Source organism: Diadema antillarum, unplaced genomic scaffold (assembly GCF_040938485.1).
Source record: "Diadema antillarum isolate AM-2024a unplaced genomic scaffold, OU_Dant_1.0 seq00000094_RagTag, whole genome shotgun sequence".
NCBI lineage: Eukaryota > Metazoa > Echinodermata > Echinoidea > Diadematoida > Diadematidae > Diadema > Diadema antillarum.
This window is the reverse complement of record NW_027271183.1, coordinates 1,596,688-1,668,776: the sequence shown is the minus strand read 5'-3', so window position 1 is coordinate 1,668,776 and position 72,089 is coordinate 1,596,688. Positions and strand designations below refer to the sequence as shown.

General features: G+C 36.9%; 2 protein-coding genes across 2 annotated transcripts; one reads left to right on the top strand and one right to left on the bottom strand.

Annotated features, from left to right (window-relative positions):
* Positions 1 to 25,112: 25,112 nt before the first annotated feature.
* LOC139726625 (sulfotransferase 1C4-like) lies at positions 25,113 to 48,248 on the bottom strand. The gene is made up of 6 exons (XM_071637615.1): positions 48,092 to 48,248; positions 33,337 to 33,596; positions 32,371 to 32,488; positions 27,192 to 27,289; positions 25,792 to 25,975; positions 25,113 to 25,222 (listed from the first exon to the last, which is right to left on the bottom strand). The coding sequence occupies exons 1-6, from the start codon at positions 48,246 to 48,248 to the stop codon at positions 25,113 to 25,115; spliced, it is 927 nt and encodes a 308-aa protein (XP_071493716.1).
* On the top strand, positions 38,761 to 40,198 carry LOC139726632 (zinc finger MYM-type protein 2-like). Its single transcript, XM_071637621.1, has 3 exons — positions 38,761 to 39,838; positions 39,901 to 39,917; positions 39,968 to 40,198. Exons 1-3 carry the CDS (start codon positions 38,761 to 38,763, stop codon positions 40,196 to 40,198), a joined length of 1,326 nt encoding a protein of 441 aa, XP_071493722.1.
* Positions 48,249 to 72,089: the final 23,841 nt, after the last annotated feature.

The window sequence follows — 72,089 nt, the reverse complement described above, 5'->3', positions numbered from 1 at the left end:
TGGCAGATAACAATGGCCTTCATGCTTCAATGAATTTACACAAACATGAAAGGAGGTGGGAAGGGAATGTTACGGATGATTCGTAATAGGGTCTTAAAGTAGCACATGATCGTGAGCTTGCCTGACCATGCAGCAAACCACAGAGCAAAGGGTGTTCATCAGCGGAATGTTGAAAGGGGGGGGGGGGGAGTTAACCGACCGAAAAAGCCTCCCGAGCCCCCCCCCCCCCCACACACACACACACACACACAAAAGGAAAGAAGACGACTTTCAGCCCTGCATTTCTACCTTAGAAATGTTAGAAGCGCAAGTTCAGTGATTAAAAAGTGATGTGCCCCCTCTTTCTGCTTCGCCTTCCCCTTCAAAAACTTCGAAACCCTGTCAGTAAAAGGATGACCCACTCGTGAGGGAAATGTAGAGAGGAATGAAAACAGTGAGATAAGTTTTAGGTATACAAAATTTCCCATAGCCATTGGACTGCATGCAACCTGAGAATACACACGATATGAGTCTTCAATTATTGGTTAAGTTTCACAGCTTATTCTAAATAAATGACAACAAAGGGCTTTCCGTCTCATTCAGCATACTCTGTAAATAACCCCCCCCCCCCCCCCCGAACAACATTCACTGTAGCACTGCCATTGTTTTGTGTGAATTGAATGGCGCAGGTGAGCCCATTGTCTAATGCTAAGTCGTGACAGCTGAATGCTTGTTTTTCGACTATCGGTAGAATCGGTAGAAATGAAGCATGTTTTCATGCATATTTTTCTCAAGCATGCGTTATTCATATTTGATGCATAAAGTATCATACGAAAGAAGGAAATATGGATGTTTAGGTTATGAACTTTGTTTTTCTAAAACGTATTGTTAAAAGTCTGAAAAATTCACTTAAAGTCACTATTTGCGCGTGCAAATGAAAATTTGATAGCACCACTGTTTGTTGTTCTAACTCAGTCATGCATGAACAATGAACATTAAGATGTACATCAAATGAAAGAAGAAAAGTTTATCTTTAAATTGATGTATATCTCAAAAAGAAAATTTATGATTTTGTTAGTAAAAAGTTGCAAGGAAACTCGGTTTCGTTTTTTCTGGGACACGCTGTATATTCAAACATGACAACAGAAAGAAAATGGCGAACAACAAGCAAAGAAACACATCCCAGATAAAGAATGCAAACATTATAGACTGCAGTTTTAGAATCCTAATTGTGAGAGGAACACGTTACACTCTGCTATACGATTCGTGTATTTATTTTCATGTTCATGAGCATACATGACACAGTTCATACAGTTATTCACAGTTTATAGTCGCCCGGCATAAAACGCCCGAGATAGACTGCCTAGAGGCTATCCTTAATTTTGCTCCTACAGTTGATCCTACTTGTGCTTACAGAATACCACTTATCTTAAAGGTGCATGGTCCCGGTGTTTCAGTCAAATGCGTACGCGGGCGCACGGCGCAAGTTTCCTATAGAGACCTATGCTATCGACTTCTCTTGGGCGCTTACGCTTTGGCCCACTTTCCCGAGTCCGAAGAAGTCCGATCCACTGTGTCAGTGGTCCGATCACAGTTCGGCTCATGATTCGGCTCAGGGGGATGACGGCTTTGGTAAATTTCTTTTGTGATGTCATAATAAAAAGTACATATGCACGCACCCTGGCATTACTACAGACTGCGTGATGCGCAGAGAAGACAACGAAGGCAACGTTACTTAGCAACACCTACGCGCTTTACTCTTGATGACAGCTCAATTTCGGCAATCTTCGTATCAATGCTAACGGTGATCGGCAGTAGCATCAACAGCGCCATCTACACTACCGGGACGCGTGTTTTTTTTTAGACGGCACAGATTGGGGAAACTAAAAATCTATCGGGGACCCTATCCCTAAACCTGACCCTAATCCTAATCCTAACCCTAACCATCAAACCCTAACCCTAACCCTAACCCTAACCCTAACCCTAACCCTAACCCTAACCCTAACCCTGACCCTAACCATAACCATAACCAAAAACCCTAACCCAACGTTTTTCCCATAGGTTTAACACGCACCATGCCCCAATCTGTGCCGTCTTAAAAAAAAACGCTACCGGGACTATGCCCCTTTAAGATCTCATTAACATCTAATTACATCTAATTAACATATCAAGTTACGCCCCTATCCTAAGCTGGGAGAGAAATAAGGATCCCTGACGTCATTATCCTATTATCTCCTCCTACGCGCGGTGTTACAGAATACCAATCGCGTATTTAGGAGCGAGAGCTGTCCTAGGATCCTTGCTTTCCCAAACATATGATTGACTTGTCAATCTTCTTGAAAAGAGTAAGCAAAATGCCCTAAAGTGGGGTAAATTACAGAATGCCAGCAGACAAATACTCTTACATTCATTGGAATATAAAACAAATATACCAGGCCATTGTTCGAGGCACCGGTTGAAACTATGTGCCTTCCGTGACTTCTGAGGGGCGCAGCCCCTCAGAAAATGGTGCTACTGAAGTCACCTCATGCACATAGTTTCAACCAGAGCCCTTCAGGCCTGGTATATTTGTATATTATTAACCTTGACCACAATATATGCGCACTATCAACTTTTTGATGGTGAGTATCAGATATAAAAATGTTGCACGAATACGATTGACAGATATACCCTATGAATACAATATTTAGTATTTTCTTTTCCTAAGGACTTTTTATCGACCTTTCGCGTGCCAAGCTTATACACAGAAAATGTGTGGTCATGTATGTGTGTGTGACGATTTTAATCATTTGTAGTGAACTGACAAAGTAGCATATGTTGTGTGTATTTTTCTCAAATCATTTAGGTTGAACTTAATCAACACCAGAAGACGATTAAGGTAATAATCACAGAATGTAATGTGACAGATGAAGAACTTCTTACTAACTTCTGCTTGTATGACGTGAACATGATTGTTGATGGCAGATGGTATTTTTGCTGGCGCAAGAAATACCAACCTCGAAAATTATGTATTCATTCATGTTTGCAATATTAATGTTTTGATGTTGTTGATTATTTCCCATCTGCTTTTGCGGTCGGTAATGACTGTAAAAATAAACGTATGGCAATATTTGCCCTTTTTGCAACCAAGTTTAAACATGTCATTACAGGAATCTCAGACTACAAATTTCACGTATTTTGCTGAGTCTTCAAAGCTTTGGTTCACAAAATGATGCATCTTAACAGCTGCAGAAAATAATCGGACGGAGAATACTTTTCTACAGGTCCACCCTCATATACATAAGGATTGAGAGAATGCAGCAATATCAATAGAACATGTCAGTGAACGTTTGAGGAAAATAAGACAATCCGTTCAAAAGTTATGTGTTTTTGAAGTCTCAGTTCCGCCATTGCTGGATGAGAAGACTACTTCAGCTTTTGCTGTCGCGTGCGTAGAACGATGAATATTAAAAAAAAATACAAAGAAAATTCAACATATTTTTGCTTTTCTCACATACTAAAAGAGCCCTTGACATACCTCTTTCAGAAGGTAGGTAATTAATATTAACTTTGACATACATCAGTAACGAATTGAGGGAACGTGTACTTTTTTTCAAAATTTGAAATTTTCTGAAATTCTTAAATATTTTCTTATATCGTTCTTCTGCATGAGACATCACAAACTGTAGTACATTTTTATAAAGCCGTGATTGAACAAAAACTTAAAGGATTCATAATTTTTGAACGGATTATCTGATTTTCCTCAAACACCCGTTGATATATTCTACTTATATTGCTGCATTCACTCAGTGTACATGCATTTGAAACTTGTCCTTCAATTACACATTTTTTCCCGGAAATGTTTATCAACAGATGTGACAACTAAGAAATGTTAATGTCGTTATGAATTTAATTGTATTGATAGAAAAAGGGATTTTTCTCATACAGCAAAGAAAGAGTGAAAGAAACTCCACTTAAAATTTGTGAGGTTTTTTTTTTTCATTTTGCTTGATTGAGAAGTTTGCAATAACTACGCTTGTATGTATATTCTTCGAAAGGACTTTTGTTTGGCGAAAGATAAACCTATAAGACGGAGAATGGAAAAGGGAAGCGGCATACGAGAGTGTGAGGAAGGCACATAATGTCAGTCGATGGGCAGTGGTGAGATGGACTTTGAAGTTGCACAACTGAAGTACACTAATGATGTATAAAATGACAATAAACGAATTGGAAGTCGGTTGGAGGAGAAAAATAAACCTCAAAGGAGAGGATGAAGAAATCTTGGTACAAAAAGTCAGATTTTTGGGTTCACCATGTCTTACCCTCTGTCCAATAGGTTTTGATGACATTACTCTATTTCGGCGGTGTTGGATCAAAATCTGGATGACGCGACTTTTTTATCTTTGAAGGTGGATATATTATGTAAACATGGTGTGTATATATATATATATATATATATATATATACAGTTTGCCCATGCATTTCTTTACCTAATAGTGTGTTTGTGTCATTGTAAAAATGGCGTGTATTTACATGTCATTTGATAATGCAAAAGTCGCATTGCACTATACTTTGTTTATATGCAACTGTCATATTGTATGTTTTCTACGGAAATGAAATAAAATGAAATAAAGTGAAATTAAAGGATATAGTGCACAATCTAGTTAGTGGTGAATTGAATATGAAAGCACGAACTAGTTTCATTAAATCCATTATTAATTATAGATTTTTTCCAGATTTTGGTCAAATTTTAACCCTCACTACAAAACTGCAACTTTACGCAGGAACCAATGATGTGTGTGTGAGTGTATGCTTACAATGACAAAGAACAATACACATGAATGCCACAAATACCACCTTTTCAGAGTTCTGCTGACTAAGTTTCTGGACTCTTGCACCAAAGCACATGAATGCTTTATAAATAGTTCATGATTGATTGACTGCTAGTCTAAATTCGTGATAAAGAGTAAAATGCATGCACATGAAAAAAATAAGCACACGTTTCCATCTCTTTCTTTGATGCGGCGACTCCTCCACAGGGAGGCAAAGCCGGCGAAATACAATAAAGGTAATACAGACAAAATAGACATAAACATGCATCAAATTTTAACACCTTCTTTAAATGATGGATCCAAACTTTCTGTATGCAGGTATATGTGATGGCTTATTCCGTGCTCTAATAATGAAATACATAAAACAGAAAACATTACAAGTCTTTTTCCCTTTTCTCAATGAGTATGTCTTGTCTGTTCATGTTATTTCTATTCTATCATACCAAGCCGCAGTATTACACCCTGTATATTTTACACTTTCAAAACGAGTAACAACAAAATTTGTACTCCTGTTACAAAGGTTGAATGAGTGTGAATGAGTCTGTGTGTGTGTGTGTGTGTGTGTCTGTGCGATTAATTCTTTCGTCGTGAAAAATTGCCGTCATTATCTTTTGATTCCCGCAAAAGAATTCACAGCACATGATATTCAAATGGAAGTGCAATTCTGATGTCATGTTGCTTTTTTTATGGTAAAGGAAAAATCAGAAAATTTAATAAAGGGATATTCGGAAAGAATCGAGCATACCAACACACTAACAAATTGTAAAAGATTGGAGAGGTCTTCTGGAAGACAAATTGGTTATTCTGTGAGATCTAGGATTGATAAGCTCTCAATTTGCTTTGTAAATAACATTTCACAAATGTTCATGTATCTCAAATATTTGAGCACAAACAAAGCTTTTCTGTTGAGGAGGAATCGCAGAAACGTATTACACACCTTGAACATTTGTATATTTTATTTAGAAACCGAATAAGGAGATGATCAAGGCCTAATAATTGAAATAAAATGCCATGAAATGACAACAACCACACACACTTGCCAATTTGGGCCATCATTTTCCTTAAGTCTCAGCTTTAAGTTGATAACAGATTTGACTGCGACCTTTTGCCACTTTTTAGGTCAGTGCCAATTTTCCTTGACACATGGTGCGGAAAATAATGTTGTGGACCGCGCAGCCACTGAAGGATTTTCTATCTTCATATCGACAGCCACGCATGGGGGCACGCATGACTTTTCTTATTCTTTTCATGACTTTTTTTCATTTCCATTAGATAAACAGGGAAAATTATATACAATGGATGTACAGATCATATTTGTGATAATTTCAAAAACGTAAATCAACAAAAATACATTTGATCATGGATAACAACATTACTGCATTTTTTAAGACATATACATATGCATAGTACAAGGATGGGAATGGAAATGGAAGGTCTCACTATTACGAGAAAGAGCAAAACTTGTACGGTATGGGCCTCTCAGAACATACATAAGAGGTCGAAAAATGAAACTACAAAGATATATATAAAACACTGTCGTAGAAAGCAATGTCAACTTACATGAAATCAAATTAGGAAGTAAACTAGAAATGTCGCTAAGGCGACTGGCATGCCTCCGCCATAATGCATGATTCTCCTAATAGGTCTATAGTACATGTTGTGGACAATGTGTGATTACATTTTCACAAAATTGGCAAAATATTAAAATGACAAGTTTGTCACGAATGTGTTGAATGTTCACCTTCTTTGGCCTAGGTTTGATTGGATGAATAGGAGAGCATGTATTCGGGGACTTTAACTTGACTCTGACCCATTCATAAATTTATGTATTGAGTAATTTTCAAGGTATGGAGAAAAAGTGAAATTTCTGTAATGAAAAGTACATTGTTACCATTTTCATCTGTCCTTTGACCCTAAAATTCATAGGATAATCACTGACAGGAAGAACATGCATAAACATGTAGTAAGTTTCAAGATTAACTTGAGCCTTTTCCGAGATATGGAGGAAAAAGTTAGTTCAGCACTTTCCCTTGATCTTTGACCTTTTGACCTTTGAGGCAAAAAAAGAAAAAAACAAAAAGAAGAAAGATTCCAGAGAATCTCCATTAGGTTACACATGCATACACCAAGTGTAAAAAAAAAAAATAATAATCCTCCTGGCATTGCATGAATATGAGGGAAATAGTAAAATTTTGAAGTGTTGCCCTTGACCTTTGACCCCATGAACCCTAAATTCTATAGATAAACACTGCCTGCCAGTACATGTATTATATACTATGTTCCATGAAGATACCTTGAACAATTTCCAAGGTACGGAGAAAAAAGTGATGTTTTAGTATTTACACTTTACCTTTTGACCTTTGACCTTCGACCTCATGACCCCAAACTTTCACCAAAGATTCTTATTTGGGTAATACATGTATACACTATGTTTCAAGAAAATATCTTCAGGCATTGCGTAGATATGGTGGGTGGAAATAGTGAAATTTTACGTATTTGACCTTGACCTTTTGATCTTTGACCTTGAGCATGTGCACCCAAAAGAAGTACAACTTCACCCCCAAATACACATACATGTCAAGTTTCATTTCGATACTTCAAAAGGTTTTTTAGTTACGCGGTCCACAAAATTCATTACGGACTGACGGACGGACGGACGGAAGGACGGACGGACAACCCGAAAACATAATGCCTCCGGCACCACTTCGTAGCGGAGGCACAAAAATAAAATGAAACTACAACAAGCGCCATCTTGGACACATGTTAACTGCGTGATAAGAAGTAAACAATACACAGTGGGACTAGCACGGACCAGAGTTTCAAGATAGGTCATCCCTTTTGCTTGCAAATTTTTGAAAATTTGGTGAGAGTACTGAAGAAGAAACTATTTGCAAATCTCCTTTAAATTTTGAACTCAAGAGGATCTTTATTTGTTGAGTTAGATAGACCGTTAAAATTTGAATTATTTTTTTTTCATACTACGAAAAAAATACAAATCTAAACTACTAGTCTAGTTTTACACACCTGTGTGATGCACTTGTGTAGATAATGTAAGTGGTGTGTTGTTTTTTTGCATAGATATCAAAGTAAAAGAACCTAGTGAATTCTTCATTTCTGATAGCTTTAACATGCATATCTCTTGTTCAAAGTATAAGTATCATATCACAACCACAGGAGAAGTAACCATCCTGCTGTGGTTGACATGATATGCAACTTTGCCTCGTACACAGGTTACGGTGAGCATTTGGTGCATTATTTGAATTTTTACGTCTAACAACCTTCAAATATCACAGAAATGCTATAGCTTTACAACAGTGTTGTCATTCTGGTGGAATATATCAAGTTCTTTGCTATTTGGGAAGGAATGCAAAAGGGATGACGTATCTTTAAAGAGATCGTATAGTTTTGGTTGAGACCTAATTTCAGGTTTCTAACATTTTTAGGTGAGATAATGAGAAACCTCTTATGAAATATGAAAGAGCATGTAATTCTTTGAGAAATTAAATGTTTATTGGATAAAGATTAGTATTTTAAGGGACTGTACAGTACTGCTTGAGGTAGGGATTCAGGTTTTGAACATTCCTAAGTGAGATAATGAAAAGCCTCTTATGAAATATGAAAAAGCATGTAATTTTAAGAAGGATTCAATGTTTATTTGATGAAAATTGTTTTTCAAATGGCTGAGATATCCAAAAAAAAGTGCTAATAATAAAAGGATCTCTTTGTTTCACCTTGTTTTTGGATATCGCAGCCATTTCAAAACCGATTTTCATCGAACAAACTTTTGATACCCCTTAGAACTGCATGCTCTTTAACTTCACATAGAGTGGTTTCTGAATATCTCGCAAAATGTTAAAAGCTAAATCTACACCTCGACCAGAACTTTACACACCCTTTAAATGGCTGGGATATCAAAAAAAAAAGAGCGATTGTAATAAAGTGTGACTCATACTTTATAACGATCGCTTTATTTTACTTTGTTTTTGGATGTTTCAGTCATTCTTAACCTGATTTTCATCAAATAAAATTTGAATTGCTCTTAAATTGGTATGTTCTGTATTTTACATACATAAATGACAACAGACAAAATGTCGTCTGTTAGATAGACAGGTTAGGTAACTCCCCAGCCACTCCTACGCCCTCCAACGGATAAAGCTGTCACTAATTATGGAGCAATTTACAAGACTTCCTGGTTCAATTTACAAGACTTTTAACAAGACTTTTAACAAGACTTCTCGGCCTAATGGAGAATGCAAGAAATATACCAGTCATAGTTACATAAAAATCTGGTGTTGTAGAATTTTTCTTTTCTATTAATGTATTGACAGTATTCATAAGCACGAGTGGTATAATGTTTCCGTCAAAAATCTAAACTGAAATTTGACCAAGAAATCACTACGATTTATTCAAAACGAAGTGTTGTTCCGAAAAAAAAATAGTATGTTGTTGTTTTTTAAATTCTTTTGACAAATCAGCTAGGCAATGAAATTGGTCTATAAATCATACACACATCATAAACAATGTATGTCTCCCTTTTTGTGTATTGAAACAGCGTCCGAAATCTCCATGACAAGATGCAACATACAAGCCTTATGATTTATATGATCTATATATACAAGACTGTCGATAATACAGTCAGTTGTACTTATGATAAGATAAATGCGTCTGAATTAAATCTGTTCGACTGGACTTACTTGTGAAGATATTGAAGAGAACAGTTTCATGAGTCGTCTGAATCAAAAGTACAGTCGAACATATTTGAATTAACCCTTTTAGCATACTACCTTGATGAATCAAACTCTCCATCGATTCATTATAAGATAGTTCCAACTGCTATATCATTTCTTTTGCTTTTATTGCATGTTTAGCATGAAACGCTATTTATACTCTTCATTTAATACTTAGCAGTATACAAATGTCAGTTCCATTTGGTATATTCATAGCATTGCTAATCACAAAGTTTTATACATTCAAAGCGAGATTGGTGTCTAGAGCATAGAGATAATCATGAAACATTTCATAAGCGGTATTTGGATTCTCACTATCAAAGGCATTTCATTCATGGAATATTGCATTTATTGCTGGAAGTATGAAGAATCACCTATTGTTTGGGCAGTGGTCATGATCTAAAAATAACAACAATAATTAGAATGATGATGAGCATATATACTCGGATGTGATTCGAACCCATGACCTCCTGATAGCTTCCACCTGATAGCCGGTGAAGAGCAGGGTTTGAATCCGAACCGAGTTTTGTATGCCTATGATTTTCTATTTGGTTTTTTTTTACCATGGATACTGCTAAAGCTCTGAACAATATGTGATTACTTATGTTTATCAATAATTGCAGTATTTATTGATTTGCATGTCTAGTATCTATCTTTAAAGAAAGGTTCACTGTTTATTCTATAATATAAACAGTGAGCAAATGAGGAGAGAAGAAGAAATTCTTTGATCCTAACAGGAAAGAAAGTAGATATGCTAATTTTGAAAGACCTTCTGTCAGGTGTACACCGTAGTGGTCTCCTTGATTTTTGATAATTTGCATGTTACAACTTGTCACAATTCATGTCTTAGTTTCAGCAGAAGGTGGTATCTGTTTTCATTCGCGGTGTTTTCGCGTTTCCTGACGTTGTTTTAAACCTTTTTACTGTGGAATATTTGATTGGAAATATCGTAAAATCTATTCCTACCGTATCCTCTGAACAAAGTCAGCAGCAATATATCAAATATTATACCCAATATCGAAATATTATACTGTGGTTTCATCTCATCATGCCATTTAGTATCTCAGATTTGTGACATGGTTTCGAAACCTATGACAGCCTCTCATAATTTTACCGATTTTTTTTCAACCTTCCGTAATTACTCCATGTGCATTATCTAATTTTGTACTAGCATGCTATTTGTACAATTGAAACTGTTAAAGACACGGTGGAATATAAAATATGAAGGAAGGGTGTTCTTAAGATGAAAAATAATTGGAAATTGCAATGGCTTGATATACTAGACGATGAGGTATATGTCGAAAAAAATTTCCACAGAAAATAAGAGAACAATGTTTTGAATACAGCGTTAATGAAACTCCCGAACAAACACTATAAACATCGTTAAAGATCGTTAGCGAAGTTCTGAAGATCTGATGACTTTTTGTATGTGTAAATGATATGGCAGAACATGTATCTTGATTTAAAAAAAAAAGACATTAATAGATCTGTTGAATGATGGCTTCAAAAGTACCAGTGTTTTGTGACAAGGGAACAAATAATTTCCTGTCACTAAACTCCACTTCACGAAACTCATTTATTTCCGTATGTGCCAACGCTGTGTAATTCAAGCACTAGATGAGTTTTGCTATATATATATATATATATATATATATATATATATATATATATGTATATATATATATATATATATATATGTGTGTGTGTGTGTGTGTATGTGTGTGTGTGTAGTCTCTTAAGAGGTTTTACAGAAAATGTAATTTTCTAACCATTAGAGAAATGAGGGATTCTATACTTATTTCTCCACGTCCGGTTGTCGTCAAAGGTATTTTTTTTCAAACAGGCAACACCTACAATTGCGTAGTCATAAGAAATACGTCATGTTTATATATATATATATATATATATATATATATATATATATATATATATATATATATATATATATTGTATATATATATATATATTGTATATATATATATATATATATATATACAATATATACACACATGCATACGCACACACACACACACACACACACACATACATGTATGTGAATGTCTCTGTGTGTATGTGTGTGACGAGCAAGAGGTAAATTGTCAGAGAATTTGTCTAAGGGAAAAAATAACGGGTACTCCCACAACTCCCTACTGCTATTTTTCGTGTGTTTTTCCGGTATTTGTTTGGATAATTGCTTCCTCTCTGTGTCTTTTCTGTCTCTTTCTGTTCAGGTCATTGTCTTTTCCATCTATTTATGTGACTCTCTTAATCAAGGCATGTCTTTTACAGAGTTACATAGCGTTTTCCATAGATTTCCTTCTTCTGTAATGTAGTCATGTAGAACATAAAAATAGCATATCGATTCACTGGACAAAAAAAAAGTATGTATTATTAGCAATTGTTATTAGTGTAAGGTATGACACTTCAAAAAGGAACGCGTTAACGATTACGAAAATAATTCCAGTTCACAAGCACGCTATTGCAATAAAGAAGTAAAAGGAATTCAAATAACAGCATCATAACAACCCACACAAAAAAAAAACACGCAGACACACACACACACACAAAGGTTTCAGCACTCCATAAATTCATGAAAAGTACAAAAAGATATGTATACATCTGCAAATAAAATCAGAGTAACTTTTGCTCGCATGAATAGTGTTGTTGGTGTAGATGTAAATGATACCGAATCAAAATACATCGAATGCACTACAGGAAGTTTGGAAACTAATTATAAAATGAATTGTACGCGCGGGTTGTTCATTTTGTTCTTATAAACTTCCAGAACACAGTTTACGCTTTTCAGGTACACCGTATAAGGAAGTCGATTAGTTATTTATGTTTCGGTGTGTGAGGGCGTAAAAATAGAGTAAGTTTGAAATTCTCTGTTATAAAAGAAATTTCTGATCGCCCTTTTCTTCATACATCGGATCGCCAGAAGCAGGACTTTCATCACCAACAAACCGAACATTTCAACAAGGGGGTTGATTTCAAACCATCGTTTCCAGAAATCTTCTCTGACACTTCGCAATGGCCAGAACGAGATTTGGATTTGGTAATGTACTCGTCTTCTAAATCTTTCCAGAAGAATTGGTGCATATTTTGTTCTACGCTTCACTATTGGTGACGAAGTGTATTATAGCTAAAGTAAAATTTGTATCTTTATCATGATTTGAATTAGAATTATAGCCACTAAGGTAGGACAAAATTTCGTAAGGTTGCATGTCGAGTAATTATGTACCCGAGTACAAGGTGGCAAAGAATCCACAATAGTTATTTTGTTTTCGTAAAACATGAGATTATTCGCCATTAATGCTGCAGAATATTCGATAACAATTATTCGCTTGTAGATGGATGTGAATTTGTAATTGTTGACTATGAAGAAAGCGTGTATATACAGTATATAATAAACATATATATACATATATATATATATATTAGATATATATGATATATATTTTATATATATATCATATATATATATATACATAAATATGTAGGACTTTATGTATCTAATATATATATATATATATATATATATATATGTATATATATATATATATATATATGTATTATAAACATATCTGGATAGCAATGTTTGAGTATGCGACTGCACCTTGAGGAGATGTGAACATTGCAGGAAATGTAATACAATATCGCTTGGCAAATTGTGTTTTCGTTACAGGGCTGACGAGTCTCAGAATACTTACCCTGTGTGTGCTATCAACGTATTTCCTGACCGCAACCATGAGCGCACCAGTTCCATCCTCCGAGAAGAACAGATTACTGAATGCGATTGATATACTAAGGAATATTGCCAGGGTAGGGAATTATTGAATAGCTTCGTGTACAAACGTAATAAAACATTGATCGTACATACTTTTACTTTAATGCTTGCTGTGATCATGTGTTACTTAAATGAAAACTGGCAAGATGTGGATGATGAAAAATATACATGGTCTCCTCATGAGTTGTTGTTTGTATGTACATATATATATATATATATATATATATATATATATATATCGTACAAAAGCGTTCATATAGGCAACATACTTCTAAAATCGCGATATCTTAGGTGGAATTCGTTCCACAGGGGAAACTTTTGATTCCCCTTAATCTGGGGCCTCAGGATTACTCCACAGTATGACAAAAATGGCATAGTGTGTATAGATTGAGGACTGTTCCATCAATACAATTTAGGAAGATTGGCAGGGATGAAAAAAAAAAATCGGTGTATATCTTGAATGTGCATGGAAACCGGGTCATTGGGGGAATATAAGTTTATCTGGTTTATCTAGGGAAGAGTTGCATTTTCTCATTAACATGATAAATTTAGTGCCTATAAGATGCATTTTGTCTTCTTGTCAGTTCAATTCTGTATTGAACCCATTAAGTTACTAATTAAAAAAAAAAATATTTGCATATTTTCTGAATATGTCCATGCTTTTTATCAAATTCCCCCAAATTACTAGTATCATTTATTTTGAATTTCCCTCAATTGCTGGAAAAAGCGTTATATATGTATGTATGTATGTATGTATATATACAAAAAATACATATATATGTACATGTACATATCATGTGTATATTTTGTAAACAGATGCCAAGATGCAACATGCCTATTGGTTAGAGGTGTGTCTTAGTCATTGTCCTTGCTTGTCATGATTTCTTTCACAGAAGGCTCAGAGAAACCTCACCGCAGATGAAGAAAGAAGTGAATGCCCACCTGTAGCGTCCAACGATAACACAGTAAGATCCTATAGGAACAGCAAAATGTATTTCTTAATAATATCTACATCTTTAGTATTTTTTTCTTTTGGAGGGGGGGGGGTTTCACTATACAATTTTTTTCTACTAAATTTTGATGGATATATTATTCCCTACTCTAGATCTACACAATGTTATTCGAATGGTCTTTGATAATTTTCTTTACTCCTACATACTATGAAACTATGACCTCACTAGTTTTTACATCTTAAAACGTGCTACTATCTAAAAGAGGAAATTTCCTCCTTTTCTTCTTTTCTTTAGGGTTTTTCTCTAATTTTCAATAATCTTCCCTAACATTTATATCTAAGAGCTTTCTGCAAGTCTGGTGAGACCCACAATGTGTCTTCCACCACGGGATGGCGTTCAGTCTTCATGTTTTGTAGACCATAATTTCAAAGAAAATGGCAATTTACAAAGGACAGAGGTGCTTTATAGTATGACAATGAGATGCATCAACAGTAACGTCTTATATCTTAGGCACAATAAACAATGCTTTACCTGAATCGTTGCTTGTACTGTAATCAAATTTGCTGACAGACAAACCAATCTTTAACTCCTCTCTCTCTCTCTCTCTCTCTCTCGATGTGCTCCCTTCCAATGGTGGCGTGAAGAATAACCAGCTCAATACTGCAGCATTGATGCAAAAACTTGCCACCCTGAGAAGATACAAGATGATCCTGGAAAATGAACTCATAGAAAGTATTGGCAACATCGCGCTTGCTGTTGAGAGCTTCGAGAATGTAAGTAAAACCAGTCGCAAGAATAAACACACACACACACACACACACACACACACACACATATATATATATATATATATATATATATATATATACATGTATAAGCGTAAAATACTTTCCTAACGTAATATACACACTATATACGGTTATTCTTACGGAGAACTGGACTTTCCCAAATCAACCTTTCCAGTACGGTTTTGTAGTTATTTTCACTGTATACATAAAAAAGTCTGTGGGTTTGTGTGTGTGTGTGTGTGTGTGTGCGTGTGAATATTTAAATCATTCGGGTAAAATAATAATGTACCATGCTTTTTTCTTTATATTTCTGAAATTATCTTAGTGTTACAATCTGACAACAACGACGACAACGACTACGGCAACGACTCCGATGACGCAAGAGTCTTCCACTGTCATCAGGAGATGCACGAAAAGAGATCTTCTCAGGGAGTACAACATATTCCTCGCGGATATGATTGCAATTATAAGAAATAATGATTGTATATAAAGTACCTAAGCTGCCTTTGAAATAATCTTTTGATTAATCAAATAACGTGTTGATCTTATTTGATACTACTTGTCTAAATACCAGGTCGGTAATGACCATAACATATATGTATGGCAATATTTGCCCTTTTTGCACTTCATTTTCCATTCTTGTGAAAAAAAAAATGCATCTTACATCAATTTAAGTAAGCTATTTTATCTTAAGTGCTTGAACAACTTGTTGATTAATCTATTTAAGCGTAGAATTGTGAGGAAGTCAACTATACGCGCATTTTCTTCCGTTTATAATCTCCTGGTTTGTACGTAAATGTAATGACGCATCACACCTGTTATCATTGTCGCATGACCAAATGTATCTTTTGCACCATAGGGCTTTCTTAAAAATGAAAAGAAATATAAGGACGTTTGATGAATTAAGATTGCCATTTTTTCTGAAAGTTCGTCTTTTCGAGGAGAACAGAATGTGCATTCCTAATGTGTCCGTATGCCTTCCATCAAACAAAGAAAGATTATACAAACAATCAAAGGAGACCATAATATCATTACTTTTTTTCAAAACCTTCAAACGTGCCATAGCTAACAATTCTATTCTCCAGTGACTTCGTTTTCTTCGGTGAAGACGGCTGTATTCTTCTAAAGGTGTCTATCTGGTATTCTCGTTGAATTTTCTGCATTCATTTTGTCGGTCGTGTGTCATTTATCAAGACTGCCTAAGACCTACTCGATAAACTATGATTAATGGTGATTGCTTTCTGGAAACTGTTAATGGTTAGATATATAACCTATGTGATTTTCTTGATCATTTACTGTTTTCATCCTATTTTTAAAGAACTTTCGAAAAGAAATAGTGCAATAATTCCGCAGTGTATTCACAGAAATGCTGAATTTCAAACAGACCATCTATTGTGATGGGTTGTATTGTTATAGTGTCATTTGCAACAATCAGTTGTTTGCCAAACTCGTCGAAATTCTGGATTCGTTTTGTAAACACTGCGTCCTTTGCCCGGTTTTTAAGACCTATGCGATTGATAGAAATTCTTAACTGTACCGTCAGATTGGAACTTTCATATATTTTGATTATATTTGATGGACTCCTATGGAAAAAAAAATATTGGCTAACAATAATGATCTTAGCAGCTCAAGAAAACAATTGTACTGAAAGCATTTTGATATAACACAGGGTATGAGGTTTTATTGAAATATCTAATTTATAGTATAATATAGAATTGAAAACTACGTGACTTTCTTTTTCTTTTCATTTTAGAGAATTTAGAGGATGTAATCTTGCCATAAGTGCGCAGTGTTTTATTCCAAGAAATGATTGCATTTTAACCTACTTTCCAGCGAGTGAGAGTGGGCATTGTCCGAAGTGTCATTTGCACAAAAACAAAAAAAAAAAATGGGTTCTTCGTCAACGTCGATGAATTTTCTGCCTTCATTTTGTGGGTCGTTTGTTGCTTTTTTACCAATTGCCTAAGACCTATCCAATAAATATGATTCATATTAGGACTCATTTTACTTGAATTTAAATAAAACAAAAAAATTGTGTGATTGGCTTTCTGTGACTTGATTTTCAGAGCTTTGGTTCACTGGTAACTCACCCCACCTTTTCAAGACAAATGACTGGACCTAATGCACTTTTGTGTCAGTTAATTTTTTTTTTCTGGAAAAGGTTAGTGATTACATATGGAAACTACGTAACTTAATCGTTTTCATTTTTAGTAGTATTTTTGAGGAAGTCATAGAATGCAATCTTTCAATAATTCCTCAGGGTATTCGGGAAAGTGCTGAATTTTAAAAACGACTTTTATTAATGGGAGCATTGTTAGAAATGTCATTTGCAGCAATAATTTGTTTGTCTTCGGCAATTCACTAATGACATTGCAAAAGATTTTATTTATGTGAACCTTAAGTTTTACCAAAGGGAAGTTTAGAGCTGGTTGAATTCGTTTCCTGTCAAAACCACTCAAAGGTTCATTTACCTATGTTGTTGTCAATGTATTCTGATCTACACTTTATCAAACTAGACCGCAATATCACCTTGAGTCATAGTTGAAATGTGTTAATGCTGTACTAAAATCGCGATGCTCATGGTACGTCTACTCACCTCTGCTAAGTACCTTGAAATACTTGCACAACGACACCAAAAGATGGTGCTGCTGACAAAGTAATAGTTAACTATTAAGACACAAACGACTGATATTTGTGGGAGGTATTGTCTTTTAGATACTATAACGTCATTCAGTACATTATTCCGTATATTAGCCAATAGTAATTTGCAACATTCTTGCTACACTACCATTCACTCATGGTGCTATGAACTTGTTATGACTTTCTCTAATACATTTTATCATTAATTATCATCATAATTATGTCACATTGTATGATCCCTGTTGATGAATGTAATGTATTATTGCTCTCATGTATGTCTGCGTCATCACTTAATTCTCTTCGTTATTTATTGTTCACTGAAATAATTTTGAGAGTGGAAATAAAAAGAATTGAAAGCGAAACGTTTTGTATTTTATTCTATTTTTATTCGTACGTACATTAACTCGAAATTAAGACAAAAGGATGCGTCGAACCGAAGGATAGCCTTTCAACACTTGAAATGCAAACCTGCCATACATTATCATGTAAAACCGTCTTTTTATCTAGTCAATATGAGTTTGTAGTCGTCTTAATTCTTAACTCGAAACGTTATCTTATAAGTCATGTCATTAACAGAGTTTCAGTTTTTGCTAGCATTAAAAACAAGTAAATATTCCAGCAGAAATCATCATACTGTCATTAATAAAATGTTACTCTGATTTTTTTAACGCAATCACGAGAAGGAATAGGAAAAGATAGAAGGGTGTATTTGATTACATCTGAGCTTTAGAAATTAAATTAGAGATACTTGCTTCTTTTACTAACGTATGGAAGTGGGACTGTATTACTCCAAGACGTGTTGCCTCTTTTAAACCGGTTTTTGATTAAACACTGAGATATGTTCTATACTTTGTAACCTGAAATAAAACAAAGAAAAATTTAATGTTGTACCTTGTAGAAGAAAAGGGTAATTACAACAAGATGAATACAGCAGTTAAAACACTAAAACACATAACAGGGACGGATCCAGCAATACCTAAAAGAGGGTTGTAACAATATTTCTGGTGCCACTTTAAGAAAAAAAGAACACCGAAAAGGCCACTTCCGGATTTTATCGGCTGACAAGTCAAAAAAAAAAAAAAAGACTGCAGCGCAATTTTCTGGTGAATATTTTTTTTCCTATTTCTTTTACTTGAACAAAAAAAAACAAAGGGGAACCGCGGGCCCGGTACGCCCCACTGGACCCGCGACTGCATAATCAAAGCAATTTGGTTGCTGAGACCTTGTGGTTAGACAGTAGGCCTACTTCATGTCAATATGCAAGTTCCATTCAGGCTTTATCTGTAATAATCATGTTAACCAACAATGTACACTAAAAAAACTAATAAAAACTCTGTGATCGTGTCTCAAGTAATAGTATTTCCAAGTCGTCTGAGTCCGCGCAAGTCGCATAGCAATACACTTATTGATCTTATTCTGAAATTTAATTCGAGTAGCGACCTGCCTTCCGTTAAACAATCAGTGCGACTAAGTATCTATTCCTTGATTTGTCTCGTCCTCAAAGCCATTTCAACAAAATCACGACCGAAAGCATGTAGGCCTACATGATATTGTTATAAACCATTCTCTTCCACGAAGAGAGGCTTTTATGAGAACATACGTGTAAATAGGATAGATTGTAACAGTGTGTAGTACTCAAATGATGTTGACCAAATATGAACAGAATTCAACAACGTATACTTTATAGGGGTTTGCATGTGATAAGCATGCTCCTTTTGGGAAAGTTAGAATAAACTATAAAGGTACACCTTGGATTACTCAGGATTATTAAAATTGGCAAAATAACGTGATTTTCACATCATCAACAGCAACAACAATGACAAAATTAGGCAAGCTGTCAATTGCAACAGAAATATTTGATACAGAAATTAAACTAAATTTGAACAAGATATCTTTAATAATATATATATAATAATATATCATAATTTGTTGTTTATGTATCCAACATGTTATGAGGATCCTTATGGAGAGTGATAAAAGAACTTTTGCCAAACAACAAAAAGAGAAAAGTTTAGAAATTCTACTGATAGTAAATTGCTTGAAAAATAAGAATTGGCAGATACATTTCATGAAACATTTAATGAAGTATGCAAGATGTACAGTTACGCAGTTATTCGTCCTAATCAAATTTCCTGTTTGAAATGTATTTGTGATATGACTCAAGTAGGCCTTCCTTTTTGAAGTTTTTGACATAAAGTTTGAATAAGCGGAAAAGGTACGGAAGAGTATTGATTGTAGAAAGTAAAATTACCCATAAACACAAAAAGAAAATCATTCGTATCCAGGATCAGCACATTGCAGGCAAGTACTACTACACTAGGTCTTGATACTGTGATAGCAGATGACACTTCAACTGAAATACAAACGCAAATAAAGTCACTTTGAAAAGTATGTCTATATTATAATAGTAATTCACAACACTTATATAGTGCATTATCACATGTAATGTCTCTATAGCGCTACGGGGGGGGGGGGGGGAAATAGAAAAGCAAGAAGAAGAAAGACCAAAAGAAAAAGAAGGTACAGCTTCATAGACTGTAAGACATGAGTCATAGTAATAGAACTACTCAATAAACAAATAAATTTTTGATATGGATTTAGATTTGTCTACCGAGTCTGTCTGTTTCAAACATTCAGGTAAGCTGTTTCAGAGTTGAGGCGATGCTGACTGAAATTATCTTAATCCATAAGATTGTGTATTGACAAGAGGAGGTACTAAACAGTGGTAAAAGAGACTTGTTGTTAGACCGCAAGTTTCCGGTGGGGGGGGGGGGGGGGGGGAGGTATTCAGTTATCAATATCAGTTGAAATATTTCGCATACATTTGAAAGTTAACAAGAGAATCTTAAAGTTAATTCGTTCCCGGATTCTTAACATATGCAGTTCTCTCAGAAGTGGGGTAACCGACTCACGTGAACGACGTTTAGCAATAAGCCTGGCAGCTGAATTTTGAACTTTCTGCAGTTTGTTGATTTGCGCATCAGGTAGACCATAAAGAGAATGTTGCAAAAGTCAATGCGAGACATAACCAGTGCCTGAACGAGTCTCTGGGTTGTCTTTTTAGTCAGTGTTCACATGAGTCTTCAAAGACAAATTGTGGTCAAATAAGACACCCAAGTTCCTTATTGCATCTGTGCAGCATTGTATAGGAGTATCAACTAAACAAATCCTACTAATCGGGCTTGAAATCCTGTGCCTGCTTGTGAAATGTAAACATTCTGTTTTCTTTCATTTGGCTTCAAACCATTCAGTATTGACCAACACTTAATATCTGAGACACATACACTGAGTCTTTGTATAGCAGTAGACGAATGCTGCTTCTTGGACACAGGGTAAATTTGAGTATCGTCTGCATAGGTCATGCATCTTATGTCGTGGCGCTTGATGACATCCTCTAATGGAGATGAAAAGAGTGTAAAGGTCAGTGGGCCAATCACAGACCCTTGGGGAACTCCGAAGATAGAGGGGGTGACTTGTGACTGAGAACCACCAACGACAACAGACTAAGTTCTATCAGTAAGATATGAACGGAACCACCATCTAGGGCAGTGTCACTATTAAAGTCCAAATCTATCGTGCAAACGGCTAAGAAGGGCGTCATGACTCACGGTGTCAAAGGTAGCCGAAAAATCCAATAGCAGAAGATCTGCTCCTTCACCTTTGTCTAGAGAGAGAAGAATATCGTTTGTGACTTTTAACAGGGCATTTTCACAACTGTGGTGTGGCCGGTAGCCTGACTCCATCTCAGAGTAAAGCTTGTGCTCTGACAGGTGATCTTGAAATTGTGACAACACAAGTCTCTCAATAATCTTTCCGAGGAACTGAAGATTAGAGACCGGTCCATAGCTTTTAAGTTCATCGGGACTCAGTTTAGTTGACTTCAGGATTATAGTTACATGGGCATGCTTCAGAGAATCAGGGAAATGATCATAGCTGAGGGAAGCGTTGACAAAGGAGGTAATAATCGGAGTTAATTCATTGACACAGTTCTTTAGCAGCAGTATATGGTATACTGAAGAACACACACACACACACACACACATACGCATACATTGACATAGATATGTTACCAACTGTAACATTCAGTCTGGATAATCACCGCCATTATCATTTGAACACCATAATAGGAACAGTCGAATATTGTAACAGAATAAAGTAAAACACACACAAACACACACATACACATTGCACGACAAAAATTTTAGAACTAGAAAATTGGAGCGATTGAGGCGCATAATTGTGACAATGGTTTTAGTCCATTAATGGGCATGTGGTATAAGGCTCAGGAGACCACTCACAGCTTGGGTTATCCTGACGTACGAAATGACACATGGAATACATCGGTGATTCTTCTCTCGATCTTTTACTTTTAGCATCGTCTTAGGTTGTCAAACAGAACATTCGTTAAGTCTTATACAAGTCTACTCATAAAAGACAAACAACAAAATAAACCAGGACAGTTCATGCAGGAAGGAGGAACTTCAATCTCCCTGTTCGATGGTATAAAATGGTATGGATCGGTGACTAACCTTAAGATCATCCTTGTCAATTTTAGCTGTAAGTACTGATCGTGAACCGAGAGTGTTGATGTATGAACGTTTTATATATAATCGTAGAAGATATGTATATTAACACGACGATCGAGTACTGATTGGTGTCACAAATGATGTCACAAATCATTTGGTCTGTGTTATTTCCAACTGTGCATGATACATACACGGGCCGAGGCAACTTATTCTGACGAAGGTTACTTCTTCCGTCTTCAGTCAGACCGCAGCACCCGATAATTCGCTCGTATTTATTCAACTCGTATGCAACCCCTCTCGAGGCTTGCATACATTGTATGTAGTGAGCTGTGAAAGGGGGTTTTGTCCTTGGGCTTTCGGCAACAAAAATGCAACTTACATTTACAAATTTGGTATCAAATTTAAGGAAGATATGTAAGCTATCGTCACATGTTAGTCAAATTATTGTAAATGAAATATATCATAGCCTAATTTGAGCTTGAAAAATGACGAAAAAAGTATTTCGTGTAGTACACGTTCAAGACGTCAAAAGAATACCAAATTTACCTTGCGTCTCAATGAAAATGCATTATTTGGTAGTCTATCTCTTAATCTTTGTAGCTCAATCCGGTCAGGAACCAGTAAGATATACATCGATGTCAGTGCTGGTCAGCTTGAAATCGTGCAATCTCAAGAGTAAGCTCTCTTATTGGACAGCGCTTGCATTCAGCGCTTGCATTACGTCATTACGCTGCTAGATAGTATACAAATATACTTGGCCTTGAGAGTTTCTTGTTAAAACTATGGGCAGAAATGGGCAGAGGCCCCGAAGTGAATAGTTCTTTTGGAGGCGCCGAGGCCTATAGTTTTAACAAGAAACTCGAGATTAGGCAAAGTATATTTGTTTTATATTTTGGATCAAAAATTCAAACAAAAGAAATGAAAATTGGGGAAATGCAAAGCCAGAAGTCGTAAACGTGGATGCGATGTTGTGAAGGGAACCTACATTGACCATTAAGCATGCAGCTAGCTAGCAGCGTACTTAAAGGGATGGTACAGTATTGGTGGAGATGAGAATTGGGCTTTTAACTTTTTGCGAGATACCAAGAAAACACTTATGAAATAGTACAGAGCATACCAGTCTAAGAGGAATTCAAAGTTTATTTGATGAAAATCGGGTTTGGAATGGCTGAAACATCCAAAAACAAAGTAAAACAAAGCGATCGTAATAAAGTGTGGGTCCCACACTTTACTAGAATTGCTCTTTTTTGGATATCTCAGCCATTTCAAAACCAATTTTCATAAGATAAACGTTGAAGTCCTCATAGAATTAGATGTTATTTCATATTTCATAAGAGGTTTCTCATTATCTCACCGAAAAATGTTTGAAACCTGAAATTAGGTCTCTACCAAAACGATACGATCCCTTTAAGTATACGATGTAGGACTGCTTTGTGATGTTGTTAAAAATGTTACATTTTGACAAGCGCGACGCGACGCACGATGCAAAGCAATTTTCGCAATGTCAGAATTGTTTTTATGACGTCACAATCGTTTTGGTAGGAATTGGTACATTTTCGGAGTGACTGTACAAGCAGTGCGCAATGTCAAAATTGCTTTGTGGCGTCAAAATTGTTTTGTTAGAAATTGTTACATTTCACAGACTGATGGTGCAAAGTTGCGCACAATTTCAGAATTGCTTTGTGACCTCATTTTGCAAATATCTGTAGTACTAAGTATACTATTTGCAAAATGTCGTCACAGAAGTGACGTCATTTTGCAAATAGTACTTTATGGAGTGTCAACTTTCTGAAATAGCTGAAAATACCTTTAATCACGTGAAGCTCTTTCAGCCAATCGTCAGAGGATAAATTTTTTGATCCAAAATATAATATATAATAAGATAGGAAGGCGCGCGATAAAAATGGACACAAAATGGCTACCCTACATGACGATACAAAAGAGAGCTAAGTACAAACTCAGTACACCTAGAAACATCATTCATTTCCAAAGGTAGTGGTATTTTCATTATCTTAACAAGATTTAAAAATTATAGTCGTAGCTTTTTTTTTCGATTAAGCGAATTATTTTGAAGAACGAGATTTTAAAGTAATAAGGATTATTTCGTGAAGGTAAAAATTTGGCAATGACAACTATCAACTACACTTGATAAACAGCAACAACAACTTCAAAGACAACGCGCATGAGATGATGTGCGTAATACGTCTGAGGACCGCGCGCTGTCCATTTGTTTTGTACAGGATTAGCGCGCACTTTCCTGTCTTGTCAGTTAATCGTCTTTGGTTTCATGCCACGCGCGTGCATAGCGCACGCTTGCATACAGGTACGCGTGTAGTTCAAGCGCTGAATGCAAGCACTGTCCAATGAGAGAGCTCTTTCGTGCCACTGTACACTTTGTGTGGAGCATGCTTCCGGCTTAAGAGTGAATTTTACAGACATTTCAAAACGGAAAAACTAGTATAAATCATGCTTGCGTCTCCTTGACTCCAATATACGATGAGCATCTAAGTTTCCTCTCTACGAATAAGCCAAAATCAGAAACAACAGTTTCTTAATCCGGTCAGGAACCAAAAACGAACTTTAAACGACAAAATCTTCCGTGAAAAACAGGTAAAATTCAACTGATTATATCGTCATGATAAGAACCGATATTTTACGCAAATTGGGTATCAAAATCAAGATCAACGTCTGCGAAACAATTTACCGTGACTTGTAGCTATGATGAATGTATGTACAAGTCGCTACACTGTGAAAAACATAGCCCTGTCAAACTCTCGCAAAATCTCGCACATACGAGACACCTTTCGAACGCCAAGATCGTCAACGAGGGTGCTGAATAAATCTTGCCAGATCGGCTCATTAGCATACGTGCTGCGCTCTGACTGTCTTTTTCAGCAGTTTTCACTCGAAAGAAATTGGAATATTTGTTCCCGCCATCTCTCTCCTGTACCATTCATCGAAAATCTCATTCTCTGCTACAGTGAAGCGACTCTTCCATTGAGCAACCTGGCCTGTAAGATAAGGTACATAGGAACAAACAAAGAAATAAAATCACCAGAGCAAGACGGAATAATTTCATTACTAAAATAAACATCTCAAAAGTTAAGGGACATTGAAGTTTCACATTTCAATGAGACAGTGATAAGTTTCAAAATGGTTTATATGTCAACGCCTAGTCAGTCCTTTTAAAGTGAATATGTTACTCCTTTTTTTCTTCATGAAATCAAAAGGAATAGCTAGTCTCCATCTCATCTACTGACATTCTTTTAGGTATAACTTTAAATCATTACTTCAGCTTCGACGTTGAATGAAGTTGCAGGATTTGATTGTATTCTGTAAGTAATGAATTATTATAATTAAGTTTTTTGAGAAGATTGTTTACGAGGTTTCTCATTCTTATTAGTTATTTTTGATTTTTCAAATTGTTTTCAAATTGCTTTCTGTGTGACTTTTGTTTGACATTTGAAAGCATAACACACATCTTTTGAAATATGTCATCTATAATCATGGTAATAGAATACTGTTTGTAAGACATAACAGATTTTAGACAGTCTGAAACACAGAATTTTTGAAGAGATACCTTTGTTTAGGAAAGGAAGGAGCCCAAATGCTTTTGTGAGATAAAATGATCCAGATTCCGCCATATTCCGGTAGGTAGCTTTCATCTCAGACATGGTACTGCTTCTAATAACTCGCTGTAACACTTCCTCCGACAGTGGGCGTTCGATGTGTTCTGCAATGGCTGCGATTCCTGACATTGGATCCTTTGGGGCACAATTTTGACACCGTAGTATACAAGTGCATTAATATGGTTTACCAAACTAGGATAACACAAAAACAAATTATAAGCAGTGACAAAAATCGGAGATAACGATTTGATATTACAGACTTCAGACGGTCAAAATCTAGCGTACTGGGTGCCATTGAGTCTGTAAAGACATATGACATTAAACTTTCTAACCTCGATGGTAAAATACCAAGTTCGTTATACTACTGCTTTCCTTTTAAATGCACATGGTCCATGTGGTTTAGTCAAATGCGTACGCGGGCGCACGGCACGAGTTTCCTATAGAGACCTATGCCATCGGCTCCTCTCTGGCGCTTAAAGGGGATGGCTAGTAACTGATCAGTGGGAATCAGTGGGAATGCTGGGGGATGATTTTTCAATTCTTGTGGGATTCATTTAAGAGTACATTATATATTTATTGTTGTGTGAAAATTATTTGCTTCAGAATGGTCTCATAATCAAGTAATGTGCAGTTCAATGTTTCCAGGTTAGCGTGCCTGGTCAGTGACGGGGCATTAATCTGCACATTACTTGAATATGAGAGGGTTCTGAGGCAAATAATTTTCACACAACAGTAGATATATAATGTACTCTTAAATGAATCCCACAAGGATTGGAACTATCATCCCTTAGCATTCCCACTGATTCCCAATGATCGGTTACTAGCCATCCCCTTTAAGCTGTGACCCATTTCCCCCAGTACGAAAAATTCCGATCCGCTGTAGTCGGTGGTCCGATCACAGTTCGGCTCATGATTAGGCTGAGGGGGATGACAGCTTTAGCAAACTTCTTTTGTAAAGTCATAATAAGAAGCACATACACGTGTATGCACGCACCCTGGCATTACTACAGAATGCGTGATGCGCAGAGAAGGCAACGTTACCTAGCAACACCTACGCGCTTCATTCTGCTCTTGACAGCTCAACTTCGGCAATCTTCGTATCAATGCTAACGGTGATCGGCAGTATCATCAACAGCGCCCTCTACACTACCGGGACTATTCGCCTGTAATATGAAAATTGATGTCCAAGATATTGGAAGCTGATGTGTTCCACGTTTTGAAGACTGTAAGGCAGTTGAGCATCTAACCTTTATTCACTTTGATATCACGTGTCATTTACCCATAGCGGCTTATAAAAAAGAGACATTGCAAATGGATCCAAAATAGATCGTGTTCCTATTGTATCGTTTACCTTTAGGAGGTCCTCGTAGTAAACGAAAAGTAAGTTGTTCTCCTCACGAATGTCCCAGAATTCTTTGACGTGCTCTGGCCAAGAACCCCAGGTCATTTCTAAATAGAGAAAATTGTTTATCATTGACACTGACTTTTATAGGCCTAGGATATTAGATTCTGTTCGAGACCTCCCGGGCAAAGCCTATACAGCGAATTAGAGAGTAAAATACAAGAGAATATCAACGTATTTCACGTTATAAATTTAAAAGTATTAACTGACATTCACGTAACACGTCAATATACTACCATATTGTACAAATAACAGTTTCTATTTGAAAGTAATATTTCCAGGCATATTCATTTTTGTCTGCACATTTTATATGTTTGTCTGCACTCATATTTGTAGTTGTTAATTGTTGTTTTTCACAGCCATTTTATCTTCCGTTTTAGCACTCACACGCAGACTCATAATGTCCAGTTTTCGTCGTTCAATGCACAAGTACATTGTAACCTACAATATAAGCCACGTTTTACCAAAAGACAAAATCGATAGTAAATTCCCTAACCACATAGGCTGCCATACACTTGTGATAGAAATCAACTACATGATCAATTATAACCCCAGATAGCAATGGTGCGTTGGCCCTACGTTGGTCCAACGGCATACATGTACGTCGGGCCAACAACAGAAATGTGACGTCACTCCGACGTCATTTTGGCCTTCGGGCCAACGTTGGTCCAGCGGTAAAGCCTTATGGTGGGCCGACGTTGGTATAATGTCAGAACAACTTTATACCAACCATTCTTCTACTTTACATGATGCACTGGCACAACGTTGGTCCAACTACTTGTGTGTATGTTGGCACAACGTCAGAAACATGACGTTGATCCAACGTCATTTTGGCCGTCGGGCGCGGCTGCATCAACCACTATTCCACCTTGTAATGACGTTATCCCATCGTTACACCGACATTGTTCCAACAAAGTTTATACCATACTATAACATATGCCCCCGATATGCCTGCCACTTTACAAGTGTGCCATGGTGTTAGACCAACCTTAGATCAACGTTGTATCAACCACCCCAAAATGACGTTATCTCAATGTTAGACCAACGTTGTACCAACCACTTTTCCAGTGTTATGACATTATCTCAACGTTAAAGCAATATTGTACCAACCACTTACTATGACAGCATCCCAACGTTATACCTACCATTTTTTAAACGTGTTTTGATGTTATCCCACCGATAGACCGACCTTATACCAACCATTTTCACTATATAATAACGCAATCTCAACTTCCAACCAACGTCATAAAGATTCCCCTCCGACCTTATTATGACGTTGTTCCAACGCTGGACCAACAGTTTATAATTCACTTTTCACCGTTGTGCCAACGATGTACCAACGTTGTTTCAAGGTCATCCTTTTACTGTCGAGCCAACGTTGGTGCGAAGACAAAAAAAAAAAAAGGTTTTTTAGGCCAACGTCATGTTTCTGACGTTAGGCCACCGTAGTCTTGTTTCTGGGCAGCAGCCGCCTGAATTAGAGTCTATTCCTATAATTCCTACCCTATTCCTAAACTTCTACATCCTATATCTATTCCTATGCCTATACCTATTTCCTAGCTTAAAGAAAAGTATTTGGTTTTGTTTATGAACCCCTTCAAGACATGGTTACTAACTGGATGACACTTTCATTACATTTTCGTCACAATTCCATCAAAACATCAGAATAATTTTTACAAACGCGAGTGGAAATTGTGCATAAATCAGAAAAAAAAAAATGATGGCAATTTCTAACGCAGTTTACAGTTTAATCCCAGCATCAATACTTTTAAATTCAACGTTTTTTAATATTTTCGCAAGATCTGAATTGCAAATTCTCTCATTAATATTCATGATCTTTTTTCGTCGTTATTCCAACGTTGAGCCAACGTTGTCCCGAAAGCTTTTCACATGATTATGACTTGGCAAAAATCCTAATACAGTGTATTGAAGCAGTAAACACTTAAATAGCATAGCAGTTTTCTCTTTTCCGTTGTTATGATTGATTATCTTTTTGTTGAAATGACAAAGTGTGCATTGATTTTTTTAGAATAATATTGCCTTTTTTATACTCTGTTTGGTGAACCATCATTTAATGGATGAAAGTCATATTGACAACATGTACGGCTTTAAATAGTTTTTTTTTCCTTTTGTGGAAGTAAGAATAAAACTGTTGAATCTTAAAAAAAAATGATAATCTGGCATCAATACATTTCATGTAATGTCTTTGGTCTATCTTCATTAGTTTTCAATTAACAGACTCTCTCTTATGATGGATAATGATGGAAATGATGTTTATTGCAACTTTAGACCGAGCTACAGTGAACTTATATACGGAGCATCATTCCAGGAGTACACCAACCCCAGTACTCCAGTAGACCATTTCCAGCTAATTCAAATGTATGCTGCAATTCATCAACATTTTGGACAAGTTACCGGTTGTGAATTACATTATGCTATAATCTTCCCAACATTGGCCAACACTCACGCAACCCTTTGCCAAAGCGCTGGCCAAACTCATGTTCTGACGTGACAAAATACGCGCATGACGTTGGACTAATATTGGACAAACGCAGCATTCAAAGTGGAAAATTGTTGATACATATAAAGGTCTGACATTTTACCAACGTTGGTCCAACATTATGCTTTCACTGTTTAAATGTTGGCCCGACGGACAAAATGGCGTTGGGCCAACCTCACGTTTCTGAAATTGTGCAAACATACACGCGTGACGTGGGACAAACGTTGGACGAACGTAGCATTCAAACTGGAAAAGTATATAATTGATGTTAATGTTGGTCTGACATTGTCTGACGTAATATTTTGCACGTTATGCCAACATACACACTTTCATACACACTTTTAAGTTGGATTAACATTAGATAAATGCAGTATCATAATAAGTGAAAATGTGGTTGATATGATGTTGCTTTGACATTGTACCAACGTCAATCCAACGTCAGACTTTCACTGTTGGACCAGTGGTGGCCTGACGAGCTAAATGACGTTGAGCCAATGTCATATGATAATGTTGGGTCAACATAAATGCATGACGTTTGACCAACATCGGGCGAACGCAACATTAAAAGTGGTAACATGGTTGGTATGATATCGATCTGACATTCAACCAGCGTCGGTCCATCGTCAGGCTTTCACTGTTGGGCCAATGTTGGCCCGATGGCCAGAATGACGTCGGAGTGACGTCATAATTCTAACGTTGTGCCAAAATACACACATTTAAGTTGAATTAACATTGGATAAACGCAGTATTCAAAGTAAAAAATATGGTTGATACTATGTTGATTTGACATTGTGCCAGCGTCATTCCAACGTCAGACTTTCACTGTTGGACCAGTGATAGTCCGACGACCAAAATAACGTTGAGCCAACGTCATTCTATGATGTTGTGACAACATACACGCATGACGTTTGACCAATATATCGGGCCAATACAGCATTCAAATTGGTTACATGGTTGGTATAATGTCGGTGTGACATTGAACCAACGCGAGTCCAATATCAGACTTTCACTGTTGGGCCAATGTTGGCCCAATGGCCAAAATGACGTCGGAGTGACGTCATAAAAGTTGAGCCAACATACGCACTTTCAAATTGGATTAACGTTGGACAAATGCAGTATTCAAAGTGGAAATATGGTTGATATGATGTTGATTTGACATTGAGCCAACGTCTTTCCAACGTTAGACTTTAATTGTTGGGCCAGTGGTATCCCGACGACCAAAATGACGTTGAGCCAACGTCATGTACATTCCTTCATTGAGAAGTATGAAAATAAATTGAATTGAATTGAATTGAATTGAATATTATGATGTTGTGACAACACACACGCATGACGTATGACCAACATCGGTTGGTATAATGTTGGTCTGACATTGAACCATGCAACGTGAGTCCAAAGTCAGGCTTTCATTGTTGGGCCAATGTTGGCCCGGTGGCAAAAATGACGTCAGCTCGACGTCAGATGTCTTAATGTTGTGCCAACATACACACTTGCAAGTTGGATTAACATTAGAAATGCAGAGCATTCAAAGTGGAAATATAGTTGACATGATGTTAGTTTGACATTGTACCAATGTCATTACTACGTTAGACTTTAACTGTTGGGCCGATATTGGCCCAACAGTTCATTCAAGTTTGAAAAATGGTTGATATAACAATGGTCTGCCATTGTTCCAAAGTTAGTCAACCGTCAGGCTTTGCCTCTTGGGCCAATATTGGTCTAACCCAAGGCTGTGCCTGGCAATTGTTTCTTTCACTGCAGCCGTGCCAATCATTGCTAATATTAGCCCAATGTGGATAGCCGATCAAGATCCACCCTTCATCAGTGATAAAAGTAAGATGGTTACCCAATGTTGTGTCAATGTTCCAAATGTAGCTTACCGATTGTGATCGTGGCGATAATTGCCTACGTTGGCCCAATGTAGGCTGGCAAACCAATATCTGCCTTAGATTAGTTACAAAAGTAAGACGATGGGCCAATGTTGTTCCAGCGTAAGCATACTGACTGCGATCATGCCCACAAATCTCCAACGTTGGCCCACCGTAGGATAGCCAACCAATATCCATTTTGCATCAATGACCAAAGTGAGACGGGTGGTCCAACGTTGTGCCGACGTTATCTTACCGGCTGTGCGAAAACAAAACTTGCCAACGTTGTCCCATGGCAGGTTTGCCAAATAATTTCCACCTTCCCTCGGGAACGAAAGTAAATCAATGGCCCAACCTTGTACCAACGTTAGCTTACCGACTGCGACTCTGCCAACCATTGCCAACGTTGCCCCAACGTAGAATTACCAGCCAATATCCATCTTGCATCACCGACAAGGCGAGACGGTGGCCCAACGTTGCGCCAACGTTAGTTTACAAACTACAACCGTACCGACCATCGCCATCGTAGGATACCCAACTATATCCGTCGACCGCAAGTGGCGACTATAAAGACATTGGCCCAACGTTGAGCCAACGTCATCTCACCGACTGCGACCATGGCGACCATAAAGACAATGGCCCAACGCTGAGCCAACGTCATCTCACCTGCCGCGACCGTGGCGACCATTGTTGACGTTGGCCCAACGGAGAATTGTTATATGGGACTTCATAAAATAGGCCCAAGGTTTCAAATACTCACCGCCTGCAAGAAATTGCCTGAAGTTCTTTTCCCAGTTTATACGTACAAATTCCGAGCTTGAAAAAAAGTTGTACCATGAGGTCGTGACATCCTTTGGATTGCGCACAAGGTATACTACCTATAGCAAAGAAATGTGTATAGGCATTGCCTTATTGTTGAAAAAGAAATATATATATATATATATATATATATATACATTATATATATATATACATTTATATATATATATATTATATGCATGGTGCAGTATATATAAGATTTTGTGTGAGGAATGAAAATACATGAAAAAGGCAAACCTCGAGATTTTCATATTTTCTGAAAGAGGAAGTCTTCTTTTCCACTACTCTAAAGGTTGTGTTCATAAAACGAACAGGAAATGGTGTTTTAGCAGGGTTTTTTTCGAACACTTTTATTTTTGGTGAAATAGTTTGATTAGGCGTGTCTTACAGTGCCCTTTTCTTTTCTTAAACACACTGTACATACTCTTCATTTTCAGTTCTAATAACTGTAGACAGGATGACGCTACTGCTTTTAAAGTTGACATTAATCATGGACAGAATGTGTTAATGAAGCATGTATAATTTTAGCTTAATCTGAAAATACTTTCATTGTTAGTGCTCTGGTGGTTTACATGCTGTTTTTGTCCCATCCATACTTCCCAGGAGTGTGTGGGGTTTTTTTCTAATTCGTTAGGAGAGTTCATTTGAATCGAGATACACACCATTTAAAGCTAAAAGTCTTGCTCTGTCAGAATCTGCTCTTAACTAAAATTTTCTGTCGGTTTTGTGATGCAAGGTCACATAATCATTGTTAATACTCAGAGTCAGAAAAGAAAAATGTCTTTGTAGCAAGGTCTCAGTTTTTTCAAAGAATCTGTTTAAGTTCATAGCCAGCAACGTGACAGAAGCTACTAGACATATACATACAATATACATAGTTTTGAATAGAATTGTCAACCATCATTACCTTGGCTTTCTTAATCAGGTCTTTTGGCAGACGATTGAGCCTAAGATGGGTGAGGATAACCCTCGGTGAGGGCGCTTTTTCGATCGTTTTCAAGAAAGGCGTCATGTCCATTTTCACTGTGTCCATTTCGTCCAGAGTACGCGGGAAAGTCTGATCCATGTTTATCATCTCCGCGCCAGATGAATGTAAAGTTCTGTTGACCATTCCGGGATAACCATCGGTCAAGATAAGGGAGACAATTTCAATCATCCAGTGAGTTCCTTTAAAGAGAGAGGGAGAGAGAAGAAAAGATCCAAGATTTGGATTGAAAAATTGAATTGAAAAGATCATGACTGAATAAAGAGAAAACACATTAAATCAATGTCGAACGCATTTCTAACGTTCTGTCTCTCAGAGACTCCGTTTCAGCAGAGTTAAGATTGACAGAAATCATATGGGGAAAAAAAAATCCAGGTATTTTGCAGAAACATAAAAAACCCCGAACGGAATAAGCTAGTTTATTCTAGGCCATGGGGTGAAGCTGAAAAAGAGGCTTAGAAAATGGGTTTCGTTCCAGCAACACTGGCACTACTTTCTGAACGCGGAAATGTGATGTTTTGTACATCCTAAATATACTGTAAAAAGTTCTCCTCGAAATATCCTGCAGTTTTTGCGAAAATCCATATTTTATAAACTGCGACCAGCAGCCCAATACACATATCGTAATGGGGCTGCGGATTGTAGCATTTAGGATCATGACAGGGAAGTATCGCGGACAAATGTCAACCTTAAATCGAACAAAAATTCTTCAATTTGAAGACTTACAAGTAAGGTTGAAGTATTGACAACAGGGTTCGTGCAAGGTTTGGTTCTACATATAGTCATTTTCTGTTCGATTTGATGACTTAATATGACTAGGTCGAGAGGAATCTGGGAGAGCTACGCTGAATTGACGGTCAGCGCAGGCGCACACATCACTGCGCACAAATTTCGTATCCATTGACTGGATATTAGATGTCTGTGTGTGCATGCGCTGGCCGTCAATGCAGTGTAGCTCTCCCAGTTTCCTCTCGACCGAGTCACATTTAGTCATCAATTTGAACAGAAAGGAACTATTTGCAGAATCAAACCTTGCACGAACTCTGTTATCAATACTTCAAATTTATTAATAAGTCTTCAAATTGAAGATTTTTTCCCGATTTTAAGTTGATATTTGTCCGCGATAAAATATCCGTCATGATCCTGTATGCTACAGTTCACAGCCCCATGACGCTATGCGTATGGGGCTGCTGGCCGCAGTTATGCGTATGGGGCTGCTAGCCGCAGTTATGCGTATGGGGCTGCTAGCCGCAGTATAGTTCCCATAGTGTTTCTAAGCTGAAATGCATATACACATTTGTAAAGCACTGCTTTTAGCCATATACCTAGAAAAAAAAAGTGAAGTTTTGGTTTAATAGTTGCATTATATCTCATGTTTCAGCTTTTCCTGATGCTGGCTATGCAAAGGAGGACAAGAGCAAAGCGGTTCAAGACCATATGAGAGAGAGCACTAACTGACCGTCAGAGGTCAAGGCAAATGCCTTATATTCTGTTCAAAGACATGTTATTAATCAAATGATTAATCATTCAAGGCAAAAAAAAAAAGAACAAAAAATCAGTGTGTTTGTTTGTGTGTGTGTCCGCGTGCATGTGGGAGAATCTTATTGTACACACACACACACACAGACACACACACCCTCACATGCACACACACATACGCACACACATAGTTATGAAGATTCAATATACCCAAGTGTATTAAAATATTATTCTACATGCCTTGGCCATTTATCACATCAGCATCATAAAAAAGATTATCATAAACATGAACACACACAATGATATAATACATGTACTGATCAGTGCATTACACATACACAGGTGCATAAAAACGCTGACATATTATTTACACTCACACGCACACATACAAACTCATTTACACACATGAGACATTACTATTAAACAGATCATATTGTTTATCAGCAAACATGTTTTTCTTTTCTTCTTCTTCTTCTTCTTCTTCTTAAGAAGCTTTAATATACTTAGATCACATAGCAATCACGTTGTTCATGAAATATTATACATTACTTTAGCACTAGAAAATTTAATCTTCATAAAATTTCCTGAAGATTTCATAGCTATCATTAGGTTACAACATGGTGGGACACTACCTCCTTTCATGTATGATAGCTCAAAATGATAATCAGTCAAATTTTCTAGTTTTAATAAATTTCCTGGAACATTCCATGGTCCAAATATCCTTGAAAGGATGTAAAAGTTTTGAAAAATGCCAATATATAAAATAAAGGCAAAATTATAGTTTACCCATTCATGAGTGAAAACTGTTGGATTCTGCATTGGAGGCAATGTGTACCTGAAAATCTTGGAGAGAATAAAACAGGTTTGGCATTAAAAATTATGATAACATTGCAATTAACATCCAATATCAGAGGATCTGTGCAAACCTGACTCAACTTATGCACAATTTTCATTTGGCTGGTGTGTATTAGTTTTAGCAAAGTGATTTTGTACTCACACCTACATTGTACTGACCTTTCTACATGAACATTCTGTTTCAGTATTAATAATAGTTACATATGTTTTTTCCCCAGAGTGGGAGAAACAAATTTTAATCGTAGTCATTCAGTTTTATGAAAAAAAAAAAACACACTTAGGAAAACATCTTTGTTCTTAGAATAATTCAACCCTAATCAAATCATAATAGTGGGCAGAAATGTTTGCTAAAGGGCGAACAATCACATACTGAGGCAAGGAGTCAAAACATGTTGCATAAACATTGGCATTCAAAATACAGGAAGCAATCTGTATTACAAAGACATTTTATCATGCACAACTTTGGTAAGATGTCAATTCTTGAATATCAATCACATTGACCAAAGCATTGGTGCATATACAGTACATTCTGTTGTTTCTGAACTTTGCACTGAAGTTCTTTGTGTATGAGTGTGAATGTTTCAGTGGTGTATAGGCCTATATATTGCTCCATTTTATCAAGGACAACTTATAGTAACATGACAATGTTTTCATGCTTCAATATCAATCATATTAACCTATTTCCCTTGGCAAGTAATGAGCAGGTTGACTCTGTTGCAAATGATGCATTTCACAGGCAACACAGCAGAACCTGAAGAGCTTCCAGAAGAAAATCTTGATCTTGATGTGAGCGTCTTAGGGGAGGAAACAGATGCTCCTGCTGACGGACCAGGCTCCTCCTTCAGCTTTCGTTTCCTAGCGAGATTCAGGCGTTTGCTATCTATAAACCTCTTGTAGCACGTTTCATGGAATCCTATTTAATACAATGGAGAAATGAACAGCAATGATTAGCCGTTGGATTTTGTTAGGGGGAAAAAAAGGCTAAATGCTAGAGGGAGGGGTTGAACATTACACTCAATATATCATTTAATGTACGGTAGACTATTGACTGCCAATATTTGAATCTTGTAATTACCAATACACAGGCCCTAGTACTATGCCAGGTAATCATTAACGCCTCATGATCATTGTCATCATCAACTACTTCAACTTGTACTTGCAGTGCAATTACTGATTTTAAATTACATCTACAGCTTTCAGCACCTGATCACATGCAATATCAATTATCATAATTATGAATACAACTGCCTTATCATCATTAATACTAGTGATCCTTGGCCTTTCACTATCACCACCACCCACTGCTTTATAGTTTGGCACAACATAATGGTAATCATATGTTTTAGGGAGTTTAATTGTTGCAATTATGTTATTGTCATTATTGGTCTTTTAGATCTATTTATATCAAATATTAATAAGTTAATTTAATGAGATGCTAAATGTGTGTTTTGAGGGAGGATTCGCCAATTTCGGGGTGAGAGAAACAGGATGGATTTTTAATATTAATACTCCATGGCCATGATTATGAAAATATAAATTTACATGCAGTTTAGACCTTTTTCAATCCAGTCCTGTGTGTCAAGACTTTTACAAAACAATATCACCGATCAGCTACATCAACCTAACCTGGGCTGCACATAGAACAACATGTAAAATTACATCTAGGCGACATTATAACGGCGCTATGCCATGCCAAGGTGAAATTCGAGATAATTTATCTAAGTAACAGACACGCTAACGGCTAAGCTACTGCATTAGCGCCCATTATAACATACACAAGCAACGTTCATAACATAGCTATTAAACGTTGTACAATTGTACTTGTAGTCATCATGGTCATTAACATTATGAGTGAGACTGCACTGCAGTGTCGACTGCTACGACTCGACTGTACGCACGTAAACTAACCTGTAAATTATCCTACTACGTAGGTTGCAGTCAGTCCCCCTGAGCAGCTGAATCACTTCGTTCTGGTCTGCGATTTCACGGTCTCCCCCACTCAATTTGATCCACTCTTTGGCACACAAAATAGGTTTCGTCTATCTTAGGTTTGTCATAGCCGTGAAATTTTCAAACTTCATCGCTGTTACATGCATAATAACGCATAATAAGTTTCGGCTGAGCAGACGACGTAGACGCGTCGACAGGCTCACAGGGGGCGGCCATTTTGACTCGTAAACAATAATTCTCGATTCGGATTGGATAACATACATCACATGATCGTTCGCGAATGAATATCGTACACGGCAAAGTGTACATATTCAGCTCCTCAGTGACAAAAAAGTTCACTGTTTCCCCCTAAATTACCAAAATACTGCAGGAGGGTTTGTGTCGAACTTTTTCCTGTAGCCTTTTTGGTTATTTGTTTACACGTAGCTGTGGAGAAATTTTAGTGCCGCAGTTGTCGGAACGAAACAAGCGAAAAAACCAGCTCACCCCATGGCCTATTCAATTCAATTCAATTCAATTCAATTCAATTCAATTCATTTATTTTAGATCAGATTTTCCTTGAGTGGTTGACAATCTACAAGCTTGCTTTTTAGTGGACCCCTCAGTTCTTATTTTTTCTTAACTGAAACATTACCTTGTATTATTTTTACAAGTATGCATGCATTATATATATAGTAAATAGGTAGAGTGAAATTGGCGTTGTGATTGGCTGGATAGCATCACGTGATTGTGCAAAAATTCCGGTATAGTGGCACGACCGTGCCACTATAACGCTGATTTTTGCACGGGGAATCCCGTGTTAATAAATAGGGGATGAGTTAATTGTTTACGATTGCTATCGTATGGGGAACGATATCATTTCGTGAAGAAAACATTACTCACAGGGCTATCGATAACAGCGAAAGCAAAATTGCGGGATTTTATATAGGTAGCGGTAGATAATTTCGATCAGACAATTATTAATGATCGATAATGTGTGATCGGAGGAAAATTTTCGGCTCTAACGTACCAGTAGTAGGAGTAGTTAACCGGTTAATCAAGCTCTAACTTCCATCTGTCAAAATGGCCAGTTTACCTCTTCGAGAGAGTGGGCGAGATCAGCAATTTCTATCTCTTTCTGAGGTGGAATTACAGTCTATCGTCGATGGAAAGGATTCCAGAAGAACCAAGGACGTTATTAATCACTCCTTGAGCATTTTGAGGGCATATTGCGAACAGAAAAATATAGAATTTTCTCGTGTGACCGAGCATTCTTCTTCTCCCGAATTGAACACTTTCCTTCGGACATTTTATGCAGAAGTACGTCGAGGCGACGGGGAGCTCTATGCCAAGCGGTCGATGATCACGACTCGATACGGACTTCATCGCTACTTACTAAAGCATCGTCAAGTAGACATTACGAAGGATGATGCTTTTCAATCATCTTGTGAAATGTTTAACGCGGTCCTCCACATGTTGAAGACAGAGGTGAAAGGTGTCATTCGGCATAAAGATCCGATCACCACAGAGGACATGGACAAAATAAGGCAAAGTTCTGCAGTTGACCCCACGACACCAAAAGGTTTGCAGAATAAGGTGTTTCTCGATCTCATGCTGCATCTCTGCAACAGAGGTTGTGAAAATCTTCGTCAGATGAAAAAAGATGATTTTGCCGTTGACAAAGATTCAGCAAATCAGCGGTATGTTCACCTTGTTCGGGACATGACGACAAAGAACCATCGTGGCGGTGCGGATGATGATGAAAAAAGTCAATGCGGCCGCATGTACGAAACGGGTGAGTCCGACTGCCCTGTCGCATCGTTTTGTGACTACAAATCTCGTCTGAATGAAAAATGTGAAGCATTTTGGCAACGGCCAAAGGCAGCTAGGCCTGCAGGTAACCCTTGGTACGATAATATGGCTGTGGGCATGAATACACTTGGGAATAAAATGGCAGTTATCTCAAGTGAAGCCAAGTGCTCCAGGGTATATACCAATCACTGCCTCCGTGCAACAGCTATCAACAAACTTGATACTGCTGGGTTTGAAGCTCGGCACATCATGTCCATTTCTGGACATAAATCGGAGTCTAGCATCAAACACTACTCTAGGGTAGAGGAGAGTCAGAAGAGAAGAATGAGCTTGACGATCGCAAGCACCAGTACAAGCAGATCTGAAGAGGTGAATGTAGGCCTACCCGCGGGTACAGTCAACCTTGCGTAGATCGAGACCTAGCTCTAGTGGGACTAACGCTACTCCTAGTTCTGGCCCTGTTCAGCTACAGATACAGCGTGCCGGTAGTTCTACTGCTGGATCTAACGTTACTGATAAGTCTACTGTCACTTCTGGACCTACTTCAAGCACCACTTCAAATGTTGCGCCTCCTTCCCCACCACAGTCATCTCAGGTGGATCTCAGTCAGCCAACTGCATCTCCAGTGAACATATCTACATCTGTGAGCTCTCAAATGCACCTTCATTTTCACAATTGTAAAGTGAAAGTAATCTACAATCAGAAGTAACATTCCAAATGGAAGACACTAGACTAACTAGAGAACGTGTTAACGCTACTGTGAATATGTTCCATTGAGTGGATTGACCATTGTTCCAGTTGTGCATTCAAGTTTTCATTGGAATTTCAGCGCATTCAAGTTCAAGTTTTTGGTGTTCATCTGGATTTGGAGCTCATTTTGTTCTATAGGAAAGAAACTTGAGTATTTTAGATCTAGACCTCGTTTTTCTAAACGAAGTAGGAGTGTGGTCTAGAACTAGCGCGGTTAGACCTAGATCTATAGATCTAACGTTAGAGCTAGAATATCTAATACCAGGAGGCCTAAGCTAAGGACGGTAGGCCTACTAACGTTAGAAGTGATTTAGATATACATAACGGTTAGACCTCTAGCTCTAGAAGACCTACGCAACATTGGTGGCCTAGATCGAGAGGCCTATTTACTATAACAAATAGTGCATGATCTATTGATGCACCAGTACTGGACTATAGAACTCCAAATACTAAATTATCCCTCGTGAAGTTCTATTCACCTCGGCCTGCGGCCTCGGTGAAACAAAACAGCACTTGGGATAATTTAGTATTTGTCGTTCTCTAATCCAGTATAGTGCATCATAGAGCATGTACTATTTATATAATATATAAAATAGCATACATACTTATGATACAGGCCGGCAGTGCATGACAAAAGTTATAGTGCACGCAAAATATAACGATTGTAGACGTAACCCATTATCGATTTGATATCGGTTTTTGCTCCCTCATTTTAATCATCGAGTACTGAATCCCGCACCTCATCGACGCGATTGCGCCACAACCGCGATATGCTTTGCTCGATATTATCGTTATTCTCGATTCTCGCTGGCTATTATACTAATGATGCACAGGATAGAGTGTGTTAGTGAAGGTGCGGCGCGCTCGAGAGTATTGACAATGGTGCGACATGCACGAGGCGCAGCCGAGTGCATGTTTGCAACCGTTGTCAATACTCGAGAGTGAGCCGCACCTTCACTAACGCCACGAAATAATCCTGTGCATCATTTGTTTTATAAAATGGGTCGAAAACTAACAGCATTATTCACGTACCTTTGTGGGTCAATACCAGTCAGCTACATGTAGCACTCGCTCAAAAGTCAAGATGTCCGAAGATGTTCGTCCCAAACATTTACGCACGTCGCACTCGGAAATCCCGCACATAAGTACTGTACGTACGTATAAGAGTATACGTACGCCACGTACTGTTATGCACAAGAAAGGCCGCCGGCTGTTGTGGCAGCCCGCGGCCCGAACTAGAAGTTGTTTACAGGATTGACAGCGCGTATAGTAGCGCGTGACGCACTTGTAACAACTGATTGAGTGCGCACTGCTAGTGTAAAACATTGTGACGTACGTCAGGCCAGGGAGGTGGAAGAGAGACTCTTCTTAGTGCATACCTGAAGAAAATAATGCACGCACACGTGACTCATTTCAGCGCTTCCAATTGGCTACATTCTTGAACCCATTTTATAAACATGTATATGCCAGCAACTTATCTGTGTGGGTCTCGACTTTCAGCGGTAGATTTAAACATGGCAATGGAAACTGAAATAAACAGGTTCGCTACTTTTACAGAGACTGATCTATATAAACAGTATCTCAGACAATAAGGACACAAAGGATGCCATCAAATACGCCCTACGAATTTTGGAATCCTACTGTTCTGAAAAAGGAATCAATCCGACGGATATTGAGCAAGTCAACCCAAGATTTGTGCCGCTTTCTCCGTACATTCTACGCGGAAGTGCGCCGTGGAAATGGGTAGCGTATGTACGTTATACGCAAAGCGCTCTTTGATCACGCTACGCTATGAACTTTTACTACGACATTTCCAACACACTCTCGGAATCCACTTGTGCAGCAATGGTGACTTCAATGATGCCTGGCACGACCCTTGTGTTTAAATCCAGTAGATCCCTAATCCTACAAAACATCATCTAGTCCTGATCCTGGACCCACAGTGCAGTAAGTAAACTTAGTGTTAGGGCGTCTAACGTGTTACTGTTAGATCCATGGTAGACCTATTGTAGGGTCAAGTGTTAACTAACGTTAGCTCTGTCGCTCGTAAGTGACGTAGGTTTAGTAGTATAACGTTAGGCCAGGGCCCCTAGACCTAATCTATCGTAGGGCTAGTAGAAATCGTTAGATATAACCACGTAGACCCTAACGTTACACTCTATAGTTGAATTTGGATCTTCAGGATTTTGTCTACACAGGTTCAAAGAAACTGGTATTATTGCTTGTCTAGACACGTGTAGAGTCTTGAATGATCTAGGCTTTCGTATTTTTTCAATTTATCTTGCCTGGGTATGTATGCTATTTCATATATACCTAATTTCTAGAATCCTCTCATCTGATTGGTGAAAAGGGGTGTCATGAAAATAACTGCCCTATTTTTTAGTTACTGTGACCGGGGCCGGGGCCCGGGCAGCGCCCGGGCACAGTTAGTAAATAGGTTTGGAGACAGTCGCGACCCCGTACACATAGATCGCTCATAATGTACGCACCAATGATACGACCGCCGCGCATTCGATGAGCGTGCTGTAGAAGAGACTAGCGGACTGGTTTGGAGACAGTCGAACCCCATACACTGTACACAGAGTTACCAAGTCTCACGCATTCTGCGTGAGACTCAAGCATTTAGGGGCCGTCTCACGATCTCACGCAGGGCACCCATCTCACGCGCGAAGTTTGCAACTTGGGCCTATAATAATGAGCATAGCTCAAAAGATTAAAGTGATAGTTGCAATTGTAGGTATATTTTCCTTTTGTCTTTCAAAATAAGTAAAAAATAGTCACTTAGGCCCCCTAGGTATGCACCTGATCGCACCATTAAGAGCTAAAAATTGAAAAAGCTCCCTACCGTGGGTGGCCACGGGGGGGGGGGGGGGGGGGCCTCCCACACCCTCGCTTGCGCGCACATTCGCTCGCCGAGATGCCGAGTCATGAAAATCTAATTTTTTTTTTTGAACTTGGCATCCCTGTGTACACATAGATGATCACTCATGTACGCACCAATGATACGACCGCCGCGCTGTCGATCAGCACTGATAACGAGTGCTGTAAAAGAAACTTGAAGCTATATTTTCGGTATCTATATTTCGGAATCTATTTTTTCGTTATATAAAACAAATAATGACCGCTTGATATTCGGGGTACAGTTAAAATTATGTAGGCCCTCGGTGATGTGAAAACCATAACCATCGGTGATGTTACGGTTTTCACATCACCTTGGGCCCATAATTTTAACTGTGCCCCTCATAGCAGTCATTATTTGTATATTATATAACACATAGTGCATGACATCTTATTGCACTATAATAAGTACCAAGCACCTCCAAATTCTGAATTTGCCCTCAGGAAATTATATTCAATTCGGCCTGCGGCCTCATTGAATATAACTGGCCTTCGGGGCAAATTCAGAATTTGTCGGTGCTTATATTGTTATAGTGCATTCGGCCTCATGCACTATATATAATATATATACATATATATGTATATAACTTTATTTGTATCATTTGATATCATTTGCAAAGTGGTATGTAAACGTTTATAAAGTAATTCTTAATTCATACTGTGTTGTGTTCTGTTGGAAAAAAAAAAGAGAAGAATGAAAATAAATGAATTGAACTGAATTTATTTAGAAACTCAGAGATTTAGTTTCCTAACACAATTCATTTAAAGCCGCTCATGTCCGAATGGAATAACATTTTTTCCAGAGAAGGGGGAAGAATACTGTACGTTAAATTTTGGTACTCTTTTTCAATGCCTGCGTTTTGTCCGCGTAGTAAGTGTGTTGAGTTAGAGGGTGTGGGAGGGGAATATCGTCAACCCCACATTAGGAAGCTTTTGGATCATTAGAACTGAAATTTAATGATTCGTTGCACTTGTGCGAGGGGATGTGTGGAAATTTCTGATAAAAAGTATGAAACATGAATATTTCATAACATTCATGAACGACTAAACTGTTGTTTCTTTCATCTTTTTATTCCGGGTGTGTGTCTTCATTATGTACTAAAGTCCATGCCCACCGACCCAACGGGGAGGGTGTAATGAGGGGTGGGGTGGCTACAATAATGAGGAAACTTTCGCTTTTCAGATCTAAAATTCATCCACCTGTTGCACACTTTGGGAATATTTGGAAAAGATTTCAAATCAAAAAGTAAACGGTATCAAATTGTGAAATTTGTCACCTCCTTTTCCACGTGCGCCTTCAATGGAGGGTGTGTGATGGAGTGTCCCCCTCTGTTACACGAGGGATCTTTTGCATAGTTTTCTTTTCTTCTCTATTTTTTATGACTCAGTACAATTTAAGAGGGTTTCAAAGAAAATGTTCAGTCAGAAACTGAAAAAGGAGAGAAATAGAAGTATTTAGAGCAATATCAACGACAAAATCACGGTATTTCATAACTTATAAAGTAGAAATAGAAGGAGGGGGCACTGGATTGAAGGATGTAATTCCTTCTTAATCGAGTGAGTTTTTGCAATTTCTGGAGGGTAAAAACAAGAATGTTTTTTTTCAATAAAAAAACAAGAAAATTCGATATTGATGGACATCTGTCACGTCTTGGTTTGCGTGCATCTTCACCGTGTACTAAATTTAAGAAGGAGAGTAGCGATCACCGGCAGTGACAAAATATATGACAGTAAATAGAGCGGTGAGCGATTTGAAGATAAGGTCATACACACAAGGATGTACAGTGGTAGATAAATGTAACTGAGGATTAATCAATTAGGGAGAGCAAGAATGAAAAGGGAAGAAACAAATAAAATCGTTGATTGTAATTTAAGTATTATTTTTATTATTATTATTATTATTATCATTATTATTGTTTATTCGGCTTTCAGTCACAAATACCAATATTACATTTTTTGAAAATCAGATCAATGATCAATTATAATTTGAACTTAAATCCGAGTAAATGAAAATAAAGTCACAGTAAAAACGTCTGCTATAGACTTCTTCCATCCCTTCCGTCCCTATTTTGTGATATCATTAACATTTTCCTATAAGATATATGTTTTCCCGCCAAATATCATCAGATTTGCATTCGAATTAACGAAAAGGCGTTCAAATTCAAGCGATTTTTGTCACTTCTCTACTCTCACGGTTCCATCTAATTCTTTGAACATCAATTTCATTTCATGTCATTCATTTTAGATATTATTTCATTCAATTTAGAGAGAAATTCATTCAATTTAAAGACTGCAAGTTGGCATTCAATTTCGCGCTAGCGGGAAAGACGTTCAAAATCGTGCTAAGTACCAGTTTCAATATTTCGTATATATAGGAACACAACTTCGCACTTTTAACAATCGAATTCAATCAACAAACACGACTTCTACGGGCCTTTTTTCCACTGTCATACGATTGGATGACATAATTTCATTTTCATTTCAAAGTCTCATTTAATTGTCTTGATTGTGTGTATTTCTTTCCTGAGATGTTTACGCATACTCTGTAATGTAGCAGCGGCTGAATCGTGTATGAATGAATTGCAAATGTATGTGCTTGAAAATAGGGTTATAAGAGTTATTAGCTGGTATGAGTCAAAAATCACATTTCAAGGTATGTTCAGTTTGCATATTCAAACAGCTGAGTAACTACAAAGAATAAAAGCAACAACGAAAAAGATTTCCCATACTTTGTAATTGCTTTCCTTATCGTGGATTTGAATTCCTTAAAGCCCTGGTCACAACTCGCCGTGCGTGCTTTTCGTCCGTACGTTCTTGGCAGAGGCCACGGCATTCACGTTTTTTCTAAAAACGTGGGGAGGAAGTGACTAGCGCAGGAAGGAAGTACGTCCACGCACGACACTCGCACGGTTGCGCAGGGTGTAAGTACGTGGCCCGCACGCCACGTCTGGCCGTGAGGGGTTACGTGCATCGTACGTTGTGCACGTGATTAGTGAGTTGTACGTGCTTACAACTTACAATCTGCGTGCGATTGCCACGTTCTCTTGCGGAGGCTGTAATTACACGTGTTGCTCACGTACGGTATCCCTACTCTGTCGCATGTTGTAAGTGCGTGCAAGTGCGATGATTTTTTTTCCCGTCATATGCTAGGGGTAGGCCTATTAGGACCATCTTCCGAGGTTCTTCAGATGTATAATCATACGTCTTCTCCATACGTGTAAATGGTAGTTTAACCTTCTGTGTATCATATTCATTTCATGTCTATAGGTTTTTATATTTTGTTGAAAGAAAATGAGATTGAAATAAATGAACTAAATGAAATATATGAAATGTGTGCATATTTAACTCACTGAGAGAGAAAGGGTTAATAGGCTATAATTATCAGGTATAGGTCATAGGTTACATCATGTATAAAATGGCATTGTATTACCTGATGTAGGCTAATAGGCTACTGTCAATATCAGGTATACAATGACATTGTATAACATTATTTTGGTTGAAACATCCTCACACATTGGCACTGGAGGTGAGATGCATATGATTTGTTGTTATGAAGTCTACCATCTTTATACCCAGTTTCAGAGGTTGTGGCATTTCAGCCATGGAGGCATTTTTGAGCTAGATTTATCAGCATATTACTAGAACAATGAATGTAGGCCTATGGTTTTGCAGTTTTATCTCAGTCTGAAGGTGTCACGTTTGCAATTAAGGCCCTATATAAGGTAATACTGTCACAGAAATTTCTTCCTCGCTTAATTTCAAAATATACACATTCTCAATTTCAGAGAATGGTACTGACTTTATCACTGTTCTGCATACACAATGATGGTCAATGCCTTTTAACCACGCTTGTGCAGCTCTTAAATGTCACAACTTTTCAAAACTCCAAAAACCTGGTCACTTCATGTACTGACCACATAGAGCTCAAGATTTCTATATGCTTTGCTTCTTCAAGCAGTTTTTGACGGTGTCTTATGTGCCCTTTATAATGATATAACAATAATTTTTTCTGGTTATGCGATTTTTTCGATCCCATAATCCTTACAGGGCATTTCTGACCGGTAGGTGAAATAGAACAGTATGAATATATAATTGCCAACATCAGGACATCTTGGAGACGAAATGATAATACTCTTCCGTCGGCTCGGCTCGTGTATACATTGCAGAAATCACTGCGCACAACTTGCGTTTTAAGTGCGGAGCAGGTGCTTATTCGGCAAGTTCGGTACGGTCTGCGTGCTCTACTGGACAGTTGAACTCGGGGAAGTGTCGAATAAGCACGGGCTGCGCACTTATTACGTGCTCAACACCTACGTGCTACGTGCGCCGTCCCTCGAGCAAGTGAAGGTGGGAAAATTTTAAAAGACGCACGGAGTCAGTGCGTTGTACGTACGTTCGCTGTAGAGGGCACGTACGTTGCCCGCACTTCGGGCGAATCCGTAGCCCGAACGCAGCGAAAGTTCCTCGTGTCCTAAAAGTGCTACGGCGTGTCTGCGTGCTCCAAAATCCGTACTGAGGCGGTACTTAAGACGTACGGATCCCCAAATTTTGCCCACGTTTTTGCAAGTAGACAGCACGCACTTGCAAGTACGGCGAGTTGTGACCACGGCTTAACGCTCTCCACAGCGGTGCTGATGCGAATCTAAATGCCTTGCACCTGCATTTTTAATTTGAAAGCCCTTTATACATCCTTTGTGAAAAACTCATGAAATCGCATGCTGATGAAATTAAATTGAGTGAAATAGGTACCTTTTTGGCGAATGTCGATCCCGGTGCTAATTCAATTCCATTCGAACTTGAATGAACGCATCGTTAAATCGAATGCAAATCTGATGGAATTGGGCGGGGAAAACCTATATATTTAAGTCAATGTTGATGCAACCGGAATCCATTTGTAAGACCTGTTTGAGTTCTCTTCAAGATAGCCTTTACAATTTAAAAGCAGAACACTTACCCGATTTCGGGAAAGTCAGAACCCAAACGTCATCGCTACGAACTTCAAATGAGCGAATGGCTTCGATGCTGGAGTCGAGAACTACGTTCGGGTACCAGATGCCTTCGTAGCAATGTTCAAAGACAATCCCAGGTTTACTCCGAGATTCATCAGCCATCTTCGAAGCACACGTTTTCGTTTCTGGAGATGAGAAACGTGACGAACCTTTTTTTTATACATATATAAAGAGGAACCACTCCTTATTTGTGGGATATGTCATATTAGAATATCAAAAATCAAAGTAGTTTACCTTTGTGGTCTCTAAGGGCTTTCTGCAATAAGTACAGTTCCTCTCTGCACGATAACACCAGGCAAAATGATCGAACTTTGGAGGAAACGTGATTCCTTGTGCGCGAAAATTAAACTGTTCCCCCGTCTGCACAGCACGTTTGTTTGAACAAATGTTACAAGTTAGTTATTGACTTTATTTAGGCGTACCATCTGTTTGTGCTCCTGGAAATGAATCAGACAGAAAAACATCTCACGCTGAAGAAGTATTCAAGCTTAGAATGATTTATATCATCCACAAAACATTTGTATTGCTCTACGTTTTATTTGTTTCCTGTACGTGCAATGTATCTATTCATTTCATTCATTCACTCAGTATTCTTTACCCAGGGAAGTTCATCAGTGGTTTCTACACGTGTTGGGAACCATTCAGTAAAATAACCAAGTAACAATAATTCATTATGCAGAATTTCTGATGCACATATGCAAAGTGAATGAAAGTGTGATTCAAGATTCATGATATAAAGTACATCTAACAACTAATCATACTTATCTATCCATTTGTCAAAGAATACACATAGGCAGCATACACCTTCACATGCAAAATATTTATATGCAGAATGAAAAATCTTTAAAAAAATCTATGTCAAGTAATTGATGATGCTTTGGCACAATAACATTGTGAAGGTAGAAATTAGTCTCCAAAATTTTATGTTGGATAACATCCTTGTTCTAGGAAGGTAAGCATATGCCTTTGCAAACAATTTATGAATGTTCATTCTGTGTAATATAGGTTTTCCCGGTCAATTTCATACTTTTGTCACTCAAATTCATTAATGTGCATTCAAATTCACGCAGCGCACGCACGCGAAAATATTGGGGCATTCAAATTCAGAATCCGAGCGATCAATTTCATTTATGAGCGTTCTATTTTGTTTTCGTGAAATCAAATTCACGATTGGGCATTCAATTTCAAAATGCGAGCACCGACTTTCCTCCTCGTGCATTCAAATTCATGCGATAGTCAGGTGATAGTCCCAATGAGCTTATTTGGAGCGTTCAAATTCATTTTTAGGCGATCAAGTTCCTACTTCGTGCAATCAATTCAACGAAGAAAATGGAGGAGACTTTTAGGAAAGGAAAAAGGCCCAACACAACCAATGAATGCTTGCATAGGATTGTTTACATGTTCTACATTGTTTTCTGTTCATGTATTCTTTGTTATTCATCTCAATAAATTTCAAATTGCAATGTCCAATCAGCAGTGCATCCAAACAACACACCGACTAGTTATTATATTTCTTGATGATACTGCAACGCCCCAACACCAACCACATAATGACAATTCATCAATTTAAGACAAACTAACACACAATGATCTCACATAGTCCCGCAAAATTAAATCAATAAGACAGCAATACACAACAAACAACACTTATAAAATGCTCATCAGTTTCAAAATAGTCGAAATTGTGTTTTTTTTTCCTCGAAAGTGTCAACCAACCCTCCGTATTATGCTCGTCTGTAGGCCTATACAGTGCCTAATTTTTGTTTGTTTGTTTCATTTTCTATCAAAGAATATGGCTGGATAACCCATATTCAGCTGCAAAAGCTGGTCTTCCATATGGGGTCCACTTAGATGTTTTGCTCTTTGCGATGAAGAAATGAAGTATAGGGTCTTTTACGTGCATGAGTTGTGACTCTTTTACACGTGTGACCTTCATTTTATGTCCAATCCGAGGGACATGTGCCTGTATATTCCTATTTGCTAAGCGCGAGTTCAGAATTGTCAATTAATAGGTGGACCTCTACTGCAAAATAAATAATCATCATAAATCCCAGTATATTCAAAGCCAAGTGAGAAACACATGCATACACGGCCCCAAACTAACTAAATTCAGGGCTTCTTTTAAATTGAATGCAGTTATTTGGAACATGGTTGCCTATTCACGAATTTGAATGACCGACGAGATTCCGTTGCCAGCTTGACATGAATTTGAATGCTCATTGATGAAATGCGTGCTCCTCTCTTAAATTTGAATGCTCCGATAGTGAATTTGAATGTTCCGATAGTGAATTTGAATGCTCCGATAGTGAATTTGAATGCTCCGAGAGTGAATTTGAATGCTCGGATAGTGAATTCGAAAGACCGGATTTTGAATTTGATTGCTGATTCAGTGCTGCGAGCGTGGAATGCGTGAAATCGAATGCTCGGAATAGGAACTTGAATGACAAAAGTATGAAATTGACCGGGAAAACCTATACATTCGGCAGTGTTTAAAATCATGCAGCATGTGAAATCGAGCTCTATTATTGAATGATTATTTGATTCTTTGACATGAAAATCAATGTAGTCGTGCAGGAATATCAAGTAAAAAAAAAAATCAGAGATTCTATAGTCGGCGCATGAATGGTAACCTTATTCAGGGTTCTTGGTTGTTTAGGAAGAAGACATTATCATATCGTAAAGGAATGTCATCGAATAATTACCTTTAGAAAGCTCGCATTCTTGGAGTAAACGACCGAAAAAAGAAGTTAAACTCTTCCTCTTCTCGAATATGCCATAATTCTGTGGCGTTCTCGGACCAAGAACCTTAGGACATTACTAGTATTATTTGAAGAGAAAATACGGCTTATCAAAAATCATACCAGTCTTTGCGCATTGTCATTGTATTCCCACAAAGTAGGCCATCAAATCGTACACAGTGATTTTTATTCCGCTACATTAAAAAAAAAATCCCGTATCTCAAAAACTGTCTATAACTTGATTTTTCTTTTTAAACGTTAATTTTTCTAGACTACAAAAAAAGTCACAGAAACTTTGCCCTCTACACATAATACAACTCTCTGTTTTCAGCGATGACAGCATGAAATGCCGCAATACTTCATAAGCTATACAAACATGTGTTGATAATGGTAGACCTGTTATCTTCCTCAGATACAGGGGTGGATTGCACTTCGAACATAATGGTCTGCAAATATTGAGTTACGGATCGTGTAGCATAATGCCACATTTGATTCTGACAGCAAATTTGTCAAGGACCCGTTTAAAAGGGTCTTATGACATTTCTATTGATTGTTTTGAGCTGTTACCATGTTTCACGTCATTGCATGTAGATCCATGAAAATCAGTTATAAGGATCTGGTCAGCGGTGGACCCAGGCGGGCCAATTAGACGCTCGTGCTCCCCCCCCCCCCCCCCCCCATTTTTGTCAAAACGAAAAAAGGAAAGAAAAATGGGGGCGCGTGCACCCCCCCCCCCTCCCCCCTTTTTTTTAACGGATTTCCTGGATCAGCCCCTGCTCGTTAGTATAAGAAATGAAACAATAAATAAAAGCTGGCCTGGGACAGACATCTGTTTGTTAAAAAATTTATGGTTCCAGTTTTATTGGCTCTGAGTCGCAATTCTTATCTTTAGTATAATAAAATGTGACAAATACAACAGCTATAATTTTCATAGGTTTTCATGTTTTCGGGGGAATGTCTGTAGAAAAAAAAGAAGATATAAATGAAGCCCTCCCCTTTCAATTGCATTTCTCTCGTTTGAATGGAAATTTGCATTTTAACCTCACCTTTGACACATAACCCCCCCCCCCCCCCCCCCATCAAATCCCTAAAGATGTATTGTCAGGCAGTATAAGTGCATATCTATTAGATTTCATGAAGATACATTAAAATGAGTCATTACGCAAATATGGAGAAAAAACGAAATTCTAAAGTTTCAATTGACTTTTGACCTTTGACCGTTGACCTCATGGCCCAAAACTCTCTCTAGCCCATTGACAACGGACTGCATTTCCCATAGACACCTGCCCGAGTATACTAAAGACCTTAACGGGCTAGAGAATGTTTATCTATTAATGACCGTATGTTTCAATAGAATACCTTCAGGTATCGACTTGAAACAGGGGAAATAGTAGATTTTTAGTGACCTTTGACTTCTGACTTGGTGCGCGTGCGCACCCAAAAGTTGATAGGCACAGGTTCGTAAGTAAAGACAGACTACCCGAAAACACAATGCAAATCTTCGTGGTAGAGGCATAAAAAGAAATAAGTAAAATAAAAAGAGGAAGTCTGAACGAGAGTTTTTCAAGATTAACTGGATGTGTAGCCCTCCTATTCTTTTAGCTAAATCTGCTAGACTGGCAGCTTGGAAAAATCCGAAATCTATAAAAGAATTGCATTTGATTACAGGAAGAGAAATAGTGATCGAAAATACTATTAGTGTTGTGTAAAACTACAGACCTTGGCCAAAATATAAACATAATGACAGTGGAAGGTCTTTTCTATCTTTGCTAGTACTCATATTTCTGACCTGATTATGAGGTTGAGGACATGGGATAGCAGCAGTTACTAGGATCTAGGACACGTTCTAGCGCATTTACCTCCTGGGGCCCGTTGCATAAAAGTTACTATTATGGTAACTTTGCCATCCAATGGTAACTTCCATGGAATTCTTGATTTTGATTGGTTGTTGGGTATGGTTGCCATGGTAGTTACCACTGGATGGCAAAGTTACCATGATAGTAACTTTTATGCAACGGGCCCCTGGACAATGTGACAATTACCCCAGACCCTTTCCCTGACTCTAACCGTAATCCTAATCCTGAACCTAATCCTAACCGTAACCCAAATTCTATAACCCCAAACCTAACCCTAACAGTAATCTTTAATCTTGTGACTGACCAGTATTTAGCCTGAGGGTAATTGTCCCCGGGAGATGAATACCCTGATACATCCTTCTACAGCTTCTACCTCCCACACTGTTTTCATATCTTGTGTTTTTTTTTTCTTTTTGGTTTCTTTTTTTGTCTTGTCTTTTACTTGAAGAGATTCTTTTTAAAAAAAAGACGTATAGGGTGTTCATGACTGTGCTCTTTAAGGAAGTATTTAAAAAACCTGACAATGCTTGAAAGTGTCATTTCCAAATTTAGCTAGTTCCATGTTTGCATTTTTTTTCGGAAGTGGAATAAGAGGGAAAAAGCAATGCATGATAACACAGTGCGTGACGGAAAATAGTTTGAAAAGTATCCGTTTCACAGTGTTGTGTTTGCTTACTGGAAGAGGAAATGTAAGCTTTGAAATGCCATATATGTGTGTATATATATATATATATATATATATATATATGAATGCAAGGATGATATGTATATATATATTTATTTATTTAATGATCAACTGACGGCTGTAAGCTGATACAGCGATGCTAGTATTACAAATGGCTGCAAAATCAGGATCATGTCATCTTTCGAAGAAATGCACTTGTGTTCTAATTGCAGGAAGCGAAACTTACACTCTAACGTCAAAATTTATTGTAAAGCGTGTTTCAATCATTGTTATCTCTTTTAATAATTTTTGCAAGCAGTACAACAACTGAAACAAAACATTTTTTGAATTTCCACTTATTCCCTATGGCCTGAGAAGACCGTACATACAATCAGAGGGGCCCCTCGACCACATATATGACTTGTGTTTCCATGACAGAAAAGAAACTCTGCAAATCGCCATAAAAACCTTATATTTATATAAGCACTTATATTGTGTCATATTTTAAGTAATCAACATGCCTAAATTTGGTATGGGAAGCTTTTTCTCATTGTCGAAATTATTTGATTTTCAGGAAATGTGTATATACATGTATATTTATTTATTTTATTTATTTATTTATTTCCATTCACAGGGTGGATAGCCCTTTCAGCACAAGACTGATTTTCAAAGGGGTCCACGTAAAAATACAATGATTTACAGGGTAAAACAATACATACAAATTACATAAATAATCGTATACAACAAACAAACAAGAATAAAAATAAAAATACTCAACATAAAAAGTACAAGTATTCCTATTCAATTCAAAAGCATAAAAAATGTGCCAAGATGAATTGAATTTTCTGCCAGAGTATACAAACAATCATTCATGATATGAATATTAATCAATGTATGTATAATAACAACAAAAAATATGTATATTTAAAACGCAGCCTCAAAACAAATCATATATTCTTATATTCCGTTTAAAAATACAGATTGTATCACTCGAACGAATATCATACGGTAGACTATTAAACAATATTGCACTAGAATATAAAAAACTGTTCCGTTTAAAATTTGTATTTGGTTTTGGCAAAAATATTTTACATAAAGTATTACGGAGAGAATATTGCGAAGTTTGCATGCATATTCGATTGGCAAGGTATTCAGGAGCAGTATGATGGATACATTTAAACAGGAGAATAAGATTCATTTTTCCATCTCCTTTGAAGAGGTTCAATTCCTGACTGATTGTATAATTCATCACTTCGTGTAAACATATCAGCATCTAGAATAATTCTCAAAGCTCTTTTCTGTAAAATAAAAAGTATATTCAGATGTGACTTATTAGCACTGGTCCATACAGAAGAACAATAATCAAAATGAGATTGAATAATTGTGTGATACAACATTTTTATAATATGAGTATTCAAAAATGATTTTGCTTTGCGAAGAAGAAATAAACTCTTAACATCTTGCTACGAATATAATCAATATGATATTTCCAATTTAAAGTAGAATCAAAAATCACTCCCAGATATTTACATTTTGAAACACGGTTCAAAATTTCCCCACCTATAGCAAGTTTAATCAGATCATCATTAAATCTAGTCAATCGCCTTTGGGAACCAATAAGCATATATTCAGACTTTGCCGCATTCAGAATCAATTTGTTATGCGTGAGCCATGACGAAATACTTTGTAAATCTTCGTTAATTGATACAGACATAACATGAGGATCGCTAGATGAAAAATAGAGACAAGTGTCATCAGCATAAAGTGATAGTTGGCAGTGTTGTATTGCATTTGGAATATCATTGATAAACAACAAAAACAGCAGTGGGCCGAGTATCGATCCTTGAGGTACACCGAACTCGACTCTCCTGTGCGATGAAGTATATCCATTCACCATAGTGGCCTGAAGTCTACCAGTTAAGTAGCTTTGGAACAAGGACACACTTCCCTCATCAAAACCATAATGCTTCAGCTTCTCTACTAGAATAGCATGATCCACCATGTCGAATGCCTTCTTAAGATCTAAAGTAACAAGGCAAGTAATAAGACCGTTGTCCATACTATCCTGTAAATCTTCAACAACATTTAACAGGGCAGTATTGGTTGAGTGGTTTGCACGAAAACCCGATTGTTTACAAGAGAGAATTAAATTCTCGTTCAAGTATTTAGTTACCTGTCGCTGGACCACTCTCTCTAGAACTTTTGACAATACCGGCAGTACAGAAATAGGACGATAGTTGGACATTTCAAAAGCACTGTTACACTTAGGCAAAGAAATGACTTTAGCAGTCTTCCATTCAGTCGGAACAATGCCGTTTTTCAAAGACAAATTGATCACATGTGTTAGGGGTGACACAATAAGCGAGCCTGCGATTTTAATGACCTTTGCCGGTATATTGTCCAGCCCAGTAGATTTATTCATCGAAAGCTCGTGTAAAATTTCCTCAACTTCAATCTCTGTTACTGAATTAAGTTCAAATTTCGATTTCACAGATTCACCAAAATATTTTAAGAAACCATCCCCAAATTCACACTGACTCTTTAGTTTGCCAACAATCTTAGTAAAATATTCATTGAATAACTCAGCAACCTCACGATTATCTTCAATTACATCACCATCAACTTGAACAGAGTATACACTGGGGTTACAACGCTTCTTAGGAATCACACAGCGTAATGTTTTCCACGTCTTTCCACTGTCACCAGAATTACGTTCAATGCTACTCTGAATATAATCAGTTTTCAGCTTATGAAGCTTACTTGTTACTTTATTTCGTAACTTACGGTAACTTTCCCAATCACTTGGATTACCATAAACCTTAGCTTTCTTTTTTAAACTATCTCTTTGCTTCATCATATCTTTAACCTCTTTATTTAACCACGGAATATCATTATTTTGCTTAACACGCCTCATTCTCAGTGGTGCATGCTTATCCAAAATCGAGCGAAATTTATTTATGAAATTATCATACGCCAATTCAGTGTCGCTCTCTTGATGTAGCCATGGTGATGGTTGACTGAGCAGCCAGATTTTGGGCTTCTGTGTCCTCTGGTTTCCGCCGGGAATTGTCGGCAGGCTGTATAGGAGATCTTCGTTGGTCCGATGTCCGACCCTGCTTTCTTGTCACCACCATTTCACTTCAAAATTCACATAGAAATATCAAGTCTTATGGCATGGTGATTGAGTCAGATAAGTCAGACACACATATCGAATATATATCACAGTATGTTACTTACGCAGAGTAGAGTATCGTAACCGGCAAAAAGCGTAATTCCTGCAACAAATTATACGTCATGTCATGTCACACGCAGGCCCTATATATGTATGTATGTATATATAAATATATAAATAATATATGTATATATAAAATATACACACAGAGAGAGAGAGAGAGAGTGATAGATAGATAGATGTAGATAAATGGATAGATAGATAGATAGATAGATAGATAGATAGATATATACGTTATATGGGAACCGTATGAATAACGATTCGTCAGAATCAAGAACTGCATCAAAAAATTGTATTAATATGACTAATACAATTTTTTTTGCGCGGGCAAACGCACTTTATTCTATTTTCGTATTAATGACTGACGTTGCTAGAAAGGCAATACATATGTGTCCCATAGGATCATGCTTAAGTGTGAAGGTTACATAATGGTAATCTGTGTGCTGATATTAAAATTATCACACCAAGTCATGATGTCATCAGTCTTTGAAGCAATGGTATCAACAATATTCCTGTGTTTGATCTCCTCATAAATTAGGTTTATACATCAAGTCACCAAGTACAAAGTGATGTTGAATTGCAGGGGAATATTAGTTTCTATGTGAAGAAATATTCATTGCTTAGTTTTTATCTGCGTAACTAAGTTAATTAATAGTAAGTTGGTGTTTTTTGTTTTCAATCATATTGTCGATATATACACAAGTCATATAAATATAATGAGGAATGGTACTGTAATTCCCGCATTTTGTTTTTATGAATTTGCAGACGAGACATTACGTCGTTGGACTTGGAATACCCATTGTGCTGATGACCGGATATTGCTGTCTTAAATAGCTTCGGAGTAGATTGGAATGATCAAAAAACACATTACATTTTACAAAATAAGGAAAAATTAAGAGGATGCCGTGGTTTGTTAGGTTCCGTTTAGTACTGCGCATTGAAAATTACCTTTAGCTTATTATCATACACAAGTTTATTTGGAAGGTCTGCCAGCCGTCAATGGGGCTGTTTCCTGTAATATCTATTACGATTTGAGTGTCACGTCATGTAATCTCCCAATATATACAAGTACGTAGGTTTTACGTGTTTTTTTTTCTGTTTCAAGTTGCTTTTTAGGGCTAAAAAAATAATGAAATACATACAAAAGAAAATACTTTTTGCCACATCTTCAAAACGCAACCAGTTATTGCAATCTGTGCCGGTAAGGTACATCTAAAATCATGTGAAAGAAATAGTATGCAACTGATTGACAAAATTGCCCTACATCGACGCAAATAAGCACTGAATTGATCAGTGTTTTAGTAGCAGCCATGATAGAAAAAAAAATCATGGGCTTACATACTCGAGCAGGATTCGAATCTACGACCTCCTGATCACCGAACATGCGTCCTCCGCTAGACTCCCAAGCTTTCGCCCGACAGCAGGTTTTGGTTCTAATCCTTATAGCATGCTGCGAGTACTGCGTAATTATTCAAATTCATGAAATTCTTCCGTCAAGATGTAGCATATCAAAGTAATAGAATGTGTCTACTTTTTCTTTACCACTGACTACCTGAGGGTACTTCTTACACGCGCCTTCCAACCTAAAGTGTTAATTTCTCAAATTTCACAAAACCAATTCATTCTTGACGCCAACATAGTCTTTCAGTATTACTTATCTCGTTTATAAAAGTTTTGGGGCAGAAGAACCAGATGGAAGTAAACATTAGTATAAAGTCAACCACCTCCTATCTTCCAGACTAAAACCAAAAGACGTTATCTCTTTGCTTATGGTTTATTTCCTTTGTTTTCAGTCTGTAAGAATATAATATTGAGGAAAAAGATTGAAAGATATATTGTATTCCTGTGGTAAACTCGAATCAAATTTGGCATAGTCTGTGCGGCAATGTCGCAAAATATGGGAACATCGAAACATTAAACCATGATATTCAAGTTTACTGTCCATCATGCACTCTAGTTTCCGAGACTGCTGACATGGCTCTCTGAACCTTAATGTGTCTTCTCATTATTTTACTGATTACTCTTCAATCTTACATAAGAACATTATACAATAATGTGTGCATTTCATCTTCCTTTCACATACTACATTTACGATCTGAACTTTTGAGGACGCAGTGAAATACCATGAAATTCAAGGGGGAAACGTATTTTCATATCAAAGAAGAATTACCAAGATCAAGTAAAATTAGCTTAATTAATTCCAGAATATAAAAAAGTGAGTTAAAAATAGAAACAATGCTTTAATTATAACACTGATCAATCTCACAAAGAAAACAAAACAAATATGAACATTTCTCCTCGAAGATTGTTAGCAAATGTACAATGACGTTTTTGCATTTTGAAAATGATATCGAAAAGCTTGCATCTTGATCAAAAATTACCATTATGGAAATAAATCCTGTTAGCCGATGGCTTCAAATGTACAAAGGCGCTGTAACGAGAGAACAAATTATTTCGTCACTCCGTTATATTAAAGTCCTCTCCAAGAAATATCATCATATTTCCATAAGTGGCAACTTTGTGTAATTCAAGGACTCAACATGACATCAAGTTTACTGATGTATAACTCAAATCAAAATGATGGACTCTCCTAACCTATCTGAATATTGGAAAGAAAGCACAAAGTCAGGAAAAGTGTGAACTGAGAAAAGAGGCTCTGAATTACAGTGTCTATTCAAGCGCTTAATCTTTACTAAACCGTGCTGGCTGTGCGATGAATGGGACAAAAAACAGGAAGTAAACCACCAGAATAACGACAATGAAGGGATTATCAAATTAAACTGAAATTAAGCATGCCTCATTAACACATTCCGTCCATAATTAATGCCAACTTTCAAAGCAGTAGCACTATCCTTTCAAAAGTTATTAGAAATGAAAGTGAAAAGTGTGGACAAGGTTTTTCAGAAATGAAAAAGGGATTCTAAAGACACACCTAATCACACTATTCTAGCAAAAAAATGTTCGAGATAAACTGCTAAAAAACACACTTTCCTGCCCGTTTTATGATACCAAATTTTAGCATAATGTAAAAGAAGACCAGCTCTTTCAAAAAATATGAAAAAGTCAAGTTCGGCTAGGTTGACCCATTTCACTTATTTTCAGTCTTCACGCAAAATCAGTGTGTGCGACTTTATGTTCGTTTTGAGGTGCACGGTCACATATATATATATATATATGTATATATATATATATATATATATATATATATATTATGTAATATATGTATATATATCATATATATATATATATATATCATATATATATATCATATATATACAAATATAGTCTCTTATTGAATATTTAACGAAATAACGTGTTTTCTGTCTCTAAGGGAAAAATAAAGCATTTCAGGCTTCTTTTTTTTTTCGTTTCTAGTTCTGGTTGTTTTCAAGACGTTATTTGTTCTGCTCATCTGCAGTAGCAAAGCATACAACTCGATTGAATGGTAAAGATACTTTGCAATGGTGGTCTTTGCAATTATGCAAAGGAGCACAAAACACAAACATCATGTCAGTTAATGTATGTGTATGTGCCCAGGGCCAAACTCTCAAAAAAGTGAGTGAAAAATAAAGTGTTTGTTCGTTTGATAGTTTGGTTGTTTGTTTGTTTTTGGTCAATGCCTATTTCTTCGAAGAGGGTTTTTTTTTGTGGGGGGGGGGGTCATATCATGTATGCATTAACTTTGCCAAGGTAGTTTTTTGAGAGAGACATAGGCCTACAGTACTCTATATATGTTCCCTACCTCAAACAGCAGCGGAAAATATACATATACATAGCAGATACACAAAATTTAGCGCATATGCCTACGCGCACTGAACAATAATTAAAATACACGTATTCTTTTATTTAAAATCATTTGAAATGTAAGGTATAGGATGTTTAGAGTTATTAGAAGAAAAATTAAGTTTGAAAGCACTATTACAACGAAAATTAAAAATATATATGTGTACAAAAAGAGTGCAAGCGGAAAAGGTAGTGACAGAAGCACATAATTCATGACTAAGCAGATAAAAAAACAACACCACCAAGCTTTTCACACACACACACACACACACATAAGATATTAATTATGGTGGTCAATCAAAACTCGAGGAATTCACAACAGGAAGGTGGCAAAACTATTTATGAAGTGAACGTGTGGGTCGTTCAATGTGTTCTTCATAAGTGCCGGATGGTAGTTTCCACTTCGCAAGTATACGGAAGTGAATTCATTATTTATGTAACGGTGTGTGAGGACGTAAAAATAGAAAAATTCTGAAATTCTCTTGTTATAAAAGAGAATTCTAAAAGCGTTTATATCCATAAATCCTTCATCACGAACAGACTCAAAGACTTCGAGAGACTTGATTTCAACACATCTTTTTTCAAGGTATTCTCTTTCACATTGCAATGGCCATAACGCGATTTGGTAAGCAAATGTATTTTGATTTTGTATTTTTGTTTGTGTTTAATCTTATATGCAAACCATTTTGGTATAAAGATTGTTCATAATCTGTGCTACAAGTTCAGGAGAAGTGTTAAAAAAAAATCGCCGGGGAAAAGGACGAAATAGACATAAAGTTGCATGATGCCGAATCACATTCTCTGGTAGAGGACGTCAACAAATGTGCAATAACATTTGAATTATGTCTTTGAAAAACTTAGGCTTATTCGCTTTCAATCTGTCATGGGTTTCGAGGTGACAGAATCAATCGGTATCAAACAGGAATGTTAACTCTTACGCAAACCATAGTTGTTTCATTCATTTCATATTATATATATATAATTGTCATTATTATCATTATCATTATTATTATCATCATCATTTGTATTTTTTCTGTATATCTGGGAGTAGTACAGAATTTATAATGTAATGATAATGATATAATAGTAACGATAGTTATGAATAGGAAGATTGAAATTTGAAACACTTTACGAAAAGTATTCAATGAAACAAAAAATCTGAAGAAATTCAGATGAATTGAATTGAACTGAAGTTATAGGTTGTGTTAGAAGACGTCCTAAATTATACGTAATCACATACTGAGTATCCGTTTGCTAAATGTGTTTCCATGGATCCAGAAAACACAAGCAAATTCATATTTGTACACGTTAGGTAAGAACTGGAAGAATTATCAATTTCTCTCTATCCCGAAGAATTTGAAGACAAGATAGTATTAACTCATACGTATTCGCCTAAAGCTTACGAAAATGAAAACATTCCATGAAATGTGACACTTTATCACTGAAAGGCAGCATTTACGTTGCAGATGAAACAAAACCCCAGCTTCAGTGCCTCAAGATAGTTCTGAAATGTGAGTTAGGAATAGAAACAACGAGTGTAAAGACATGAATCAGTGTAATCAATGTCACGCATTTTTAACAAATACAAAATGTGAACAACAGTCATAAGCGAGACTAAAGTATAGACTAAATTGTCAACAGCTATATGGTTTAGTGATATCCTTTGATTTTAGGCTTTATTGTGAAATGTTTATACGATGCAAATGTCCTAGACATCCTATATGTGCTATATTATAAAATATTCTAAACATTTGCATCAACATATAACTCCAACATTTTTCTAAATCACTGCTCCAAACACCAAACGGTAAACAATACCTTCGTACATGTATTTGTTTTGTTTTTTTGTTGCAGTACTGACGATCCTCGGAGCACTTTCCATATGTGCATTATCGACTGAGGGCAAGGCAATACATTCAACGTGCACTCACAATATACAAAAATTACTGGGTCATTTGAGAAGAGGTGCCCAGGTGAGGATGAATAACGTAGGGTAAACATGTGAGAAAACATTGGTTATGTTCTCTTGCACTTTCACGTCTGCTATCGACATTTTGTAGGCCTACTATTAGATGCAAGTCGTGATTGATGAATTTATTTGTAATTGCGAACAAGGTGTTCTTGAATTACACGGTGTAACCTTCGAATGACTCGCACTTTCACTATCATTAGGATCAGATGTACATGTTGAGGTGATTATGGAAGCCAAATATTGGATCCCCGGTGTTTAAAATTGCATATTACAAATGATACTTTGTAAAATATAGCTGCCGCCATGCTACGTGCATGTGGTTAGACGCGTGAGTAAAGTCTTGTCCTTGCTTTTCATGTTTTCTTTCGCAGACCCTGTATCTTTCTGCCAACGAATCAACCATTGATCTTCCAGAATGTTATCCTACACTACTCAACCAACCAACAGACCGTTCGGTAATATATCTGAAACAGCAAATTGCATTTTTCGTTAATCTTGATGTCTACGAACACAATGTTGGACACTACTTTATAGATTAAGTGATTTCATCTTCTTATTTCAATTGACATTTTGATAGGTATAATTTTCGTCTGCAAACCTACAAAAGATACTTAAATCTGAGAAGCAACCATTTGCTGTTATTTTTCCCTACAGGCAATGAAAGTGAGCAGCTCCAGAATTGTTCTCGTTTTAAAATGTTTTACAAAAGTGCCCATGTTTATGTTATCTCCGCCATTCACTGTTAGCACGAATTTTCACTGTTTTCTGGAAATCTAAAAATAACCTGTTATGTTTTGGGGGTGCGGAAACGTCTTCAAGTTGTATAGCTCGTAATTTTAACAATTGCAGCTTAGGAGCTTTTTTATGTACCACGTGAAATTCATCATAGGTAACATTACAACATGAGAACTTGCAGGGCAGCAGGAACAGTTGTGATATTACACGAATCTTTGTTTTCGAGCAAACATACGATTGAGCAAATAACATTTTCCCTCCCCTTTTGTCCTCTAATGTGCTACCCTCCAATGGCACCGTGAAGGATGAGCAAGTTCGTTCTGGATTGGTGGAAAAGATATCCATGCTCAGAAGATACCATGGGATCCTGGAAAATGCTGCCATAGAACATGCGTCCTTCTTCCATATCCTGCCAACCTGCGACAAGCTCGAAACGGTGAGTAAACCTCGTTGCAAGAATGTCCAAAGTCGGTTTTGTGTGTAGTTAATTTCAAAATTTGTCAATTTGTTCTTTTCAAGTGCAAAAATTTTGCTGTTAAATTTTTCAAATTTGTACACAAAGTCTCTCTCTCTCTCTCTCTCTCTGTCTCTCTCTGTTTCTCTGAATTTGTTAATCGTTGGAGTGAGCGGAAAAAGTAACCCATTCTTTTCTGCATTTCTCTTCAATCATGTTTATAGTGCTCTAGGTTGACGACGCAAGATCCTCCAAGTGACATCCAGGGTTGCAGAGTTACAGTTAGAGAACTTCTTCAAAGGTACAGAGATTTGCTCGCGGAGTTGACTACAAATGTAAGACAGTTTTGTGGACTGAAAGAAAGCAGCTGTCATTAAGAATGATTAATTCATTGATAAAATATTATATCAATGTTACTGTTATTATGCAAACCAGGTCGGTACTGGCCGCAATATATCCGTATGACAATATTTGTCCTTTTGCACTATCCTTTGCATTCTTTGTGTAAATATATGTATATATATATATATATATATATATATATATATATATATATACATATATATATATATATATATATATACATGTGATAACGTAACCAAAAGTTAGATTATAATCTATCACATTGTAAAACAATTGCATAAGGAACAAAATACATATCAATACGCCTTGATAACTAAGGAGTAGCAATAAAATAAACGTGACAAATATGTATTCCCTATTGAAATAGAAATAGAAAATATGACATTTTATCAAAATATATCACTTTAATGATAATAATAGTTATCAATGTACACACATGCATACAATTGAGACCCAAACAAGCATCTCTTTAACGGCTGTAGGTTTTCATTCTCTTTGTTTTTTGGAGAGAAAATGTACATTTTGAACTGTAACTTTTTCGGGAAAAGAAAGAAGAAAATAGTGAGGTTCAGTCCCTTGCAGTTTATATGAAAATATATTTGTGATATAGATTATAATACATTGCAAGTGCTTCTGTATGCCCTGATATCGTTTATTGGGCTGTGTGTCATTTGTTTAAGAGTCTTTACTTTTATAAATACTATTCATCTCAGGATATTTAAAACTTCAAATATGTTTGTTATGTCTGGTGAACTGCTCAGGGCCTAAATTTCAAAGATTTGGTTCACAAATAACGCATCATAATTGCTGAGGGAACTGCTTAATTGTACTTTGGTATCTCTTCATCATAGATCTTTTTCCAGGAAAATATTGATAGTTATATACGAAAACTATGCTTAACTGTGTTGTGTTTTTCAAGAATTTAGAGGGTGCAGTCTCGCAATGATTGTGAGAAGTGTGGAATACAAAACATATATCTCAATATGTCGAAACGAACTTGTTTGAAATGTCTTCGGCAGCAAAAACCAATTGGCTTCGGTATCGCCGAATATATTTCAAAAGCATTTCGACAGTCGGCAGTTTCTGTCATGTTGGGTCAGCTTCAGTCAGAACTAGTAAAAAAGCACATTTACTCACAATGTGTTCAACGAATTCTGATCTTCATTTTATCAATATAGGTCTTAACGTCAACTTTCTGGTTTGGTCTATAGATTCATAAAAAGAAGATATATTGTTACGTCATCAACTTAATCAAATAATAAGTGATACACCAAAAGATAATTCTGCGTACAGACTGACATATTACTTTTATCTTCTCGGCCGTGTTTCTCTTTTGTAGAAAGGTTTACATACCTTACTTATTTCTCATAACTAAAACGCGAAGAAATTTAGTCTCAGAGTGTCGATACCTTCCTAAGAATTTGGAGATACACTTTTCTGACAAATGAACAGATTGGCAATGTACTTGGTAAAACAAAAAGGTATATTCTAGATAACTCATTTCTACCAAAGTAATCGATATCAACGAACGAGTGATTGCTAAAGCAGAAAAGAATGTAGCTCCTTGTGCAAAACATTCAAACACTCAACTCTTACGTGACTAATCAATTCGGCAGAAGAGTTTCTTAATGGTGTACGTGATTCGCTTTTCAAAAAATTGGATCAGACGTATTTTACTTCTAACGTTATCACGAATTATTGATTCTGATATACAATGAAAATTGATGAAATAACAATGCTCTCATTTTTCTGATGAATAGAATAAAGAAATATATAAAAACGAGAGTAATACCTTTCTGTAATCACTTTTCAAGCACTTTTCCTTGAAAAAAAAAGTTACAAGAGCTGCCCTCTTCTTTAAAACGTTTATACTCTCTGTCTGTGCTACTTTAAGGTAGTATGAACATATTTTTGTCTGTTTTGTATTAAAGTCAATACTCAGTTGGTTCATTATTTGTATATTGTTATTTATTATTCACGTATACTGTCATAAGACTTGCTATGGCTTTCTTACACATTCATCTGCCTTCGATTCTCTTTCATAATTATGTTTTATTGTACGATCTTCAATGCTTGATGCAATATATATATTTTTGTACAATCACCGCAGTATTCTTCTATTTGTCTGTGAAGATTTGATGATAGAAATAAAAAGAAGTTAATATCTAAAGGTTTCGATTGTCAAGCGTCGTACTAAAAAAAAAAATGTATAATTTTACTGCCTTTTTGTTTGTGATGTGATTGAGAATACTGACCGGATAGCGGACAGACGTCATAAAGACATATCCATGGAGCGCTGTTCGGTTGTTGTTTGTTGTTGTTGATGATGATGTTGTCGCTATTGTTGCTATTGTTGCTTTGACACCATGTACACTGCAGTAACGTCTTCAAGACGTTTACTACCTTGAACAAAAATCGCCATTTAGACATTATATTTTAAAGTCGTTTTGACGTAGATTTAAGAAGTGAATTATGACGTCCAGATGTCATCAGTCACATTTACGTCTTATAGAAATTATTAAACACTGTCGTCAAAACGAACACACAGATCAGGACATCTGTCTTTAGAACGTCGTTATAAAGCATTTAAGATGTTTTAAACACTTTGAATACGATGTATAATGAAATACGTCCTATTCAAGACGTCTATACGACGTGCTCTAACACGAGATCAAATTATCACAAAAACTGATTTCCTGAACGTTATGTTTATGTTGTCGAAAATATTGATGTCTATAATCAATGCATGTTATCAGTAAAAAATAAGAACTACAATCGAGTATCTGAATATAAGAACGACCCAAGTCCATGGAAGATCATTTCGAGTAAACTTAAAAAACTTCATATCTTTTTTATTTGTCCAGTAATGTTCTATTTAACTGTGATGGGAAGGCAACATTGTATATACAAATTAGAACATATATTATTATGACACTTAGCATTTACATTTATTGCGGAGAGACCATTTTGTGTGATGGACTTGGGTCGTTCTTTGAATCATATGGACTTGGGTCGTTCTTTGATTCATATACATGATATTCTGCTATAGAGATAAGAGAAGGATGAGAGAGGGCGCTATGATATGAATGTACGAATGACCCAAGTCCTTCATTCTTATATTAATATAAGATTTAACTCATTCATTTCAGGCACTTCCCGGGGTAATTAGGATGTATCATTTATACACAAGATGAATCCATGCATAAGCTACAATTTCCCATGTCAAACTGAATTTTGGGCAAAAATTGGACTTGGGTCGTTCTTATATTCAGGTCTTCAATCATTAAACAGCTTGAAGATATTTGCGAAATTGAATTCAATTCTGAAATTGAATTATTGAATCATGACTTGTCTGTGCTGATCAGAATACCTTACTCTATATATTAAAAAGGGAAATCTCCGGCAAATGACGAAACATGAAAAGAGATCTGAATTCAAAGGAATAAAGATAGGCTAAATCAAGTTAAAAACAAGAGTAAAATTTTGCAAGCACAATAGTGCAAAGTTTGATCAAAATCAGATGAAAATTAGGGAAGCTATGAAACTGTGAACTTTCCCCAATTTTCACCAAACAGTTTTCAACAGTCAAGATCAATATGCAAAGAGTGAATTGATGAAATAATCCCTCACAATTTGCCACGTAGTACGTATACCCACATAAAGTAATGAAATTTGTAGTTTTCTTATCAAATGCAATTACACCTAACTTTCAAATCCTGACATATCAGACTAACCATCACTTAGATGTATTCAGCCAAGAAAAAAATGTGCTTAACACAGTTTGATTGTTCTTTTTTTTTGTATCTTGGATACAATCAGTAAAAACTATGAGGTAACGATATCATCAGCTTCATTGCATATTCTATTAAGAGCAAGCAAGTCTTCACAATGGCATATCTTCCTTATTTCTTATCCCATTTTGACCAAATTTTCACTGTTTTTTTGCTTACTCTTTTTACAAAACTAAATCAGATACCAATTGATAGTTCTGAACAAGTATAATCACCGACAATCTCAGTAACAAGTTCACAAGCCTCCCAGATGCAATTCAACAACCACAATCTGTTGCAACTTGTGTATGATTCCAATGTGAAATACGCATACGACAATACCCTGTGCACTTTTAGGTACGTTTTAGATAACTTAAATTCCCGTTGCTTTGGGCTTTCATGGGCGCGTCAGGCTTGGCCAGTTAAAAGCTCGGCTAAGCTCTCCAACCAAACTCCAACTTTCATATAAAGATGTCCGATATAAATCCTAAATATCTACAAACAAAATGAAACAAAAGGTCCTTGTAAAGCTGGGTCCCACCTGTTATTAGAAGATTTCTTCTTTTTTAGGATAAAACATCCATTTCAAAACCGATTTTCATTTTTAAAAAAATTGAATTCGTCTTAGAATTGCATTCTCTGTAATATTTTTATACAAGTGGTTCGTAATACTATTGTAATGACTTGAAACCTGAATGCCCATCTCAACCAAAACTATCCCATCCCCTCAAAGAATTGTTTTAATATTCTGTATAATTTTTTTCTATTACTGGCGAGGCTAATTAAGACAGTAATAATTGCATGTGACATCTGCTCATTGAAATTTGATGTTTATGTCTTTGCTTTTCGGTAGAACTGTGATGGTGCAACATTATGGGATTCTTCGAGGGGGACTTTCAGTGCATGACCTCTTTGAATTTCTAGTATACATTATGAATCGTCCATCTTCATGGTAACGGCGAAGAGGAGGGGAACGAGGGCAAAGAAGATATGGAGTTAGAGAAGGGGTTGGAGGGGAAGAGGCAGAAATTGACAGTGGCAACTACATAACTTAAACAATACAATGTAAACAATACCGTATTCTGAAGTCATTCTACAAAAACATCATATGTTGAGACTTGTTTTGTCGACAGAATAAGGAAAAAATGTTATATTTAGGCAGCACCACATGTAACTTAAAACATTTCATAACAGTTTAAAATTGCTAGAGCTCCCTTCGGTCGTAGGGGTAGACCCCTTCCACAACTCACCTCCCCCTTCCCACAGATCGGTCGCAACATCTCATACTTCTATGACTTCACACTCTTTGAAAATATCACTTCTGTGAATTTACTCAATATAACAAAATTTATCATCGCGACAATTACGATAGGAACTTTACAGGTTTGAGAGTGAATAAACTTTGTGTTTCTGGTTCGTTATTCTTCTTGAAGGACCTGCTACCACTCTTGACAGAAATAGAATAGGTTGTCAGCCAAATAACAATTCAGAGAAAAAAAATAAACCTTGCCGAGCGGCTTCTCGAATAAAGAAGCCGGATACTCACACTGCCAGGATGGTTTTATCGACAAGAATCATAGCAAGGCGCAAAGCTTTTCACAATAACTAGTCTATTTCTGAATAAAAAAAATCAAAGTTCCCTCCGTGGCCACATCTCCCCCAGTCGCTTCGATCCCTCGCATTGTATAACTCTAAACATTCACTCGTTGGCAGCGCCCTGCTGTCATGGCTCTACGGTCGAATGCCTTTGAAAATAGTGTCACAACATCGTTCTGTATTTTCTCCCACCAAGCAATACCGGTAGTTGGCTACGGGTGCACGGTACCAGACCCACATCCAGGACTCATATAGCCCACAAGTAATACAGCTCACAAGTCATACAGTCCACCAGTCATACAGCCCACCAGTATATAGCTCACAAGTCATATATACAGCCCACTTGTTATACAACCCACGAGTTCGACACTGAGTACATTAAAGGGATGGTACAGTATTGATGGAGATGAGAATTGGGCTTTTAACTTTTTGCGAGATACCAAGAAAACATTTATGATATGGTACAGAGCATACCATTTTAAGAGGAATTCAAAGTTTAGTTGATGACAATCGGGTTTGGAATGACTGAAACATCCAAAAACAAAGTAAGACAAAGCGATCATAATTAAGTGTGGGTCCCACACTTTATCAGAATCACTTTTTTTTTGGATATCACAGCCATTTCAAAACCAATTTTCATCAAATAAAAGTTGAATTCGTCATAAAATTACATGCTCTTTCATATTTCATAAGAGGTTTCTCATTATCTCACCAAAAATGTTAGAAACCTGAAATTAGGTCTCAACCAAAACTATACGACCCCTTTAAAGCCCACGAGTTCGACATCAAGAAATATAAACCTATACGAGTTATACAGCCCATGAGTTTGACACTACACGCAAAAGGCTCACGAGACCGACACTATGCAAACAAAGCCCATGAGACCGACACTAGGCAAACAAAGCTCACGAGACCGACACTAGACAAGAGAGGCTCACGAGACTGACAATAGGAAAAGAAGGCCAACGAGACCGACAGGATTAACAGCGACACCTATTAATTAAAGGCATAATTTACCATTTGCAGAAGAAACAAAAACCCAGCATTAGTGCTTTAAAATAGGTCTAAAATGTGAGTTGGGGATAGAAACAACCACTGTAAAATTTTGAATCCGTATAATCAATGTTAAGTATTGTTAAATACACAAAATGTGAACAATAGTTATAATAAAGATGTTTCCAGACTAAACCGTCTACAGTTACGGTTTAATGAGAAAAATGCTGATATCTACTTATATTTTGGGCTTTACTGCAAAAATTCTACATGGTAGTGTGTTTTGTGATACAACAGACCTACACATATGCATCAAATGTGATATCTTAAACACTTAAAATCACTGCTCAAAAAGGTAATCAGGACCTTTAAGTAATTGTATAGGATGTCCACATAACGGCATAGGGAAGATATGAGAAATGTGAAAGGAGAGTTGCTACACTCTTAAAAAGAAAAAAAAAGGTTCTTATGAGCACCATTAAATGGTTCTCAGCAATGTGACAATAGCGACACCCTTTTTGGTGCTCGTGAGAACCTTTTGTAAATGGTGCTTGTCGGCACCGGTGCTCGTGAGTACCTAAAGATGGGCACCTTTTTTACTCTTTTTAAAAAGTGCTCATGAGAAGCATTTCATTGTAAAAGGTTCTAATGGGCACCAATGTTACAAGGTGCTGACAGGCACCCGTTAAAAAGGTTCTCACAAGCTCCAAAAAAGGGGTCGCTATTGTGACAGTGCTTGAGAACAATTAATGGTGCTCAAAAGAACCTTTTTTTTTAGAATGTAGTATGTGAGTTGATGTCTGTGCAATTTAATGTGTTTCACACGCAGTGCTGGTAAGGTGCTTCACTGGCTCCATTCTTAAAGGTACATTTGTAGGCTTACCTATCTGCATTGAAAATGTGTAAGACAAACTCATTTGAATTGAAGTGAATTGAATTGAATTGAATTTCGTCTCATCAGTCAAACATAGGTAAAAAAAATATACATATTAGCAATACATGTGCTTGTCATACATTATCATTGATACACTGTACTGGGAAAAAAGCAAGGATAACACACCCACACACATACAGTTTCACAAGCATGAATATATGAAATTCACCAATATTTTTTTCAAGCTTGAATAATTAGGCCTACTCAATAATTGAAAACCATAGAAATTTACTCTTTTACAAATTCACAGTAATGTATTATTCATCCTAACTTTTACAATCTAAAGGCGAGGTTTGTATTTGTCATGTTATAATCTATGTCAAATATTCTTAACAAAATATTTTCATTTTTTCACTAATTTTGTTTTTTCAACAATATTTGTCATTTGTGTACCGAACAGTTCTTGAAACACCACCAAGTCTCTGTACAGATGATATGAAATAGCAAGATGTGCATCAGGCTTTTGAAATGCATCACAGAATTTCTATTTTTCGATGAAATAATTCCTCCATGAATGAGATACAGTCATTGTGTCAGTCTTTAGATGAGCAGAAGTCAAGTACATTACTTGAGAAGTATGAGGAACTTTTCCGAATATTTGCTAGTTTCTGTGGGTTTTTTGGGGGGAGGGGGTTGTTTCTTTTTAAGTACATGTATATCTATCCTAAAAGCAATTACAAAGGGCAAGAAAACAATACCATTAAACACGACCTTTGGTATTGTCACAAAAGATATACATTATATTGCTCGTATGATACTTGGGAGAGGATAAGCTTTACACTTCTGGTCAAATAACGTCGATTACTTGAATTAACTTATATTTGATTGTGTGCGAGCAACCTTTTCTTTCTGC

Excerpts from the sequence above, each read along its gene's own strand:
- LOC139726625 (XM_071637615.1), bottom strand. The coding sequence starts at position 48,248 with ATGGCTGATGAATCTCGGAGTAAACCTGGGATTGTCTTTGAACATTGC. Across the intron at positions 33,597-48,091 it reads TCTGACTTTCCCGAAATCGG|GAACTCACTGGATGATTGAA; the intron begins GTAAGTGTTCTG and ends CTCTCTTTAAAG. Across the intron at positions 32,489-33,336 it reads ACCTGATTAAGAAAGCCAAG|GTAGTATACCTTGTGCGCAA; the intron begins GTAATGATGGTT and ends TCTTTGCTATAG.
- LOC139726632 (XM_071637621.1), top strand. The coding sequence starts at position 38,761 with ATGGCCAGTTTACCTCTTCGAGAGAGTGGGCGAGATCAGCAATTTCTA.